At 43.5% G+C, this 72089-nt stretch overlaps 1 protein-coding gene across 1 annotated transcript; it reads left to right on the top strand.

Annotated features, from left to right (window-relative positions):
• Positions 1-20124: 20124 nt before the first annotated feature.
• Positions 20125-57550, top strand: LOC126278682 (uncharacterized). The gene is made up of 4 exons (XM_049978939.1): positions 20125-20192; positions 35397-35502; positions 49241-49339; positions 57016-57550. Exons 1-4 carry the CDS (start codon positions 20181-20183, stop codon positions 57048-57050), a joined length of 252 nt encoding a protein of 83 aa, XP_049834896.1. The 5' UTR covers positions 20125-20180; the 3' UTR covers positions 57051-57550.
• The last annotated feature ends 14539 nt before the right edge of the window (positions 57551-72089 follow it).

The raw sequence follows: 72089 nt of genomic DNA, 5'->3' as shown, positions 1-72089 counted from the left end.
GTTTTCTTGCACCCCTAAACTCACGCCACCCTAACATTAAATTCACCATGGAACTGGAGAAAGAAGAACTACCCCCTTTCCTAGATGTAGTAGTTAGGAGGAAGGGAGACGGTATTTTCAGTCGCGGTGTGTACCACAAACACACTCATACCAACTTGTACCTGCAGGCCAGCAGTTGCCACAGCCCGGCACAGAAAAACGGTGTACTTAGAACACTGGTACACCGGGCACGAACTGTGTGAGATCCGGATAATTTGGCGACGGAGATGGAACATCTACAATCCCTATTCTACAAAAATTGGTACTCTTCTCGAGATCTCCAAAGGGCAAGGCGATGCGCCCTGTTTCCCCACGAAACGTCCCTGAACAGATACAAGAAGAAACGCAAAAAGTTGCACATTCGCCATAAGTTGGGCCGATATCTGCCAAAATCAGCAGAATTCTTCCCAAACATAACACTAAAACCGTGTTCCATCCACCCAACAAGATCAACGCTCTGCTCGGGAGTATGAAGGATGACCTGCGTCTACCGAAGCCGGGCGTTTACCACGTACCGTGTGAATGTGGTATGGAATACAACGGTCAGACGATCAGGACCGTTGAAATCAGGTGAAAAAAGTACCAAACGCACACAAGACTGAGACAGGCAACCAATTTAGCGATTGCCAAAGATTGTTTAGAACTCAAACATTCTATGAAGTATAATAATGCCAAGATTTTAACACAAACATCGAGATATTGGGACAGCCTCATCAAAGAATCTGTTGAGATTAAGGTTGCGGAGAATCTCAGTAACCGGGACACCGGTTTCCAGCTGAGCTCGGCCTGGAACCCAACACTCCATCTTCTGAAGACACAACGTAGACAACATCCAGACCCCAAGGGACACCAGTATAAGGATGGAATTAGAGATGAGAGCCCAGAACATGTAACTAAGGACCTACATGAAATGGCACCTCAGACAACAGAAAAAGTATCTGAGAACGCTCTTCTGAGTCTCGAGCGACGATCTGAACCCAATCGGCCTGAAAATGACTATGCAGCTGCTCTTGAGGGGTAAGAACGTCGGACGGAAAGCCTAAACAGACACAGCACGGTAACAGAACGACCTAATTCACAGAAGGACTCAAACGACGACAATCGGAGGATAAAACGTCTAGCACAGCTTGGACGCCAATCAGAAGATAGCTATACTGACAAAGTACGCCCACAGCGTTCGGAACAGCCGCGGCTAGAAGAAAATGCTACACCCGCTGCTATTGGTCGGTGCAAACCATGGACAGAGCGCGGAACGCCGTGAGGACGGCAGAGGGAACGCCTAACGCTACGTAGGCATAAATACCGGACTCGTTCCACACTGGAATCTGTATCAGACAGCACCCGAAGAAGGCTGCGAGTCACGCAGTTGAAATATCGTGCAGGAAAGACGCGAATAACTGGCAGAAACACGATTAATCAACATGACACACAATAACTTTCCTACAAAAAGGTCCCATTCATTTCATCTATAGGACTACTAGTCTGCGACTAGTGACCGAGAGGATACGAAAATTTCGAACGTGGTTTTTGAAGGCGTACGAAGTTTGCATAGAACTCTTTTAAATTTAACTTCATTTATTATTAACATTGATGGAGTAATTTCATATACTGTCTCGTTCTACAACCAAGGACATCGATTCCTCAATTTGGTCCTACGGAACTAGACGTCTAAATACATAAAAAAAATAAAAATGGGTCTCATGATAGTTTTGTGAACAATTTCCTTTGCAGAGTGATTTTTTTTTTGTAGTATACTACCAACGGCCGGTCGGAGTGGCCGAGCGGTTCTAGGCGCTACGGTCTGGAACCGCGCGACCGCTACGACCGCAGGTTCGAATCCTGCCTCGGGCATGGATGTTTGTGATGTCCTTAGGTTAGTTAGGTTTGGGTAGTTCTAAGTTCTAGGGGACTGATGACCTTAGTAGTTAAGTCCCATAGTGCTCAGAGCCATTTGAACCATTTATACTACCAACGACTTGATGTTCGCCACCTGCTTTACCTTCGACCGAGCCTACGTGATCATTAAATTTCCTGTTCCTACAAATAGTTATACCCACGTCTTTGTATGAGTTCACTGATTCCATCCTGTGACTCACTGAGTTTGTAGTCATAGGATACTATGAACATTAAACAGTGTTGCCAATCTTCGCACCGCTTTGATTTCTTAACGCGGTTGCACAGTCTCCTAAAAGTCTGAGAACCCTATTAATATTGGCAACCAAGTCACCAATATACTACAAGTCTGAGGATCATATTAATATTTGCAACCAGGTCACCAATATACTACATGAGTAGCAAGGTTCCAACCACACTTCTCTGGATCAAGGCTGTAGTAACTTCTTCATCCGTCGATGACTCTCCATTCAAAGTAACAAACTGCCTCCTCCCTCCCAAGAGATCTCTCCACATACCGTACTCTCTGTATTTCCTATTAGCACTTGAGATGTAGGCTGAGTGCCGGGCTTTCTCGGATGATGCGTGCAGGAAACACTTCGCTATTTGCACGCCGTTACATAAGTGAGCACACGGACATCGCGAAACCTTGCCTGTCGGCTCTGTGGAGGCGTCCGTGTGTTTGGCTGAGTCACGGCGGAGGATACCGGGGGGATGACTCGCAGCCCCCCTGCTTTATCTTTCTCCACATCCCAAGAACGGCCGAAGTGCTCGAAGCGGTGGGTCACTTCTCGCACGAAATAGAACGAGGTCTCTGTCGACGCTGGCCTCGGCATTTGCGTAGATCAGCTCCGAATGAAAGGACAGATAGCAGAGGGATTTATTAGACTGCTTTTGGTGAAGGAAGCCAACACCTAAACACTTCTAAAGAGCGGGCCGCCACAACAATGCACTGAAAACTCATTTCCTGCTTCCGGTGTGCGGTTTCTTACGGTAGCCGATGAAAGGCGGTTTTCAGTCGCTTAACCCGGCTGGGACAAAACCTATTTATGAGTGCAGTACTGAATAAACAGTGTTAACATACAAGGTAACTGGTATGTGTATTGTGTGTTGAAATGTCAGACTTCAAAAGCGCTATTATAGCAGCGTAACCATTTGTTAAGGTGAAAAAAGTAGAAATGTGTGTGTGAGGGATTTACCAGCACTCTATGGCATACACAGATACTAGTGCCTGTAGTCGTGGAACGGTGCAGCATTATTTCTCTGAGTAGCTGAAGGCTATCATAAGATCCTCTTACAACGTTTCACCGAACAGGTACAATTACTGTTGCGCTCAGAGTCTGTAGACCACATATTTTATCTGATTTGTGAGACGTGATATCGAAGTAAACTAAATGTGAACTGACAGCGATCTGTTCAGTATTGGAGAACGAATTTTTGTCACTTAGTAACTCTTCAACTCAACGAGAATAAATAATTTTCTTTATATGAATTTCTCTTGTGTGCACTACTTGTCGAGTGGCTGTCCGTGAAATAACGGAAAAAGTGAACAAATACACTAAAAGTAAAATTACAGAAACAAGGAGGAAAATCAGACGAAAGAGAAAGAAATAACATTCTATCTTTCTGTATTCGCCTTCGACATGTGGAGGATTTACTTTCGATATCCCTCACTGTATGCTGATACGAATATTCCGAGATTTCCAGGAAGCAAGCGCCGAATAGAAAACCATTGTTGAAAACCTCGGGGTGCCTAAGCCACAATTACTAGAGTGTCGTCTAACCGACATTGCTAGTTCTAGCTTTGACGCAGGATCAGGAAAATTAGAGAAGTCGAAATAAACAATAATTAGACAAAAATATTTGCACCTGACGAGACGCACTTTTACACAGTGCACAAGTGTTCGGCTTGCATCCATATTTAATTTCTTTGTTCGAATTCTAAATTACGTTAGGAGAATGCGAGTATGAAGCCATGACAGCTTGTAATCTCAAGGAGTTACGCAAGTGGGCTAACACTCCATCGACATGAAACAGAATTCTAATCCTCCTTCTTACAATTTTTTTTTGTTATTGGCCACCAGGATGTTGGAGACATACTGTTTCTTTGAAGAATGCGTCTGGGGGAAGCCCATTTGAATTATGTGACAGGGTGTCTTGACTGAGATTCTACTTTCTCCTAAATCATTCCCTTAGAATGAAAGAATTGTTTAAAAAAAGTCTTTCTCACAGATTTCTCCACCATCTAACGGCATTTCATCAATGATTCCGCTGTTGGCGTTAACCACTATCAACGACAGATGAAAACAAAAACTAAGCACATAGTGAATGGTATGCATTATTTTAGGAACGTTTATCTAAAAAGACAAAAAGCACTCCAAACTTTCACTTTTCCATTGACGTATTTGTAAGTAGCGCTGATAAGTAATTGAAATAAGGATGACATATGAAAATAGTTTACTCTTTGTAAAATCAGATATAGTTTTAGTAATATTCAGAAATGTTTTCTTCAAGGAATTCGAAAAATGATATTTCTTTCTTTTTTCAATCCCACTAGTGAAAATCAAATTCTTAGCACCAAGCTGCTTCTTTTTTAGAGAGCTAATCATTCTTTGGTTCATAAAGTTCTAAGGCAGATGTGTTTGCAGAACTAATCACAGGAAAATATTCCGACCGTTTTTCAAGACAAAAATTCTGCTCGTTTCCACGTCCGAGCAAAACAGCCGTGGCAGCTTTAGTGGGTACCTTTATTTTAAATGATAATATTGGATTTTTGAGCAATAACAATAACGATTAAAAATTCAGGCTACAACTTTTTGCTATAACTCTTTTCTCAAACTGTCGTAGACACTGTTTCTTTGCAATGTACGGGATGTGAGGATCTGATCTACGTTGATATTGAAAAGAAATGATAAAATTTAAGTTCTTATTTCCAGGTGACAATAGTACGCAAAGCTATTCTTATGCCGTGGGTGGCTGAAACAGTATCCACCCCCTTCTCTCTTTGTAGCCATACGCCTAGCTGCCTACGTCCGAAATAAGTATGCTTCCATTCAGTGAGAGCCGTCCTTTATTTTACGGAGCATCCAGAAATTGCAGGCATGAAAATTACTATATTTCACAAGTAATACATTCCGTTATTAATTCTGATTTCACGATTTCCGTACATTCTCACCCATGATACAGAGATATTTGTTGTACTTTTTTAACTGATCCTCAGAAGGAAATTTTGAAGGGTAGGTGGAGGAAGGTTAGTATTTAAGTTCCCGTGATTAAAGCTGAAGCACGAGACTGGAGTCAAAAGGAGGAGGAAACCCAGTTCGGTGGAGTACAAAAACAGTTCCTTTAATGGCATACGCAAAGAAACGAATAAATGAATAAATGTAAATGTCACGCTAACCTCGACAGATGGATTTTTTGAATATTATTTTTAGGGTATATTGCGATATTAAAAATGATACGTAGGTCATGCTGAACATTATTGGAATGTTAATTACGCACCAAAGGAAACAACAGTAGTTTGAAATGTGTTGGATGTTATTGTAACGGAGTTTCGAAGGGCAGTAACTGCGTAAGAAGCAAGTACAAGGACACTGAGACAGGAGGTGGACCGTGAAATAAAGCTGTGAACCAAGTCGTGAAGGTCTGCATAACTGCTATATTTTCGCACCAAGTACCTCACAAGGCTAAGTCCTACGTTCACAGTCCTTGTAATCTGACCGCTGAAGACGCGGAAGCGATGCAACGTCCGTCATTAGTGAGGGAAGCGTGGAGAAGCCGTCGTCATTCCACGCAAACTACTGTTAGGAGACGAGGCCGGACAGTTGTTAATGCTGGCGACGATTCCACTGTGTCGAACTTGCGGACAGTACATTGAAAGGCTTGAAAAGACAAGAGTATCTGTAAGCTTCGCATCTGCCAGATGGAAGTTGTCATAGCCGCATGAGATCTCGATTTTGTTCTACGTATTTACGACAGTAAAGACGCCCGATGTTAGAAGAATGCGACTGTCAACGGCTGGAGAGTTGTTAAGTGAGCTGTGACCTTGCTCGGCATGAATGGAAAATGATAGAAAAAGTGTATCTAAAGCGTGCTTCAACATTGCAGGATCTCAGATTTGCCACTACCAAAATTCGGCATTCTCTTATAAAGTTATTTGGTACAACCCACGGACCACCACTATCTCTATACTTAGTTTGCAGCAGAGACTCCATTGCGTACTATTCTAAACTAACACAACAGAGAGAATGTGTGTGACAGAGAATGTATCTTCCAGGTTTTCTCAAAATGAATATTTTACTCTTCGACGATGTTTATACTGCAGTGAAATTCCCTGAGTCCAGAAAGTAGGGGGCAAATTCAGGCAGATCGAAAATTTTAGCTAGGCAGGGAGGCGTGGCTCAATTTATAAGCAATTGTCTTTGAAGTATGTGGATATTCAGGCTTGAGTCAGTAAATTTCTAAGAATACTAGGTTGTTGGGAAAACAAACGATACAGAATGAAGGCAGCAATTAATTGACCTTGCCGTGCGTTTGGGTTGCTGTTTCAGGTGCGATCCGAAGTTTAAAGTAACGTTTTCCTGACGGCACTGTGACAGCCTCTCTATAAATGGCAAATAAGTCATGGGAACCCCATAGCTTCTAGCACGCGGGAGACACGAGATCTTCAACACTTTAAATTACGAAGTATAGGTTTTGTCTATTTATTGTTGTTTTATTTAACTTTCAACTCTTGTTCACAAGAGTCTCTAACTTCTATCTTCCTTTCAGTTAGCACACGGGAAACTAAAATAGTGCCAGATATGAGCTGTTTCATGCTTAGAACTACGAAGAAAACCATCTAAATACAACCTATTCTTCCTAGTACTTTTCTCCAACATGCTCAATTAGCCCAACTGCGCCCCTCACAGTTTACAGCAGCCTTGTTGTTTCCCCAACGTCATGCTAGAAGCAAGTGTTTCCTGCATGCTGATAGTTCTTAGGATTTTTGGGTGTGGTACAGTAGTCAGTGTGTTCACAAAAGTGTTGGAAACTTACGGTATCAACCCATTTACAACCCATAGATATCTTACGTCATTTAATAACTTTTACAACAACATAAGAATACCAGCGATGCTGCAATTAAATGAACGATGAACACCTCGAGCAACGATAGACTCGGGGTACGTATGTAGTTTATATTTTTAACGAAAGAAATAATACTAAATAATAGGAAAATAATAATAAAATACAATGATTTAATGGAAAATATCTGTTTATCCAGCAAACGGCAAATACTACATCAAACGCCGCAACCTAGATTTAAATAGTGATCGTATTTCAAGAAAAAATCCCAAAGGTGCATCGTAACGTAAACTGTGGAAGCTGCTTAGCTCACATTATTTATGACTTGATGAAGTGTGACATAATCATCTCAAGTGGGCAGCGATCATATGTTTAAGGTTTCTGAAACTGATAGCAATTTGTTTTCTTTATTTAATGACCAGTTTCGATCTATGAGTTCATCATTATCAGATGCATCTGACTTCCTAAATTAGCAAACAAAACAAAGAAACTGTAGCCAAGATAGGCGCTGTCAAAAGAAATAAAAACATGATAGAACTGTGATAAAAAATAATTAGCCTATAGTGTTATGTCACCTGCAGTATAATGTGCTTGTAGCTGCAATACAAGCAAATGAAGAGGCTTGACCGCTAGATGTCGTTTCCCGCAGCTAGTTTACAGTTGCATGTTGCAAAACCATGATAGGGGTATTAGAATTCTGCGTAAGTGAACTTAACTTAAGTTCATAGCGCAATAAAAATGTAGCAGAACAATAAAATGAGGTTCGTGGTAAAATATTAGTTATGATACAACGAGGCCGGGTGTCATAAGGGTATTTACGACGTATATAATGTATTAAGAAGTTTGTTGGAGGCTGCGTAAGTCCTGTCTGTTTGAGACCTTCACAATCCCTAGTGACACACACTTCGATTAATCCTTATTCTCAACAGTCGATGGACGTGCCAGTGTCTGTCTTCCATCTCTTGCTCCTACCTTCCAGTACACAGACAACATATCATACACAGTGCTCAAAACTCAAGTTATAACACTAGACATAAAACAGGTTCTCCATAAAAAAAGGAAAAGAGCTCCCGGTTACGACTGTATTACCGACACACATCTGAAAGAATTCCCCATCTCCTTTCTAGAATTTCCAGCCACTCTTTACTATGTAATGACTCAAGTGTCTATCCTGAACTGTATGAAAGCTATCAATTTTTGTTTTTCGTCAACCCCAACAAACCTTCGAGTGTCAACTCCTCCTACCGCCCCATTAGCATCACCTCAGTGTTTATCGCGTTCGTCGAGTCCATTTCCTTCCAATGCATTCATAATCATCTAAACCAACACCCACTCTTTACTGTCAACCCATATGTCTACTTACTCAAATTTTTCTTCCAGTGACCAACTCCTAAAACTTACCCGTTTCCTATCCCAACAAACTGACAACCGCAAATCCGCCATTTTTGTATTCCTCGCTTTCGAAAAAGCGTATGACCGTGCGGCATTTGGGATTCCACTTCAAACTTCAGATCCACGTACATCTAGTTAATTATGTTCGCCATGTCGCATCCTTTCTATCCAAAAGCCCTTCCCGCGTCACCAGCAACAACATCAATTACAGAATGTTTCACCTCACAGCAGGTGTATACCAAGGATATAACCCCTTTCCATTCTTGTATGTATTATGCACAGCAGATGCGCCTAAGATACTTCCCCATGACACCGCCTGGCTAGTCCTCTACCAAACTTTCAAGAAATCCCAAGATCGGTACAGATCTACTTCAATCATGTGGCCTAGTGCAAACAGCGGCTCGCCAAAATAAAAATTCTTTCAGAAACCCAGGTAATAACAATACAAACCGTCTACATCTTCCGCCCCCTCAACTTTTACTGTCGTATCCAGTGAATTAGCGAACTACAATGTCTCGCACTATCGCTTGATCGCCTACTGACATTGAAACCCCACTTACCAACCATTCAATAGAAAGCACACAGTAGATTGCAGCTATTAAAGTACTAGCCAGCCGGAAATGGGGAGCGTACGCTTCTACAATGCTCCACAGCTCTAAATCCCTAATCCAGTCTATCCTCCGCTATGCAAATGTAGCTCCTCCAAACTTCTATCACGCCCTGCAAATCATAGAACGCCACGCACTCCACCTGTTCTTTTGCATCCGCTTATCCTCGCCTCCACTACTCAATCAGCTTATAAAATTGCCCACCCTTGTCTTTCATACTGAACACGTCTGAAGATCCTACATTATTCGCAAACTTTACACTAACTATCCTATTGTTTCCATCCTACTCTCTGTTCATGGTACTTTGCGGAACCTGTAAAAGCACTGTCTCCCATGCTATACCCAATGCTACACCTACACCCTCTCCACGTACTCTCCCTACGAAACATAGTCACTTCTAATTACCAGACCTTCCAGATCTATCAGACCCCGCCTCTCCTCGTATCCTCACAACTTACCTCCACCCAAATTTCTATGGCTTGGGTCGGGACCCCACCTTCGTCATCCCAAATTCCTCAAGCAAAACTCCGTCACATAAAGACATGCTACGCACTCCCAAAACACTTACAAATGTTATAATACCCTTAGATCTGGCAGTCAACAAAAACTCATCGCTTAGTTATTTTTCTGTGTAAATATTATAAGCAATGCAAAAATCAGGCTTTTATCTTTTAACCATCGAAAGTCGTCATCTGTGTTTTATTTTTGAAAATAAATTCAATTCCTAATCACTTCAAAAAGTGCCAATATTCTAAACAACTAAAATCGTTTGAAGAGTGGCGAATTGTAACTGCTGACCGCCCATCGTCCGTCCATGTAGACTGAGGGAGATCAAATAAAGAACAATAAACAAGAAAGAAAACAGCATACAGATCTACGAAAGAATCAATAGACAAAGCCAATAAGGTGTGAAAAGCCTGGCACCGCTGCTATCAGAAAACGGTGCAAGCTTCAATGACTGTCGAGGATGTAGGTGACATGCGGCTCGGGACAGAAATTAAAATAAGGTACAATATGCGACGATTACAGAAGCCTGTCATACAATGAAAAATAGGCATTCGGTGAGAATTCGTCTTGTTCATTCAGAATTTTATTGGAATGGTGTTCTTGTATCCATAGATATCTATTTCTTCTAAAAGGTTTGATGAACGGCCTTTCGGCGAAGTACATAGCCCACAACTTGCAAGTTGCTCTCCTCTACATCGACACTACCTGCCTTTTTCGTCATTCGTTCTTCACCGGCCCTATGCACTAACAGAAGTGTGCTTCTTGTACTCTCTATCGTTTTGGAGTGATGACGATTACGCCTGGTTAATGTGATGTTTGAAGTTTTCCCTGTGCAGTGAGGATTCCATTGCGATTCATGACTGTAACTGGATGATATAAACTACCTGCCACGATATTTCGGTTGACAACTCACCAGAAGATCGCTGGTTGGTTGTCAGCCAAAATTAGGTGGCAAGAAGTCGATATATCCTGAATGCAGTCCCGAATCCTCAGTTGTTTCAATTTCTTTGGTAACTTGATGCACGCGCAATGTGCATACTCATGTCTGTCGGCCTCACGTTCTGCTCTTGGCCTCCTGCTGACGGCCAAGACGCCTACCAAGGCCTGTGCAGGTGTGTTATTACCTACATATACACACTATTAAGCCAATCATGTTGTCACACAGGCAAGATAGAAGCAAACGGAACGACAGCTGCATAAGCTTTGGAATACGTTGGTTACATGTTATGTGATTAGAACTGATACCTGGTTTCGGCATTGCACCCACCATCAGATAGAAAAATTATAGCAGCGGCATGTAGGTGCGCAATCAGTACTTTGCAGCCATCAACAGATTGGAAGATTATAGCAAGGGTACGTTGGTGCATAGGCAGTACTGACTACGCGCGTAAATGTCACTGATATAATTTTTCGATCTGATGATGGTTGCAAAGCCGAAACCGGTTATTAATTTAAAAAAAGTTGCGTGTGACTTTTGTAACTTAGTCCTATACAACTCCTCCACAAGTCCAAATATTCTCATTTTGCGATCTGCTTATGCAATTGTCGAAAGAGCTGGTGTGTTTTGATACGACGTAGTTTTACTGTTTAATGGAGCGTGTAGTGTAAGTATGGAGACAGGAAGAGTGGTGATAAGTTGAAACATTTATCTTGTCCTCGGTGTATGCTCGAATAGCGCTCTGGTACCACAACGTCCGTGGAAAACAGGGAACCAGATTTCATTCTTGTGGCAGCACACAAAAACTTCATTGTTTCACTGGAACTGAAAATCTGAGGAGACTCCACACTGTCTATCAAAATCTTTAATAGTCCAAACACATGGTAAGAATTATCAGTGCTTGAACGAAATCTATATGTTATGGTTCTTAAAGAGGATGCCGTAGAGAGAGAAACTTTTCTACAGAATTGCCCATTCTACTTCCGTTCAGCAAGTTCACAACTAGAATTTCAGTATCAGAACTTCTACCACAAGGAGTCCACTACGGATAGCAAAGACACTGAGAAAACTTTCGTTTTGCTAAGATATGGAACCGGTTGCATTATTGTTATTAGTCTTCGTCGACGAATACTGGATAAAAACTCTCGGCTGCTCCACGAAAAGTGTTGCCAAACCGGCAGTGCTCGATGCCTTACAGAGTAGTAGTCAAATCAAAGATTAAACATCACTGCGTTATAATCGTTACGATAAATTAAAGCTATATTCCAGATCATGTCTCGAAGCCACACACCGACATAGGGCTGACAGTGCTCTTGCAATCGCAACACACCTCACCAAGCGACTCAATTCGACAAGGTCTAGTCTCCAGTTCTTCCAAGTAACTGTACTTCAAGTAAGATAACAATAATTATCCACTAGGTGGGTTGTACTACGGATGGAAAGTTCTTCCCTTCTCTGTCAAGAAATCCATCTCATCGACGATGTTGCTTTCGGAAAACCTAAAGGTGGATCATGTACGTCGAGGTAATACAAAATTTTCTTCAAACTAGATGTCTAATAAAAAAAAAATGGGGGAGCGCAAGATCAAACTCTCACATGTAATCATTAATCCGATACTTGAGCAGGTAGGCTACCGTTCAACACCCAACAGTGCACATAAAAGACTGAAATTTCCTCATATCGGCATTGTCATTGAATAAACTCCTTCAGGTGAACCTGCGTTTGCTGGCATAGAATAGTCTGTTTTATTTCTTTATGTCGCGTCTAGTTTCAGACTAGTCGTCCATACCTAACGACTTATTGTACAACATAAAAGTATCTATAGTCCAGTCGTGCCTTATGTAATCCACATACACATTGCGGTGACAAAGGTCATCTAGTAACGTGTCGGACCTCTTTTGCCTGGCTTAGTGCAGCAGCTGATGTAGCATATACTCAACAGGACTTTGGGAGTCTCCTGCAGAAACACTGAGCCATCATGCCTTTATAGCTGTCCTGAACTGAGAAAATGTTGTAGGTGCAGGATCCCAATGTTGTTGGGAACATGAAGTCCACGAATGGCTGCAGATGGTCTCCAAGTAGCCGAAAATAACAATTTCCACTCAGTGTTCGGTTCGGCTGGACCAGAGGACCCAGTCAATTCCATGTAAACAAGGCCCTCACTATTATGGAGCCACTGCCAGCTTGCTTTGTTGACATTAGAGTCTACGGCTTCGTAGAGTCTGGCTGGCTCTGAGCACTATGGGACTTAGGTCATCAGTCCCCTAGAACTTAGAACTACTTAAACATGACTAACCTAAGGACATCACTCACATCCATGCCCGAGGCAGGATTCGAACCTGCGACCGTAGCGGTCGCGTGGTTCCGGACTGCAGTGCCTAGAACCGCACGGCCACCGCGGCCGGCTCGTAGAGTCTGCTAAGCACAGGAACCCTACCATCAGCTCTTACCAACTGAAAGCGGTACTCATCTGACCAGGCCACGGTTTTCCAGTCATCTACTGTCAAATCGATATGGTCACGAGCCCAGGAGAGGTGCTGCAGTCTCATTTGTCGTTTGTTGCCATAGCACATTAACGCCAGATTTCGCCGCACTATCATAACGGAAACGATCGTTGTTCATCCTACATTGATTTCTTCGGTTGTTTCGCACAGTGTTCCTAGTATATTAGCACTGACAACTCTGTGCATACGCGGCTCCCCTCGATCGTTAAGTGAAGGCTATCGACCACTGTCTGTCCGTGGTGAGAGTTATACCTGAATTTTGGTATTGTCGACACACTCTTGACACGGTGCTTCTCGAAATATTGGATTCTCTAGCGATTTTCGAAATGGAATGTCCCATGCATCTTGCTCCAAGTGCCATTCCTGTCGTGCGGCCGCAGTCACACCAGAAACCTTTTCACGTGGATCACACGAGTACATACGACAGCTCCGCCAATGCACTGACCTTTCATACATTGTGCACGTAATACTACCGACATCTGTACATGTGCTTATCTGTATCATTATCACTGTGTATCAAGCAGATGAGAAGAAGTAGGCGAATGGTACAGTACAGTATGCTGAAGATGACTGTTTAAATAGGAGAGCAGAACTGGAAGTTTTGAAAGGACTACCCGGAGTGCCGTGCGGAATGGCCGCGCGGTTTGAGGCGCCATGTCACGGAGTGCGCGGCCCCTCCCCTCGGGGATGGGTGCGTGTGTTGCTCTTAGCTGAAGTAGTAAGTCTAAGGACCGATGACCTAAGCAGTTTGGTTCCTTAGGAATTCACACAAATTTGAACATTTGACTCCCCGGTGTGGACTCTTGAGTTCTCTTGGTCTTTGTGTCGAATTTAGGTTAAATTTTAATTTAAGTTAGTGGTGCTGTAATTTTTGTTTCAAGTTGGTTTACAGTAGCTATTGATAGAGATACTCATTCACGTTTTTTCCAAGGTTAGAGAGATTTAGTGAAAGAGATATAAGACTATTAGTACCATGAAAGTATCCTCTTTTAGCAGTCATGCAGACTGTTGACGAAGTTCTGAGCAAATGGAATAGTTTCTCAGATACGTGAACGTCTCGAAGACTTCTTACGTAATACAAAGCAGTACGTTCTCCTGGATAACGAGGGCTTATCAGAGACAAGGTTACCGTTGAATGCCCCAGGGACGCCCCGGTTCGATTCCCGGCGCGGTCAGGGATTTTCTCTGCCTCGTGGTGACTGGGTGTTGTGTGATGTTCTTAGGTTAGTTAGGTTTAAGTAGTTCTAAGTTCTAGGGTACTGATGACCATAGATGATAAGTCTCTTAGTGCTCAGAACCATTTGAACCATTTTTTGCCCCAGGGAATTGTGAGAGGACCGCTGTTGTTCTCTGTATACATAAGTGATCTGGCGGACAGAGTGAGCAGTAATTTAAACGCTGTTTGCTGATGACGCTGTGGTGTAACGGGTAATGTCGTTGAGTTACTGTAGGAGGATACAGAATGACTTAGACAGAATTTTTATTTGGCGCTATGAATGGCAGTTTGATCGAAATGTAGAAAAATGTAAGTTAATGTAAGTGACTAGGAACGAAAAAACTGTAATGCTCATATACAGTATTAATGATGTACAGTTATGTCAATTATATACCTAGTTGTGAAGCTGTGAGGCGATATGTAATGGAACGAGCACATACGATCGGTAGTTGGGAAGGTGAATGGTCGACTTCGGTTATTGAGAGAATTCTAGGTACGGTAGCGCATCTATAACGGACACCTCTTATTGAATACAAGTGCAAGCCAGTCTTGAGTACTCAAGAGTGACTGGGATCCCAAACAGGTCGGAGTAAGGGAAGACATCAATGCAGTTCGGAGGCATGCTGTTAGGTTTGTTACCGGAAGGTTCAATAAACACGCGAGTATTGCGGAAATGTTCTGTGACGTCTAACGGGAATCTCCGGAGGGAAGAAGACGTTCTTTTCTCCACACTGTTGAGAAAGTTTGCGGAACTAGTATTTTCAGTTGACGGCATAAGTATTCTGTTGGTAAGGACGTACATTTCGCGTAAGGTCCGCGAAGACAAGGTGAAAGACATTAATGTTGGTACGGGAGGCATATACACAGTCGTTTTTCCCTCTCCATTTATGAGTGGAACAGAAAACGGAATGACTAGTATTGGTACAAAATATTCTCCACCATGAACCACAAGGTGGCTAGTCAATTATGGATTTACATGTAGATCTACCGAGGGAGGTGACACTGTCGTTAGCCACTCGATTCATATTCTGTGGTACGGTATCGAGATTTAGGTTTCCCTGTATCGAGTAGCATTTACGTCGAGACGGTTCCTTAGAAATGACCACTGCTGATTTTCTTTGCAACTCTGTGTCTCTAATGACATCGCCGGCGACGGGACGATAAGCCATGATTTTCATTCATTTTTACAAGGATCTGTGAATTGAATAAAGACACTTGTCAACTTGGAATGCATATATGTGAGCTAAGTTACTGAAACACATAAACCTTATTGTTTCATAAGTATTGAGATAAAAGGAGGAACATTAATGGCTTCTTCCCAGCCACTTAAGATTTAAAAAGGAGTGTGAACCTGGAGCTTAGGAAGATAGGTGTGTTAGTTCACGTATGAGCATGTAAATGTAGTTACGTTGGCTGTGGAGAGATGGTGAACCCTAAGCGAAGCGATCGTAAGTGGAAGTACGAAGTAAATTTCATCAGTGTCGTTATGACATGATTCGTGGAACAAACTTGTTTATAAACAGTTTTGACGTTGCTGAGCAACAGTCGTGCCATAATTTTTAAATGGACACACCGCGATGTGACTGTATCGTTGTTTATTTAATTATGACCTAGGTTTCGGCCTTTTATGTCATCTTAAAGTGAAAATAACCCAAACTCAATCACTTGAAAATAGCATAAAAGGCGGAATCCTAGGTCGTAATTAAATAAACAATAATACAGTCAAATGGCGGTGTGCTCATAACAAAAGATGTTGTTTGTAGATGAACGGCGATGTGCAGTTTGTGTAGTAAGATGTGTGAGACAGCAGCGCCATTTAGGTACGTATGAGCGAAAGAGCGCAATTAACTAAGAAAAATGAGCAGTTGCAGCCGTGCAACGGAAGCTAAAGTACCGCAGTGAAACATGTAACAGGCGCTTGCTACTCTCAGCACAATGATTCATCAAGCAAGGGCATCTTAGTCAACAAAATAAGCTGAAAGGAGGTTATGAGTGGCAAGCGCTTAGCAAATGTAAAGGCAAAGTCCAGTGCCGGTACAGTGAAGTATGTGATACTTACGCACTTGTAAAACACAGTGGTCATTAAGTGTGCAAGGCCGTCTTAGTCACACTACGTGGAACAAGCTGTTTCCACAGAGCGATGCGGACGATTGATATTAAATACACATCGTAGCAGGCCTGAAAAGAAGGTGAGATGAGGACCACACCGCCAACCGTTACAGTATGCAAACACTATAAAACCACACCATTGTCTCGAAATGGATTAATCTGTAAAGTCATCTGTACGAAACAAATTAAAAAAGTAATGACATTACAGACACCAGCAGGTGAAAAGTGAAATTCAGCCTCGAAAGAAGACGTGGCATGGTGTAAACAATTGTAAACCCAGGATGCAGCCAGAGTCTCACGAGAACAGGTGTAAACTGTCCGCACATACATTTGTATTAGTGGCTTTGCGCAATGCACATACTCGTATTTATTCGATTCAGTAAATTAATCACGTTTGCAAGAATGTTTCTTCGAAAGAGAGCCAAAAATTCCTGGACAAGAATGTTACCAAGGTTAAAAACTAATGGTTGAAGTACCAAGATGAAATGAAAAGGGACCAAATTCGAAAAACCTTGGAGACCCACACACGCACACACACACACAGTGCCTAACGAAGCGCTAACGACCGAAGAAGATGGCTGTTGATCATCAGCTGTTAGAGTCATCAAAAGGAATGCAGTTTGCAGACTACGACAGCTTGCCGAACGACAGCTATTTCACTCTCCTTATTTTATTAAAATTCATTCCGAACATCGCATACACTGCATAGTCATGGACTTGTTGGACACTTGAAAAGTGTACAATTGCCGAAGTTGTGTCAAAGTGCTGAATTTTTAGCCCCAAATTTGGTATTACTCACTTCTTTGTTCTGAAACAGCAGTTTTGCAGCTACACTGTAGTGTTTTTATTTCATTTATTTGTTTGTCTAGGCCAGCCGCTGTGGCCGAGCGGTTCTAGGCGATTCAGTAGGGAACCGCGCTGCTGCGACGGTCGCCGGTTCGAATCCTGCCTCGGGCATAGATGTGTGTGATGCCCATGGGTTAGTTAGGTTTAAGTAGTTCTACGTTCTAGGGGACTGATGACCTCAGCAATTAAGTTCCACAGTGCTCAGAGAAATTTGAACCATTTAAACCATTTGTATTTCAAACTTGGTGACTAGTTTCGGAGTCGCAGGTATACTTTCAAGAATTCATTTTTGTATTGGTTGAACCATCAAGCTGGAACCTGACATCGTCACTTGGCACGCTGAACAACGAACCTGTTTTATAGCTTGGGTGTTAAGAGGATTGAGCACCTGGGAATGGGAACACGATTCCGAAACTACCACCAAGCGAGGTGGCACACTGGACTCGCATTCGGGAGGACGACGGTTCTATCCCGTGTCCGGCCATCCTGATTTAGGTTTCCCGTAATTTCCCTAAATCTCTCCAGGCAAATGCCGCGATGGTTCCTTCGTAAGAGCACAGCCGACTTCCTTTCCTAATCCGATGAGACCGATGACCTCGCTGTCTGGTCTCCTCCCCCGGAGCAACCCAACCCTAAACTCCCAGAGAAGCATGAAATACACTGCCTGAAAAAAAAAGTGAAGCACCGAAAAGAGGACGAGGAAATGGAATGAAAGTAACACGTACTGGATGGTGCTACCACCGTGATTACAAAATCGAATCAAATTTACAAAGAACTTGGTAGTATGAACCCATTTATCAGTATGAGGTTGCACTCACATCTGGCCTGCATGGGGAGGGTCTCATAAAGCCACTGCATCCTCTGCTTGGGCAAACTGGCCCACAGCTGTTGTAACTCGTCCTTGATAACCTGGACACTGGCACTGAGACGGAGTTGAAGTCCACGTTGGTTCCGCACGTCTTCCATTAGGTACAGATATGAGGTTGGTGCTGGCCACTGGAGTACTTCGACATAACGTAGACAGTTCAGAGAGACACGTTCCATGTGTGGATGAGACCTGTCCTGTTGAAAAATGGCATCACTATACTGTCACATGTGAGATAACATGAAGAGGCAAGATGTCTTTGACATACTATCGTGCAGTCGGAGTTTCTTCAGCCACCACCAGCCGTGGTCTGAAATTGTACACGACGACTACCCACGCCGTTAGGCCTGGAGTAACATCGCTGTACCTCTGCAAAACGTTGGAAGACAGAGGTTTCTCTTGAAGTCGCCGCCATATTCGGCGTCACTGGTGATCCGGGATAGTGCAGAACCGCGATTCTTTGCTGAACACATTACAATCTCATCGTTCAGCAGTCCATGCTTTCCAGTCGCAGCACGACTCAAAATGCACCTGTTCGTCTTCTAGAGTTAGCGGCAGCCTGCGCTTGGGACGGTAATCCCCATTTCCTAGTCCCGCTGCTGCTAGTCTCAGACCAGTGGTGCAGTACGACACATGATGTCGCAGGAAGTTCATTTACTGCTGCTCGGACGGCAGTTGGGTTGTGTTGTTTGGTGGAAGAGAACAAACAGGGAGGTCGTCGGCCTCATCGGATTAGGGAAGGACGGGGAAGGAAGTCGGCCCTGCCCTTTCAAAGGAACCATCCCGGCATTTGCCTGGATCGATTTAGGGAAATCACGGAAAACCTAAATCAGGGATTGAACCGTCGTCCTCCCGAATGCGAGTGCACTGTGCTAACCATTCCGCTACCTCACTCGGTCTCGGACGGTAGTGTGGATGTGAAAAGCTTACGATATCCTTGGCGCACAACACTGCGATACTCCCTTGCAGTGGTCAGATTTGGTCGGCCGGAACTTTGACGATGAATTTGCCTGCCCTCACATTCTCTTGCTGGCCCACTATGACAACCTAGTACCCCAAAATTCTGGGTATTGTATGATTCGACCAGTCAGCCAAATGGAGACTAACAATGAGGACCCTTTCAAAAATCTATCATCTGCCGATAATGCTGTCTCAACGATTATGTGACGTCTGCCTGCCTTTTGACAGTGATCAGTCAACATCTGACACAGTTCGTTTCCCTTATATACACTACCAGGCCTGGTAACGACACTAAACACTAATGTACTCTTGTGAGCGTTCTACCTGTTACAGATAACTGCAACTCTGTTTAGAGAGAGTTTGCCAGCAGCAGACCTAGAAATAAAATTCTCCTTCCAGCATGGTGGAAAAATATTATTACTCACTGAAAAAAGGTTGTTTTCATGTGTAGCTTTTTTTTATAGTTGATGATCTAATTTCGCTCCTTCGAGCGTTATTGAGGTATCAGCTGGTAATGACAGTCACAAAAGATATGGGCAGCTTTGAGTAAAACAAAAGAATTTCTCAGTTGTAGTTGTTCCCCGAAAATTCGAGATCTACTCCCTTTCGTTATAACCAAGAAAAGGTAAATATATGTATTGCCGACGGTGTGTGAAGTACGAAGCGAATAGCAAATATCAAGTGAAGCGTAGCCTAGAGAGTAGATATCACTTACGAGAATCGTGAACGAATCTCCCCTCGACACCGACTTCAGATGCAGGCAGTTTGTACCACAATGCCGTTGGACTAGAGATATCCTTTTACCTAGACGGAGGTGGCAAAAGCAGCCATTTTTGTCTTAAATGGAACAGATCCATCTCGTCGTGTGTCCCTTACAGGAGTAGCGGCTACCGTTGCACCTTCTGCAGGAGGCAACGGCAGCCTTGTACTAAACGATACGCGAATTCCGCCCGGGGCGAACTGACGAGGACAGTGTCTACGGAACAGATACGTCGGAAAATCAACCTGTCACAGGTAATTGCCAAAAAAATGGCGGTTCGTCCTAGACACTGTTTCCTGCCGCCTGTCGGTGTCCCCTGAGGACGGCGCCCGGCGTCTGTCGCGGGCAAGGACGCTCCCTCCCCCCTCTCCCGCTACTTGCTACACGGCGACCACTAGCGGCTATAAAGGAAGGCCGGCGGCCGTTCGCCAGCACATTCTCAGTCCTGCCCGTTGCAGCTGATCCGACGCAGTCCTCAACATGTTCAAGCTGGTGAGTCTCCTCTCATTCTCAGTTATTTGTTTAATCGTTCAGTTCAGAGGTTCGCGACATAAACAAAGCACTGAAGCACTGCAAACACCTGCGACCGAACTTCGCTAGACAGCATCAATCATACATCTTGCTCCTCCGACAGGCTCAAGGTTAACCGCAGCACCCTCGACGACCGCAGGTCATATATTTTGACTTTCAGCCATCATCCTTGCAACATTACAAATATTTGTGGTAATTTAAAAATTTTAACAACAGCTATGGGACAGTAGATTTTGATTAACAAGTGCCTTCTGATTCACAAGCTAGTAGATTCCCTCTTCGTTTTATTTGTTTATTTATTGATATCTTAAAACGCAATTAATGAATCCTGCAGTCTCCATAAACGTTATCATTTTTCTTTTTTCTTTTGTCTACTTGTTGGCTACATTATGCCATTTCGAAAAATATTTTTTGTGCTCTGGTTGTTAAGTGTCCAGTGAATAAGTGATGAATAGTCCCATTATACTTGAGACTAAAATACGCTGTCGACTTTTCTGTGAATGAAAAATATTTTTAGAAAACAAATTTTCAATATTTCATTATGCCAAACCGAAGAAAACCAGTGTAGTCTTATTATGATAACCAGAGCAGAATAATTGTTTACTACTTTTGGAGGCCGATGATGGTGGTGTTTGAGGGAGGTGGGGGGAAAGGATTCAAGAATTTAACAAATAATATAAGTCGTCATAATGGTAACTGATTCGAATTTTGATGTCGTGAGCACTTTCTCATTATACCTCTGCTTTTCCATGTCTTCTTACATCTCCCTATCATCAAAAACAGTTTAAATCAACAGGAAATTTTAACTGCTGCGTTAAATCAGTTTCACGGTGCAATAATCTGTAATGTATTTTGTAATTTCAAGAAAATTTTCACACTACCATACGAGAATGATGGAGCAGATTCTTTATGTTTTAGTGAACAGACCATTTCATTATACGTACTTCGAATACATTTTCTGATGTGACTAGTACTCACTAAGTTCCCTTTTTTTCATTTAGTAATGTTTCCTTTACCTTAGTTCTCAAACTAACTGAAGACTACACTGAAAAATAAGATTATCCCATGTTTAGTGAGTCGAACTAGGTTTCGTGAGCGATCGACGAAACTCCTGTAGCACAACACGTTACAAACATGAGACTTCAGTAAGAAGACAGCAGAAAACGTTGTGTTTGCAAGAAACCTGCTTAGAAAGTATAGTTGGTGCTGAATGACACTCGCGTATTTGCGTAAAGGCAGGGTCTGCCTCAGCTTGAGCGCGTTGTCTTTCAGGCGTCCTACATGTTACCGCGAAGTTCACTATGTGCATATAGTGGTTGTATTGACATTGGGTCAGAAAGGGAAACGTATTTCAAATAAATCAAGCTGTTTAACATTAATGAAACGTGGCTAAGTTTGTTGGCGTTATGTTGTGGTAGTTAGTGTCGTAGAAAGAAAAGTGTTTTTGTACGAGAAGTAGATGATTTCCCCATGCTGATTCGTCAGGTATTGTATAGTCTCGAATCTGGTTCAGAAAGATTTTTACGTTAAACTGGTCAAAGGTATTATCGAAGTGAGGGAACAGACCTCGTAGGATTTCTCACACTAATGGCACAAACACTGAATCATTCGTATAACACCACACCAACATGGGGTAAACTACAGTGAGCGTTAATGTCATGACACGAATATATTTTCGGCTCATTATGGAATTTTTAGTTCTGTGCTTGCTTTGCTTGCACAGCCTTCTGGTGCTACGCAGGAAATTCGCCGACACACTCTTTACCGTTTCTTAACTCACTATGAGCCGACTCGTTGATTTCCTTTAGCGAAGACAAAAAATGGTTCAAATGGCTCTCAGGACTAGGGGATTAAACATCTGAGGTCATCAGTCCTCCAGAACTTAGAACTACTTAAACCTAACTAACCTAAGGACATCACACGCATCCATGCCCAAGGCAGGATTCGAACCTGCGACCGTAGCGGTCTCGCGGTTCCAGACTGAAGCGCCTAGAACCGCTCGGCCACATCGCGAAGACATTCTGTGCTTCTAACTATCGACGATAGAGCTTACCCTGGGTTATATTTTCCTGAAATATGTCTGTTCTGTTGTAACGAGCCCATACGGATGAAATCTGAGCACAGTATAAGATTTCATAGTGGAGAAAAGTGTAAACTTGTTTAAAATAAAAATCGGTGTGACTACAAAGTTTCGCATTATTATTTCATTCAGTGGAAACACTACTTCTTTTATTTGCAATGACAGCAAATAGGGCATCAATAGGGCCGTCGATCTGACTGGTGGACCAACATAAACAGTGTCGGCTGTTCTCATGTCTCGGGAAACAGTGGGAAAGTTTAGCTCTGTGAGTGCAAGAAAGACGTATAGAAATGTGTTCATAAGTAATGAACCAGGAACGGTACGTGGGTAGAAAAGGTGAAATAAGTGAGGAAGATGTAACGTCGATTTTCTTATTAATCACCGATTCCACAGTTTGTTCAATATGAGCCCCAGGGACGCAGTGCCAGATTTGCATTTGGTGGCCAAAATTGGTACCTTTTTTCAGAGTAAATCGTTTCCGCGTTAACGTATTAGCGTATCTACCTAGTTTCCAACCGTACTTTAATTACAGGGGACAGTGGACCCCCGAGATCACCATGATTCGACCGTCTACAATGATGTCAAGCGTTACCGCATGAGTACGCTTTGAAGACAGGTGACGCCTTTTTATATCTGTCCCTTTTGCAAAGACAGACCACAATTAACGTGTACATTCAACGAGAAATAAACGGAACCAAAGACAAATTTATAAGGGGAGTTAGAAGGCAAGGAATAAATTCTTCCTATTTCTGACGGAGATGGCAAGAACTTGGAAAAGACATGGGACGGAATGGATAGTATCTCGAAAAGATACTGTGTTTTTTCAAAGTAAAAGATGGGTCATGGACTGCAGTTAAGGCAGTCGAATAGGATGGTTCAAATGGCTCTAAGCACTATGGGACATAACATCTGTGGTCATCAGTCCCCTAGAGTTATAACTACTTAACCCTAACTAACGTAAGGACAGCACAGACATCCACGCCCGAAGCAGGATTCGAAATTGCAGCAGCGCGGCACCGGACTGAAGCGCCTTGAACCGCTCAGCGACAGCGGCCGGCGTCGAATAGGAAATGAGATACTAGAAGTAGTATATCAGTTTTGCTAGTTGGGCTGCAAAATAGCTGACGATGGCCGACGTAGAGAGAAGGAAAAATGTTGCCTGGCAGTGGCAAGCGTGAAAAGTAGAAATTTGCTAACATCTAAAAACGTATAAATTCAAATTTTAGGGAGTATTTTTCTGAGGAAGTTGGTATGGAATGTAGCCTAGATCGGATATAAAAAAAAACCAGATTGGGAAAAAGAAGTATACAACAGGTGGTGGTAAGTTCCTATGGAACCAAACTGCTGAGGTCATCGGCCAGTAGGCTTACGCACTACTTAAGCTAACTTGAACCAACTTACGCTATGGACAACACACCCACCCATGCCGGAGGGAGGACTCGAACCTCCGACGGGAGCAGCCGCGTGAACCTCGGCAAGGGGCCTGAGACCGCGTGGCTACCCCACGCTGTGGTGTGTGATACAACTTCACCGAAAGAACGAATCATTTGATAGAACACATCCTGAGGCATAAGGCAGCAACAAACAGATGTAGGCTGCAGTAGAGAATGTTCAAATGTGTGTGAAGTCTTATGGGACTTAACTGCTAAGGTCATCAGTCCCTAAGCTTACACACAACTTAATCTAAATTATCCTAAGGACAAACACACACACCCAAGCCCGAGGGAGGACTCGATCCTCCGCCGGGACCAGTCGCACAGTCCATGACTGCAGCGCCTTAGACCGCTGCAGTAGAGATGAAGTGGCATTTAAACGACTGATTAGCGTGGAGAGATGCGTGAAACCAGTATTCGGACTGAAGACCACGCAGAAATGCCCCATTGGCGCGTAGTTTTTACCTAGACTAAATCTTTACATTTAATCTCTCAGCGGTGCAGATTTTTCGCTGGGAAAGCCGTACCTCTTGTGATGATTTGAGACTGGCAGGAGAGTGGAAGATGAAGAGAAGGGCAAATAATGGGATGAATAAAGAGTGCAGGGAAGGAACTAACAGATTTACAGAGAACTCAGATGAAGGTCTGTGGTAATCGACAGACGGATTTATCCTAGGACACAAATGTTCTTTACGACGCTGAACGCATTTGTGACGTCGGGACCCGTAGCTGCAAGGCCGTAAGTGTGAACAATCAGTCGCTTGCTGTCGCCCAGACGGGCGTGGGAAAGTGCACGTGCTGTGAGTGGGGAGACCGCCGATTCTGGCGGCGATACGGGAGGGCAAGGTCGCTCGCTGGCTAGCAGCAGTAGCAGCAGCAGCTGCCGGCGTGTCCTTCACACCGCCGCGACCGCCTTAGACCGCGTGCGGAACGCCACGTGCCGAGCTAGCACTTCCTGGGGGTCAGGGCGTCAACCCGCGGCTGGTCCAGAAATTCCGTCGGCTGTTTTTTTAAAGTTCAGGTTTCCACAAAAATAAACAAGAAATGAACATCAAATCTATCAATAATAAGCCGGCTGGTGTGGCCGAGCGGTTCTAGGCGCTTCAATCTGGAACCGCGTGACCGCTACTGTCGCAGGTTCGAATCCTGCCTCGTGCATGGATGTGTGTGATGTCCTTAGGTTAGTTAGGTTTTAGTAGTTCTATGTTCTACGCGACTGATGACCTCAGATGTTAAGTCCCATAGTGTTCAGAGCCATTTGAACCATTTTTGAAGGGATTCCGCTGCACTTCTGCAGAGTAGTCGATATAACCTTGGCAACATATAGGCCTTCCATACGGTTCCGAATTCTCCCCGTGCGATTTTCATATTTTTAGAGCCCTGAAGAAATACATTCATGACCGTCGATTTGCTTCGGATAAAGAAGTGCACACCTGCGTACGAATGTCCCGAACACAACTGCAAACATTTTTCCATGAGAGCATTGACAGTCTTGTCTCAGATTAGGATAAATTTATTGACACTTATTGCGATACTTTTGAAATAATAAACAGTGTACTTACTTATTTTCTATCTGCGTCGTTTTCATTTGACTGCCCTTTATAATTAGTATATGCACGGAAAAATCTTCACCCCGTATCAAATTACTGGCAGTTTTTTAGGGACTACTATGCAACAAGTATTTGTTGATTCACTGAATTTGTGTTATTTGGTAACAGTGCTTAATTTCTAAAATCACCTGTTCAACCATACAAACCCTTCCTACCACGACTCCTACATCCCAAGACCAGACATAAAAATCACAAGTTTCGATTTTTGAAAACTTGTGATTACAAACAGCAATTTAAGTTTTAAAAAGATGATTCCTTATAATCGAAACAATAAAACTGCAAGATTTAGTATAAACAACAGGTGCTACCATTTGATCCGTGGCAATGTCACTCTCCTCCCTATTTCTAGTCGACACACATCGGCAACAGTCGGTAGCCTTCGTAACTATGACGTCATGTTTTCAATTGCTGCATGTTGCAATGTTCAAATATTAGCATTGTAGCTGCTCGGTGCAGCGGAGGTTTTGGGTGTACACTTGCATTCCTAGGTTAAAATGGTTCAAATGGCTCTGAGCATTATGGGACTTAACATTAGAGGTAATCAGTCAACTAGGACTTAGAACCACTTGAACCTAACTAACCTAAGGACATCACACACATCCATGCCCGAGGCAGGATTCGAACCTGCGACTGTAGCGGTCACACGGTTCCAGAGTGAAGCGCCTAGAACCGCTCCTGCAACTGAATTTTTTGTCAGAATCTGTTTTGAACAAAAGGGAGGCGAGAATCAGTGGTACAGACAGACCTTTAACGCAGGCTCAGTGTAGTTAAGGGATTTATGTGTTATTGTCGAGAAAAGTAGCTTTCTTTTTCGATAGTATTTTAATTATTTGTTGATGCATTACATGTGGAAAAAGATCATTTATTTGCAACACGAACGTCATGTTCTTCATACGTTTTTCGTCGCTGTATATGAATACGACCTGTTCATTTCTTTTGCACAACAGGGTCTAGAACTAGAGTACTTCGGTCCCCGTGTACGTAGGTACTCGTATACGCACGATTGATCTTCTGCTCCGTGGTTACCGCGGAGATCAGTGGGTGGCCCCAGGGCACGGTGCTTCGTAAGCCAACGACGCCGGTGGGGGGCGGCCTAAACACACGCGCACACACGCACGCACGCACTCGGCCGCAAGCCCCGGAACAGAGGCGCGTGCTGCGGGCGGACACGCTGCCACAGCATCCCATCGATTAGGGCTTAATTAATCGCCGGTTAACATTTAAACGGTAATGGCGCGGCGCCTCCGGGCCGTCTCACGGGCCGCTGCCATTAAGAGGCTAACGAGGAATTAATTCCGCCGCGCCGGCAGACAAGGCCCGCGGCCGGCGTGTAGCCTCCTAAGCCCCCAATCGGTTGCGCTGCGACCGCGGGGATTCGAACCGGGGACGGCGACAGCGAGGGCCGTCGCTCTCGGCGCCGGGAGGGCCGGCTTGTTCTGCGGAAGCCCGACCCGACCGAGACCGCCGCACGTGGCAGAGGGGACTCCGGCCAGCGCTTCCAGCGGCTCCAGGGCCAAGGTCGCGCTGCCTCCTGCATTCCGCACGCGCCCGGAACATCAGTTTGTGCAGTAAAAACGCCAAGAGGAACGCGTCGTAATTTCACGTTTCAGATGAGACCAAGATTCCTTAACTACAGGGATTCTCTCCCTCGTAACGTCGAGAGACAAACATATATTTTATATCTACATGTACATCTACATCCATACTCCGCAAGCTACCTAACCGTGTGTGGCGGAGGGTACCTTGAGCACCCCTATCGGTTCTCTCTTCTATTCCAGTCTCGTATTGTTCGTGGAAAGAAGGATTGTCGGTATGCTTCTGTGTGGGCTCTAATCTCTCTGATTTTATACTTATGGTCTCTTCGCGAGATATACGTAAGAGGGAGCAATATACTGCTTGAGTCTTCGGTGAAGGTATGTTCTTGAAACTTTAACAAAAGCCCGTACCGAGCTACTGAGCGTCTCTCCTGCAGAGTCTTCCACTGGAGTTTATCTATCATCTCCGTTACGCTTTCGCGATTACTAAATGATCCTGTTACGAAGCGCGCTGCTCTCCGTCGGATCTTCTCTATCTCTTCTATCAACCCTATCTGGTACGGATCCCACACTGCTGAACAGTATTCAAGCAGTGCGCGAACAAGCCTACTTCCTTTGTTTTCGGATTGCATTTCCTTAGGTTTCTTCCAATGAATCTCAGTCTGGCATCTGCTTTACCGACGATCAACTTTATATGATCATTCCATTTTAAATCACTCCTAATGCCTACTCCCAGATAATTTATGGAATTAACTGCTTCCAGTTGCTTACCTGCTATTTTGTAGCTCAATGATAAGGTATCTATCTTTCTATGTATTCGCAGCACATTACGCTTGTCTACATTGAGATTCAATTGCCATTCCCTGCAACACGCGTCAATTCGCTGCAGATCCTCCTGCATTTCAGTACGATTTTCTAATGTTACTCTCGATATACCACAGCATCATCCGCAAAAAGCCTCAGTGAACTTCCGATGTCGTCCACAACGTCATTTATGTATATTGTGACTAGCAACGGTCCTACGACACTCCCCTGCGGCACACGTGAAATCACTCTTACTTCGGAAGACTTCTCTGCATTGAGAATGACATGCTGCGTTCTGTTATTTAGGAACTCTTCAATCCAATCACACAATTGGTCTGATAGTCCACATGCTCTTACGTTTTTCATTAAACGACTGAGGGGAACTGTATCGAACGCCTTGGGGAAGCCAAGAAACACGGCATCTACCTCTGAACCCGTGTCTATGGCCCTCTGAGTCTCGTGTACGAATAGCACGAGCTGGGTTTCACACGACCTTCTGTTTCGAAATCCATGCTGAATCCTACAGAGTAGATTTCTAGTCTCCAGAAAAGTCATTATACTCGAACATAATACGTGTTCCAAAATTCTACAACTGATCGACGTTAGAGATATAGGTCTATAGTTCTGCACATCTGTTCGACGTCCCTTATTGACAACGGGGATGACCTATGCCCTTTTTTCCAATCCTTTGGAACGCTACGCTCTTCTAGAGACCTACGGTACACCGCTGCAAGAAGGGGGGCAAGTTCCTTCGCGTACTCTGTTTAAAATCGAACTGGTATCCTATTAGGTCCTGCGGCCTTTCCTCTTTTGAGCGATTTTAATTGTTTCTCTATACCTCTGTCGTCTACTTCAATATCTACCATTTTGTCATCTGTGCGACAATGTAGAGAAGGAACTACAGTGCAGTCTTCCTTTGTGAAACAGCTTTGGAAAAAGACATTTAGTAATTCGGCCTTTAGTCTGTCATCCTCTGTTTCAGTACCATTTTGGTCACAGAGCGTCTAAAAAGTATTCGTCTGCAGTTCACAGAGCGACACGAGTGGTAGGAATGTTCTCCTCACTGACATAAGACACACATCCGAATGAGTTAACGCCAGAGTAAAATTCCGAGTTGTTAAGTGCTCGTGTCTTGGAGCTAAATGCCGAAATAAAATAGTAAGAAATGTGCCTTACTGCTCTCCAGTTTCGTTGTGATGGAGAAATACTGTCCATTGGTACATTTTCTGCGTAGAAAAGCCGTCGCTGATTCTATAGCTCTTTGCCATCAACTTCTTGGATAAACGCTTCTCTGGTAAGACACACGTAGCACTTGGGATTAAGATCCAGATGTCAGTAACATATTAGAGAAGATAAATTTCTTTGCCAAGATTGCTAATAACAACCTTTATTCTCGATAACCAATTTCGGTAATGAATGTTACCATCTTCAGATGTTGTTGGATGGATTACTACGTATTTCATAAAATACCAGTTTAAGTATGGTTCAGATTGTTAAAATGGCTCTGAGCACTATGAGACTTAACTTCTGAGGTCATCAGTCCCCGAGAGCTTTGAACTACTTAAACCTAACTAACCTAAGGACATTACACACACCCATGCCCGAGGTAGGATTCGAACCTATCACCGTAGTGGTCGCAAGGTTCTAGACTGTAGCGCCTAGAACCGCTTGACGACCCCAGACGGCAGTAAAAGTATAATATTGTTTTGTCATGTGATGACATGGTTGGAGACCGTGGCTGTTATTTGAAGACAAATGTTGATGGTGTTGGGACAGCAACCAGCCACAAATTTACTTTCAGTTCCTTTATTCAAATTGTACCGTTACCGGTTTCTAATCGTTATGATTCATCTTCAGACGGTTTACATGCTTTCCCTACACCATGTGGTGCGTTTTTTTACAGATTAATTGTCCTAAACTATAAAAAATACATAATTATAAGCACGCCACACAGATGGTTGCATTACAGATTTTTCGTTGGATATGACTTACGTGAAATGTCGATTTGGAGTGTTTGTTTTCATAACAGTCGTCCAACAGATGTGAATGCATGTCCCAACACCATCAACTTTGCCAGTAAAAGTGATCTTTCTCATGAACTGATGGGTATATAACAGACTAGAAGACCGTTGCTTTTTTTTTTAGAAATATACAATAGCCGTCACTTGAGGTCTGAAGATGGTAACATTGATTACCGAAACCGGTTATCGGGAAAAAAAGTTATTATTAGCGATCTTGACAAAGAAATTTATCTTCTCTACTGCATTATCACAGACCGCCTTTGTGGCTTAAAATCAACAAACTGAAAGATGTTAATAACTTTCACCGCTTTGACTGAATGACTAAAAGACAGGAAGTGGTGTTGACAACGTCTACGTTGCTGTAGCAAAATACCAGGACAGAGAGTGGATACGAAATCATAGACAAACTATTTGACATACCTTCCTCATACTCAGCTGGCTGATTATTGAGGACACAGGTAGCTTGCGGGATGACAGGAAGATTTTTGTGAATTATTTGACTGACATAATCTGAAGAAGCAATCTGGAAGCAAGGAAACATCTCCGCGCGCGAAATCGTCAACATTTAGTATGTGTCCTTTATTGAAGCTAAGTAATTCAGTACTTCTATTGCCATTGCTAACAGGTGTCTTAAACGTTCGTGTAAACGGAGAAAATAATCATAGCCCCTGTAAGACTAACATCTTGCCTTGAAATGAAATATGAATGATTAAACGAACTACAGTTTCCTTAGCTGGTTGGGTGTCGCCCACATTAGTTATCAGAATTGCCTAACTTCCTGCTGGGTACTTAAACCTCTGAGTCCCAAAAACATGAAAAATGCATATAATTTACAACTTTTTCACACACTTAACCTTTATTATCATCATAATCAACGAATACAACAAGAAATTGTCAAAAAGTAAACAGCCGAGTATTTTGTGGAGGAGGTTTCAATTTGGAACTCCTTCGACGTACTTCCCATTATTTCCTGTGCAAACAAGCTCAAAAACACTTACACTGCAGACTCACAACTTATATCAACATTTGCTCGGACCACTTCAGAGAAGTCGGGCATAGTTGGTAATTCGTACGATGTAAACCATCTTATTTGTGAGTTTATCATTATACGCTTTATCTTCCCTGTCGTTGTCAAGATCGTCATGAACTGCATTTTCAATGAGTAGTTCATGACCTGGCAAAAGAATGGAATTTCCCGGTGTACTCGCTTGATGGAGAACATTCAAAGACGCATTCTCATCGTCAACTTTGCTTCAGATGTCACTGAATCCAAATCACACGGGATTTCTTCCTCTAAAAAACGGACATTTAGATCGTGACTGACGTCTCGAAACTTTCATAATGCCATAATGCCTAAAAAAAATTACAGTCCTAAATAACAAACGAAAAACGGGCCTAAAATTTAATAAATTTCCATGCAGTTACAAAATTAATAATAAAAGTAAAAAGGAGCCCATTGCTTTTCTCTGGGAACCATTCACAAAAGCCGTAATACAAACTGAAGTTCATGTTGGAACAACTTTAGATAAACGTACTTTCACAGTCAATGATATCCTCAATACGATCACTATAGAAAGCCCACACTTAAAATATGTAACAAATAATAGCAGACACAAATCTCGTAGAACCACGTAGTAAACACTTGTCCCCGGTTGTTGCATTGAACACTTAAGCATCTCCTGCGTTGCACACAACATGCGTAGAAGTACCTCAGTGTACAACTGTCTTGCAAGAGCACCAAGTGGTTGGGGCAAAAACTACAGGAGCTCAAAGGGATGAGAGGTGATATTATCTTCCACTGACTGTCGCACACCATTTTTGGTCATGAATGCTCATGAACTGTAAATGCGTTATGTGTCAGAGAAATTTGATAGCCTCATGTCAGGCCGGAAGCTGTGGCCGGGCGGTTCTATGCGCTTCAGTCTGGAACCACGCTGCTGCTACGTTCGGAGGTGGATGTGTGTGATGTTCTTAGGTTAGTTAGGTTTAAGAAGTTCTAAGTCTAGGGGACTGATGACCTCAGATGTTAAGTCTTATAGTGCTTAGAATCATATTTACCATTTTGAACCTTATGTCACTTCTTTTATGGTTCATATGGTTCAAATGGCTCCGAGCACTATGGGACTTAACTGCTGAGGTCATCAGTCCCCTAGAACTTAGAAATACTTAAACCTAACTAAGCTACATCTACATCTACATTTATACTCCGCAAGCCACCCAACCGCGTGTGGCGGAGGGCACTTTACGTGCCACTGTCATTACCTCCATTTCCTGTTCCAGACGCGGGAAGAACGACTGCCGGAAAGCCTCCGTGCGCGGTCGATTCTCTCTAATTTTACATTCGTGATCTCCTCGGGAGGAATAAGTAGGGGGTAGCAATATATTCGATACCTCATCCAGAAACGCACCCTCTCGAAACCTGGACAGCAAGCTACACCGCGATGCAGAGCGCCTCTCTTGCAGAGTCTGCCACTTGAGTTTGCTAAATATCTCCGTAACGCTGTCACACTTACCAAATAACCCTGTGATGAAACGCGCCACGCACACATCCATGCCCGAGGTAGGACTCGAACCTGCGAGGGTAGCGGTCGCGCGGTTCCAGACTGAAACTGAAATGGCCATTAAACAGTATCGGTAGTGATAATAAAGAACATACAGACAGTTGCGTGTCAAGCCTTACGTACTGTTGTATTTAGACAAAGAGAGGAAGAAAGTCAACCCCAGTGCTCTGAAGCGAGTATTCTTGCCGTTGAGTGGAGTGATTCAAGAGTCGGTGTGGTGTACTGGCGTGAATGTGAGTGCTCGGGTGATACGAAATTCGTTCCTCCAGAATACGAGTGTGAGCCCCTGACCACCGAGTTACCTCCCTCGGTGTGGGTAAATGACTCCCCTCGTCATAAAGCAACAATTAAAAGCGAAACGTGCAGCAGCGTTTTACTGCAGTCTATTCCGGTTAGCGAACGACCTCTCAGCGGGAATACGAACAATGCGCTGCGATTCGAATGCTAAGGAACGCGTCCAAGGCTGCCGCTGCCCGCTTTTAATGCCCAGCTGCCAGCCGCCGCTGTCCTCTCGGCTTTGGCGAGCGCGACACGGATTTCCCGGCTGCTCTGTTGTCTCTGCCTATTCCGGAACTGCTCTGAAGGTGAACCGGGGGCTCTCTCTGCCCGCTCAGATCCGCAAACCAATGACCACCAGACACACGACCCGCCGCGCTTTGCTTAATAGCGCACTGCTCCTGTTTTGAATAAGACCATTATACATGTTCCTAGCAGGCGTTCAGAGTCGTGAAATGTCTGTTCCAATATCAGTTAGCTACAAGCGTGACGTTTAGTACACACGGCAGTGCAGTTAAAGCGTGCAGACATTTTCTAACAAGGGGTTCTGCCAAGATGCACGAACACTTTGCTTGCTCATTTTGTTGATACTTATCTTTGCCCTTTTAATTCTCGTTTTTTTTCAGGAACTTTCTAGGATTTAGGTTTCTCAGTGTAAATGCTGCAATGGCTGAGTGTTTAGTTAATACTTACAACGTTCTTCAGTTTCTCGCTGTCTTTCTCAGACTCTTGTACTAGAGAAAAGCGATGTGTAAGACGCCAAAATCGCAAGAATTAGTTCATGGAAATAATGCTCAGGAGATTAAAATTCCGTACCGTTTACCGGAACAGGTCCGAACGGATAGCACTAACTGGCTTGTTGTTTTGGTAATAAGCACTTACAATAAAAAAACCAGGCAAGTACTGGTAAGACCCGCGCTGTGAGGGTTCTGTACAAACTTAATTATGTATATAGCGAGTTCATTTACAAGCTTTGATGAATGAATTTGAGGGTATCAGAATATATGGCACTAATGGCCGTATCTTTTTAGGGCATTGACTTAGAATCTTGAATTATTTACACTGTCAAGGGACTGTAGGTCTCAGTATGTGACATAAATTTCAACTTGATATCTCTAAGCGTTTTTGAGAAAAAGGGGTCTTAACAGACATCAAACAGACGGACTACAAAGTGATCGTACAAGGGTTCCGGTTTCATCGACTGAGGACTTCTTAATCGCTTTGACTTATTGACAAATATATTATGCCATCTAGTTTATTTTAGTTTCAAGTACAGTCACGTAACAGCTGTGTGCAAATACTTCTCCCATCAGAATATCTAAGCAATGACTCAAAGTACGCTCTGTCGGTTGTGTTTTCAGCTGCGTTGGTTCATTGCAATTTTTTTTGTGTTGCCTGATAAAGAATGGTGGACGTACGGTCATTCTGGTACACTACGTTTAAGAACAAATTCAGGACGTAATGGGTAAAACAGGTTTAACAATAGTAGTAGAGACGAAGGTGAGAACGTATCATTCTCTCAGTCATGTTAACAACTGAGTCGTCGAAATGCGATTACAATATTTCTTTAATCCACAAAGGTTTCAAAAACAATTGATGATGTTAATTCTTTCCTTACTTACGTACACCGAGTTGCGAGTTGTTACAGGAAAACGGTGGAGACTTAGGCAACAAACTATATAAATGATGGCAACGTGAGACAGATTTGTTAGGCGGTTGGTTGACCAAACAGCAAAGTCATCGGTCCCATTGGATTATGGAAGGACGGGGAAGGAAGTCGGCCGTGCCCTTTAGAAGGAACCATCCCGGCATTTGCCTGAAGGAATTTAGGGAAATCACGGAAAACCTAAATCTGGATGGCCGGACACGGATTTGAAACTTCGTCCTCTCGAATGCGAGTCCAATGTGCTAACCACTGCGCCACCACACGTGAGACAGATACACAGCTCTTATTTAACAGAATGTTTGAAATTCATATCTTTTCCACATTTTAGTGAATCTCTATTTTTCTATTACGGTACAAATTTATCGATCGTACTTTTAAAATGTTCAAATGTGTGTGAAATCTTATGGGACTTAACTGCCAAGGTCATCAGTCCCTAAGCTTACACACTACTTAACCTAAATTATCCTAAGGACAAACATACACATCCATGCCCGAGGGAGGATTCGAACCTCCGCCGTGACCAGCCGCACAGTCCATGACTGCAGCGCCTAAGACCGCTCAGCTAAGCTCGGGCGGCGATAGTACTTGAAATAAAACCTACGAGTGTGAAGAAAGCATTGTAAAATGTGTATTTATGAATGGACGCTACCGAAGCGCTGTAAGACATTAATTATAAATAGTCAGTATACTGGCTACTAGAAAATTATTTTTTCTTTGAAATGCATGTCCCCCTCTTGCGGTCGCAGTCGCAGATATTTCGTTTCCAAATTGCCTTTTTTTCCCAAAGGATTAGTCATTTCGTTCATTAACAGAATTCTTAAATTACCTGAATCTGGAGCATCGTATCTAACAAAATGTGATAGGTACGAATTGACAATGCTCACACCTGTGGAGGATGGAAGAAGTAGCGATGTCTTTTCCATTAATGACAGAAAAAATATCTGTGCTGTGAGAGGAAGGTCTATAACTGATTAAATGACTGTCTTTGGTGCAAAATTAGCCTAACTAAAAGAAGCTGTATACGTGCATCGACAGTGGGAGACGGATTGTTTGTCCTCGTTGTATGTGGCAGCCTTCTTTGGCCCTAGCGTTGGAGGAATGAGCGGCGTTTTTTGTGTAATGTGTATGCAGTGTGTGAGACGGCTGTGGTGACGGGTCGCCTCTGTTTGCTGTGTGCAGGTTGCCGTGCTGCTCCTCGTGCTGGTGGCGCTGGTGTCGGCGCAGCAAGGTGCGTACGACCAATTCTTCAACCTGAACACGGCGCGCGACCCTCGTACCAACACCGGTGAGTGCGAACCCGCGGCGGCGGCAGTGCTGCACGGTTGGCCTTCCTCAGCGGCTGTGGTGGCACCCCTGGCATGCTGCACGTTTCACCTTTTCCCTCGCACCAGTGACCCTCGTGCACTCTACACTGTCACTGCAACGGGTGCACGTCCCAGACGCGAGTGCTAACAGCACTTACGACATTCCTGCCACATTCACACCCGACACCACTTCCGGAAGCCAAAAATCAAAATTAGCGAACGGTTATCCATTATCGCGATTACATGATAAGGCCTGAGTCGATTTTTCTACACAGGTCCAACATTTTTCTCCCGATCGTCAGTTGTTTTATATGAATCAGTTCTGGGATTCTCATCTAGTTGACTAATCACAAGGGCTGTTTTTCTTCCGTTCGCTGTATCTTTCTTAGTATAATATTTCTTCCAATAAAATGAATACCCTTAGCTGCATGCAGGCGTTGATATAAGTCAACGGGGACGGTTGAAAATGTGTGCCCCAACTGGAACTCGATCTCGGGATCTCCTGCTTACATGGCAGACGCTCTGTCCATCTGAGCCGCCTAGGATGCACAGGTTAGTGCGACTGCAGGGACTTAACTCTGGCACGCCTCCCGTGAGATCCACGTTCGCAACCTATTGTCCCTCACTATATTCATAGTGTCCCTGCCCATCAAACTCATTACTCGCTGCTTCACTGCCGATTCCCGTAAGAGTTCGGGCACTGTTTGCGCATCCGCACAGAAGAAGATAGTCAAATGGCCGGTGATATATATATATGGTATCTGTTCTTTCGTACATGTCTTCATGTGTTGTGGTCTTCAGTCCTGAGACTGGTTTGATGCTGCTCTCCATGCTACTGTATCCTGTGCAAGCTTCTTTATCTCCCAGTACCTACTGCAGCCTCCATCCTTCTGAATCTGCTTAATGTATTCATCTCTTGCTCTCCTTCTACGATTTTTACCCTCCACGCTGCCCTCCAATACTAAATTGGTGATCCCTTGACGCCTCAGAACATGTCCAACCAACCGATCCCTTCTTCTACTCAAACTTCTCTTCTCCCCAATCCTATTCAATACTTTCTCATTAGTTATGTGATCTACCCACCTAATCTTCAGCATTCTTCTATGGCACCACATTTCGAAAGCTTCTATTCTCTTCTTGTCCAAACTATTTATCGTCCACGTTTCACTTCCATACATGGCTACACTTCATACAAATACTTTCAGAAACGACGTCCTGACATGTCTTCATATATATATAATGTTTCTTCGCTGTACAAAATGTCACTCAGTACACAATAGTCGATCTTTCCAAAAACTGGACGTATCATGATAACCAATGAACATTTCAACAATGGGGGGGAGCGTTCCCATGGGAAAGGTATCGATTATAGAAGAGAAAATCCGATATCTGGAACCGCATTTGCAAATTGTTTTTGGGAGGTCCGTGTAAACATGATAACTGAGAAACACATATTGTCTCTTACACGAATTTATTGCCTACAACTGGAATCCTTGGCGAACACAATAACTGTGTCCTAGATAAAAGGCTGAGCCAGACTTTGATAGAATCCGCTTGGTAGAATGTGCTTCTTCTCAAATTTCCCCCAGTTGTGGACTGATATCCAGTTTTTCTACCACCTATGCTACTAGAAAAAGCAGGTTGAGATTCATTTAAATTATTCCGAAGTGAAACTCACAAACGAAGAAGTTCGTTTACGAAACACTGATCCTAACTATTCTTTGATATTGCATCATGGGACAGTTTGTTTCGTCAGCAAATTTGCGAAGTAAAAGCTGGAGTGTCTCTACACTCAACTCAATCAACTAAAAAATTTATCACTAAGGTGGTCATTCTTTAGATTCCGTTTGGGGTTACATTACGCTCTCCCGTAGAATCAGTGCGTAATAACCTATTGCAGTAAGTTATTTCGCAATTCGAGCACATATAGACGCGCCCCTGCAGTCACGTGCGCCTGTCCATCTTCAGGAATCAAACAGGACGTTTAGATATTTGTGAATTACCTACTCTCCACCTTGCGTTCCGAGGTGATTTGCAGAACACAAATGTATTTATGTACCTACACGGGAAACAGATTATTTGTTGCCAGACGGCAGGAAGTGGAGGACACGAATGGATTGGCTCAGATGCTACTACACATGTAGTAAGATATTGCAATGCATATGTCGTTCAGAATTACATACATGATTGACGACGTATGGAATCTGCGTCTGGCTCTGAGTCGCGCGCCGCTAGCCTATTGATAGGCGACCGCTCGCTGTAAGCGGGCAATCCGGGTTCGACTCCCGGTCGGGCACAGATTTTCAATGTCGTCATTCCGTTTTACAGCCGATGATTCTCCATATTCGCGAGTACGTTTCAAGCATAATTGCGATAGGTGCTCGTGTAGTTAAGATATGGGAAACAAGGCTTGCAGTATCACGAAGTAAATTCTGTACAAGTATTTCCACTCAGTGGTGTTTCACAATACGTCTTCACACAATAAATAACATTCAGTACTTGCATGGTATTAAGTCTTAATCTTACTAATTACTCGATGCTGCACTCTTAAATAATTTACATACGTTTATGGGGCACAACTACGCACTGCACAGCACAGTTATTAATACGTTGATGGGAAATGGACTTGGTGTCAGTCACTGGTCAGTTGAACCGATCTAATAAATCGTAAGAGGAAGCTCGCAAAAATACGTAACGGAGTAGAAGACTCTTGGTCCCCGAATATAGAGGCAGTAGAGAGGCAAATTTTTCTTTAGTGCTCTACAAGTCAGTATGTTTTCTGTAAAATATGGTGGTGAAAGAAACTTCCGCGGAGGATTTGGGTAGCATCAGGCGCTACAACAGCTGATGTCACTGTACGCCAATGTCTGAATTCTTTTTCATCCGGGTTGCTAGATGAAGTGGGTGACCTCCTTGGCTTTCGCCATTTCACAGCCTTCACTCAACTTTTGTGGAAGTAAGTATGAGCTTACGGAATGGTGTAAATTCGGTATGTTTACCATAAAAATATGCAGTATATGTGCAAGCAGAGAAGGTGGCCTCGTTTTACGTTTGCGAGAGGTTATTCAAACGTTACGCAAAAGCCATTCGAGTACTGCAAGCTAACACTGCACTTAGGGTTGGCAAGCGTCTTCCGTGACGTAACAGGCGAGAGCTACGGGGAATGCTTGAGGCCGTTGGCCAGTTGGTGCTTCTGCCAGCGAAAGCGAGTCCGACCATCGTGTGGGCGCGGCCTGCGATTCTCCTCAGTGGAAAACCTGCAACTGGAACTGCGAAGTACCGAACACTTGGAAGCAATGCCAGGAAGTTGCTGCATCACTAACACGTCTCTCAAATATCTAAACGCGCTAAGAATGAGATTCAAGCAACTGCGTCATGATAAGAAGAGGCGAAAGACATACAGTTTCAATTAAATACGATCTGATGTGTGTCATAATTTCTAAAGTCTGGGATGCACAGGTATGCTGCTGCTTGATGATGCAAATGACTCGTCAAGTAGGAGAGCATGAAACCGAGTGTCAGTGGATACATAGAGAGTCAAGTATTTCCTCAACGCGCAATGGAATTTGTAGAATAGGTAAATGATCCTTCCACTGGTGTTTGCACACGAAATGATTGAAAATCGGCTTTGCAAAACGAGGCAGTGTTCACATCGTAAGAGAGGTTTTGTACTGTGTTATTCTTAATGATATAAATCCACAAATATTTTTGTGATATTTTCCCTTTTTTACTGATTCAGTGCTAGGGGTGGGAAGACAGGGGAAAGGGGAATGAGTTTCTGATTAGTAGCCCATTACTAGCTAATTGTCTACTTTGACCGGCTCTATCCGTAGGGGAAACACAAATAAATTAATGATAGATGGTCGCCAGATTGTTAATTGACGATTCCTCTTCGAAATAGTATACACAGAAATTTTGTGGGTCAGAGGGCACCGGTTCGATCTTGAGCAGCATTGTTGCGACTGGGGATCGATTCCCATCGCAGCAAAGATGGGTGGGGATAGCAACAAAGTTTATTATTTGGTATGGTCGTGCAAAGAAAATTTTGGACTTAGGAAGCCTGGTAAAAACTGCAATTATTCTTGATGAATTTCAGTCCACAATCTACAGCAAATATGTGCAGAATTCCCTTTAGCCTGAGAAAAATCAGATAAGCATGTGCTTCAGGGTTTTGCTACGCACTGTGCAGCGCAGAAAGTGACCCAAAGGCTTGTGAAATCCAGCCTCAGAAGCAGATTACCGTATTTTTCGATGACAGTAGTACGATATGTTCGCTCTCTAACACTGAAGATTTACTCTTATTTGCTTACGAAAGCCGTTGGCGTTTCTTGAACGTTAGACTTCAGAGAATAATTTGCATCTGAACTCACGTTTCCATTATAGTTGGTGTTGTACACTCGCACTCTCCACTCAGGAACGACAGAAAATATTTTCTCCGTTCAGTTTCCTCGTAAGATCAATTTCTGCATGACACTTGTCTACATCCCTGAGTGTCAGTGTTATTTTCGAATTAGTCTTGTGGCTCTTCTAGTCAAAGTAACACTTACACGCAGCGTCTATAAATATTTGTCGAATATTTTCCAGTCTCTGTCCTCCTGCCCCTCTGCAGCTCCGTGTAGTACGTTCTATAATCGTGTCCGTATTGTTAGTGCTTTCCACATATTCCTTTCCTCACCGATTCTGCAAGGAACCTTCGCATTTCTTGTGAGTTCGCCATTTTTACTACATCCTTATACAACATCACATTTCAAAAGCTTCGATATTCGCAATGTCAGTGATTCACTCTTATACAATTATTTGCTCCAAGCTTATATTTTCAGAAATTTAGTCCTGAGATTAAGGACTACATTATATGTTAGTAGATTTGTTTTACCGTGGAACGCCCTCATAGCGTCTACTAGCCTGCTTCTTATATCCTCATTTTCGTCCACAAATTTTGATGTTAAGTTCATCGTCAATCCCTTTTCTGCTACTCCTCGTTACTTTCGTCTTTCTTTCGTCTACTGTCAATCAGTATTGTGTGTCCAGTACGCAAATCAACAGATCCTTCAACTCTTTCTGTCACTGAGGATAGCAGTGTCATCATTGAATGTTATGACTGACGTCTTTTCAAAAATGTTCAAATGGGTGTGAAATCTTATGGGAATTAACTGCTAAGGTCATCAGTTCCTGAGCTTACACATTACTTAACCTAAATTATCCTAAGGATAAACACACACACCCCTGCCCGAGGGAGGGGTCGAACCTCCGCCGGGACCAGCCGCACAGTTCATGACGGCAACGCCCCAGACCTCTCGGCTAATCCCGCGCGGCGACGTCATTTCATCTTGAATTTGAGATCCACTCCTGGACTTTTATTTCCGATATTGCTTCTTCCATGTACAGGTTGCAGAGCAGGAGACAAAACTGCATTTCCATCTTACAACATTTTCAATTTGAGCAATCTTTACTTGGTCTTCCATTCTTATTCTTTCCTCTCGGCTCATGTACACATTATATATATTATATGTGACTCATAGTCCCCTACACATTTCGGCTGTTTTTCTCAAAATTTCGAACATCTTGCAGCACTCAACCTTGTAGAATGATTTTTCTAGGCCGAAAAATCGTAACAAAGTGTCTTGGTTTTTCTTGAGTATTGCCTCTGTTGTCATTCCAGAATGAGATTTTCACTCTGCAGAGGATTGGCGCTGATATGAAACTTCCTGGCAGATTAAAATTGTGTACCGGACCGAGACTCGAACTCGGGACCTTTGCATTTCGCGGGCAAGTGCTCTACCAAATGAGCTACCAAAGCACGACGTCTCGACCTGACCTCACAGCTTTACTTCTGCCAGTACCTCGTCTCCTACCTTCCAAACTTTACAGAAGCTCTCTGCGAACCTTACAGAACTAGCACTCATGAAAGAAAGGATATTGCGGAGACATGGCTTAGCCACAGCCTGGGGGATGTTTCCAGAATGAGATTTTCACTCTGCAGCGTAGTGTGCGCTGATATGAAACTTCCTGGCAGATTAAAACTGTTTGCCGGACCGAGACTTGAATTCGAGAGCACTTGCCCGTGAAAGGCAAAGGTCCCGAGTTCGAGTCTCGGTCTGGCACACAGTTTTAATCTGCCAGGAAGTTTCATATTGAGCATTGTTTCGGTTTATTTGCAGTTGAAATATGGTAAAAATTGAAAATAAGAAACAAAAGTTTTGATGCAGGTAGTCGATCCTACGAGCCTCGGATTACGCGCTGCGCCAACTGCTGCCTGGAAGCTACGCTAACATAAATGGTTCATACCTCGCTCCCACTTCTGTCACATTCATCACTGACCAACCCAACATACACTCCTGAAAATTGAAATAAGAACACCGTGAATGCATTGTCCCAGGAAGGGGAAACTTTATTGACACATTCCTGGGGTCAGATACATCACATGATCACACTGACAGAACCACAGGCACATAGACACAGGCAACAGAGCATGCACTAGTCCAGTGTATATCCACCTTTCGCAGCAATGCAGGCTGCTGTTCTTCCATGGAGACGATTGTAGAGATGCTGGATGTAGTCCTGTGGAACGGCTTGCCATGCCATTTCCACCTGGCGCCTCAGTTGGACCAGCGTTCGTGCTGGACGTGCAGACCGCGTGAGACGACGCTTCATCCAGTCCCAAACATGCTCAATGGGGGACAGATCCGGAGATCTTGCTGGCCAGGGTAGTTGACTTACACCTTCTAGAGCACGTTGGGTGGCACGGGATACATGCGGACGTGCATTGTCCTGTTGGAACAGCAAGTTCCCTTGTCGGTCTAGGAATGGTAGAACGATGGGTTCGATGACGGTTTGGATGTACATGCACTATTCAGTGTCCCCTCGACGATCACCAGAGGTGTACGGCCAGTGTAGGAGATCGCTCCCCACACCATGATGCCGGGTGTTGGCCCTGTATGCCTCGGTCGTATGCAGTCCTGATTGTGGCGCTCCCCTGCACGGCGCCAAACACGCATACGACCATCATTGGCACCAAAACAGAAGCGACTCTCATCGCTGAAGAGGACACGTCTCCATTCGTCCCTCCATTCACGCCTGTCGCGACACCACTGGAGGCGGGCTGTACGATGTTGGGGCGTGAGCGGAAGACGGCCTAACGGTGTGCGGGACCGTAGCCCAGCTTCATGGAGACGGTTGCGAATGGTCCTCGCCGATACCCCAGGAGCAACAGTGTCCCTAATTTGCTGGGAAGTGGCGGTGCGTTCCCCTACGGCACTGCGTAGGATCCTACGGTCTTGGCGTGCATCCGTGCGTCGCTGCGGTCCGGTCCCAGGTCGACGGGCACGTGCACCTTCCGCCGACCACTGGCGACAACATCGATGTACTGTGGAGACCTCACGCTCCACGTGTTGAGCAATTCGGCGGTACGTCCACCCGGCCTCCCGCATGCCCACTATACGCCCTCGCTCAAAGTCCGTCAACTGCACATACGGTTCACGTCCACGCTGTCGCGGCATGCTACCAGTGTTAAAGACTGCGATGGAGCTCCGTATGCCACGGCAAACTGGCTGACACTGATGGCGGCGGTGCACAAATGCTGCGCAGCTAGCGCCATTCGACGGCCAACACCGCGGTTCCTGGTGTGTCCGGTGTGCCGTGCGTGTGATCATTGCTTGTACAGCCCTCTCGCAGTGTCCGGAGCAAGTATGGTGGGTCTGACACACCGGTGTCAACGTGTTCTTTTTTCCATTTCCAGGAGTGCATATAATAAATATGGATGAAGTCGGTGATGCCGAGTAGGCGCGGTCCCCTTGTGAGCCAGATTCGGCCACTTCCTGCAACGTCAGCAGACAGCGTCGGCTTGGCACTCGAGCAGCTGCGGCATCCTTGACGTAACAGCGGCCGCCAGGAACCGGACTCGGTCCGCAAGCCGGCCTCTGCGACTGCGCGGCCCTGAAAGCGCCGGTAAGGATCAGATTCCTGCGCGCCGGGGCAGGTGAATGTCGGCCGGCGCCGCTGCCCGCCCTCAAGGGCGCCGCGCCGGGCCCTGCGGCCACGCCCACCGACGGCCACATCCCCTGCGATGCTGCTCGACTCGACCCATCCAAAACCACATAACGCCGCCTACCGTGTACACAGGCCAATCTGCAGCACATCTGTGCATGCGCAAGTGGAATGATCATATAAAATTAATTGTTGCTAAGGCGGGTGCCAGGTTGAGATTCATTGGGAGAGTCCTTAGGAAATGTAGTCCATCAACAAAGGAGGTGGCTTACAAAACACTCGTTCGACCTATACTTGAGTATTGCTCATCAGTGTGAGATCCGTACCGGGTCGGGTTGACGGAGGAGATACAGAGGATCCAAAGAAGAGCGGCGCGTTTTGTCACAGGGTTATTTGGTAAGCGTGATAGCGTTACGGAGATGTTTAGCAAACTCAAGTGGCAGACTCTGCAAGAGAGACGCTGTGCAGGGTGCATTTCTGGATGAGGTATCGAATGTATTGCTTATCCCTACTTGTGTCTCCCGAGATGATAACGGGCACAAAATTAGACAGATTCGAGCGCGCACGGAGGCTTTTCGGCAGTCTTTCCCCCGTGAACCATACGCGACTGAAACAGGAAATGAAGGTAATGACAGTGTCACGTAAAGTATCCTCCACCTCACACCGTTAAGTGGCTTGCGGAGTATAAATGTAGATGCAGATGTTATAAGGCTGCGGGTGTTTGTTAACGGTTCACACGCCAGATTCTGCCTCATGGACTATTCCCTTGTCCATTTGTTCGTTTTATGAGTAAGGTATAATTTTCAACAGAAACTTGGCAGAAATCCGTTTCTGTACATCCTGGAATTCGTCTAAATAACGTTCTGCGAATGCACACATTTATCCTTCATCATGCGCATCAGTTGTGCGAGTGGATTAGTGATTTGAAAGGTGACAGTTCGTGGCAACTGACGGGAAGACGTCGAATGAAACAAGTGATATATGGCGTCCCATAGGCCCTCTGCTGCTCAACATCTATACAGGGTGTTAGCAAATTCACTATACAAACTTCTAGGAGTTGTAGAGGGGAATGAGTACATAATATTCTGAATAGGAAGCCATGCTCGGAAACGTGCCGTTTCCGTTCTACGACGGTTTCACTTCACATGTTTAACTCATCCACTACCGCTTCAAGAACTGAATAAGGCTTAACGCAGTACAATTACTAGGTAGCAGGTGGAAAGGAAACATAACGATACATTTGTCACTTAAGCACATTTGTTCGTGTTAACACTTAAACATTACGTGTTTACATTATTCCAAAACAAAAAAGAACCCAGAGCAGTACTGATGCATTACAACAGCCGCTCGATGTGCCGAACACCACCATTGCTACATATAGTGTACCTATGTATGTTTTTCTGGCACAAACTCTCCATCCAAATGGTGTCTCTTCAGTTTCTAGTGCAGCTGCCAGAATTCTTGCCAGCAGATCTTCCTCTATCTCTACAAGAGCAGACATTAAGCGACATTAAGTAACCGTCTGATGTAGTACACGTGATCCTGTCTACACTATTGCATCCCAGGAGAAGTAACTTCTGTCTTTCCCCTCAGCAGACGTGGGCGCATTACACATCTGAACTGAAAATGTCGTAGAACGAGAACGGCACGTTTCCGGACATGGATTTGTATTCAAAATATTATGTACTCATTCTTCTCTACAAGTGCTAGTAGTTTGTTGCGGGAATATCCGAACACCCTGATTTAGTAGACAATCGGAGCAGCGCTCTTGCTTTTTTTCACAGATGACCCTCTCATATACCGTCTAGTAAAGTCATCAGAAGATCAAAATTAATTGCAAAACGATTTAGACGAGATGTCTGTATAGAGGGAAAACTGTCAGTTGGCTCTAAATAATGAGTATTAAAAGAAATCTGCTAAATCAAGCTTATAAGCTAAATCACACGGCTGTGAATTCAACTAAATACATAGAGGTAACAATTACGCATGGTTAAATTGGAATGATCACATAGGTAATGTTGCGGGGAAGGCTACGCAAAAACTGCGTTGTATTGCCAGAACAGTTAAAAGAAGCAAAAGATCTATTAAAGAGAATGCCTACAGTACACTTGTGCTTCCTCTGCTGGAATAGTGCTGCGCGCTATGGCATTCTTATCAGGCAGGATTAACGAAAGGCATTTGTAAAGTTCAAAAAAGGTTAGCTTGTTTAGTACTGTTGTGAAATAGGGGAGAAAATATCACGGATATGATACACAAATTAGGATGATAATCATTAAAATTTAGGCGTTTTTCATTGCAGTTCAATGAACCCTCTGCCCGACACATAAGCGTGAATTGCAGCGTAGTCAAATAGATGAGGATGCGGAATCTAAACCCTTTCTCCATTGTAGAGCAACAGACCTAGTGGTCCGCTTATGAATATATTAAACATTTACAGTCAAACCTTTAAAAGAGGACGCTGGTCGCTTTGGAGCGGCGATGGCATCGTATAATTGCCACCTGGCAGCATGAGGTCCTCCGCCGCTGACGCCAGCCATGCCAGTGATGTGGTGCCTACGTACCAGTCGCTTGTACGAGTCAGTACAGTGAGATAAATCGACACGAAGACATAACAGAATGACAGAAAGGGCGTATGACCACACTGTGAATGAAGTTGCCCAAATTGTTGACATGTCAATGTCTTTATGAAGAATAGTGTACCAGCTCTGTACCACGCACTTGGACCAGTGGTCGTAAAAGGATCCTAATCAACAGGGACCGCAGACGAATGTCATGCCTTGTCAGCAATGGTCGCTCGTAAACGCAGTAGAAATTGCTGCTACCAGTGAATGCAGGTCTATCTCAACCAGTTTCTGACCGAGTTTATGTAGGGGATTGCTTGAAGTGGACATTTGGAGGCATATATGTCGCATAACGCTATTTATCACAGAGGCACATGATGCGGCCCGCCTTCAGCCAACCAGACAACACAGAAATGGGACAGCACATAATTGTAGTCGTGTAGTGTAGGCGCACGAGTCGCGATTTTGCTTCTCTTTTTTTTTCTCTCAAATGATGCTTGGTGCCCACTATTCGCACGGGTCAAGGAGGTGTTTAAACAGGAGCTTCTGGACAGTGCAGTCCATGCCAGAAATGTTTCTGTGGTGACTTGGTGATGTTTTTCATACCACTAACTTAGCCTATTTACTCAGATTACTACCAACATGAAGCAAGATATTTCAACACTGTCGGTGACCAACTGTTGGCTTATATTCTACATTTCCATTATGAGTTTGCTGACGACACTCCTGTCTCCCAGTCTGACAAATGCCCTATTTACAGTAAGTTCTTGATGCGACGGACACTTTGACACCCTATCGTATCTCAACTGACCAGCTAAATCGCCCGATTTTAATCCCATTGAAAATGTCTGGACTGTTTCGAGCAAGTGTTGAAACGAAGGAATCAACACAATCAATTCGGTAACTCTGCAGGATTTAATTATCAATGAGTGGCTTCACATAGAAGCTGCAGATTCTTTTCCTCTGCGAATTGAAACCATTATCATGCCTTGAGGCGGTGTTACATGGTGTTAGCTTGATGTCTGTTGGAGTAACTTTTCTTTCATTACACTAATCTCTCATAAAAAGACCTGAAAATAATAGGCATACTTATACCTAGTCAACCTGGGAAGATATTCCTTGGCAGAGCTCACAAGCAATATAGCTAGTCTTTGGTTGCCAGATGAACTATTCGCTCCAGCATCTGCAAGTGACTCCTTACATAACGAGGAAAAGAAACGGAAGAAACAAGTTTTCACGGTCATCCTTGGTACTACCAGCAATCTTCCTGATGCAGTTGCCGCAACAATTTCTCCCGTTATCCTTGCCAAGAACTGGTTCTTCATCTCTAATAAAGCCGCCAACGATGGTTAAGAGCTGACCTTATATTTATTTACCACGACGAAGTTTTCTCGAACCAGAATTTGCTTTTCTGAATGGTATGCATGAGATAAATTTAGCTATTTGTTTTGAGATTAGGTTTCTTTCCACACATAAAACGATATTCAGCGTCACTGCATTTACATCTAAAAATGCAGTTCGAAACGTAAAACTCGATGTAATCCACTCGAACGTGATAGCATGAACAGACAAAGGATTAGATGGCAGAACACAAGGTTGTTTGATGCAGAACAAGAGGCAATGGTCTCGCATAGTGGGCGATTAAGAACGAAGTAATATTTACTTTTATTGCTCAGAATCAATGTTTTACGACCTATATGACGACCATTAAATCATTCCGGTTTCGTAGTTATTTCACCGAATCATACTGTCATTGAAACAAAAGAAAACAACTTTGATTTTATCCATAACATAAACGAAAACAATATTGTATCATGATACGATAGAAATTTGTGAAAGTCGTAGCTGAACCTTATCTATTTCATACATAGTACGGCCAAGGCGAAATATATTTTATCTTAGCAAACTAGTCCTATCTTGCTGCCGTATATAACGAAAGGGCCTGGCATCAGGGCAGTGCGTAGCGGTGTTTATACTGCAATAGCCGATCCCGGCCATCCTACCTTTCAGATTGAGCACATTTCTCACATATTTTTGAGAAAAATTTCATCAATAAGCGTTAAGTCGTTGTATGTGTATAATTTTTCCTTTCGAACGCCGCTGGAAAGTATACCGTTCCAATTTACGTACTTCAGTATTTCGATTGACATAAGAGTGAAGAGGATGAAACAGGCAACAAAATTAGGTGCTCCCTCTCCTCCTATGATTCATTGAGAACCTCGTTTGAATATATTTAACTATTCAGCTAAGGAAACGATATTATTCCTCACGTGACTCACTCTGCATAAAGCACAGAAGCAACGACTCTGTTACATTGTTGAGAAAGAATGCAATGGTAATGCTTCTGCTCTAGCATGCGACTTCAACTTGAATGACATCAATTCTGATCCTCTGAGTGACGCACAGTAGACAGATGCTATGAAACAGGCTGATCTGAATGTTACATAACGGTATCCCATGAGGTTTTCTTGTACAAGAAGCGCTATTGTCTACTCAAATAAACACGAGGGCTATGCAAGGGCTGTAGGAGGGATATTGGTTTTTCAAGGTCCTATCTGTTGCAAAATTAAAACAACAGTGAAAAATCCAATGAAGCTTTGAGTAGATGAATCGTACAGTGCCTTTAGTATGCCCATCGATGGCGTCACGTCGAACGTTTAATTTCTGAGCGCACAGTGGGCACGTAAAAGTCTCCTGCCAAGTGTGAAGTGCGAGCTCCATTCGATGTTTTCATTCTAAAGGGTTCCGCCTGATTTCATGCAACCCGCATAACGTAACTGTCACGCATGACTGAAAAGTCCTTTGTTACAATACTCGGTGGCACAAAGCAGCTGCAACGAAGACGCTCTTGCAGCTTTTTCGCTGGGAAGAAAGCCATACCATCCAGACTTGGCTCTCTCTGATTTTCATCTCTATGCTCACATGAACAGCTAGCTATGGGGACAGCATTTTTGCGCAGACAACGAGCTACAGACCAACTGGAAGGCATAGCTAAATGTTGCAAATAAACATCTTTGATTTTAACTGTAGTTTTTATTTCGCGACAGAACGGACCTTAAAAAAAATAGCATTCGTAATAAAAAATAAAATGTACCTGAGTAATACTGGCAGGTCGCCGGTCGCCCGCAGTCTTCAGTGTGAATGGTTTGTTTACTGACGTGCCTCTGTTTTGCAGGACCCATCCAGTTCCCGCCAGCGCCTCCCAGCCTGGACAGCAGCGGGGTCGTCGTGGGTGCCTCGGGGTACGGCTTTGTACCACCCGGCACGCAAAACCGTAAGTTGTCAAAGTCCTCATGTTTTTCAGCGATAAAACCTGTTCCCACGTTTACATCGTCTCTGGACAGTAAATCTGTTACCTAAAGCGTGTCTCCTCGATCGTCGTTTCAGCAGCCACTATTCTGACCAGATTCCACCAACTGTCATGCCTCCGCCAATTCAGTGCATCATTTAATTTCCTACAACCGCATAATATGTTGTATACGCTACCAGAAGAGTTTCTCATTTTTACTGAACTACTTATTTTTGTGATTTCTCTGAGAGATAATTTCGCAAAACTGATGCCTTGTGAAGATTTATGTGGTATCTGTCCACTTAACTCGAAAGGATGTGCCTTTAATGGCCCAGTTTTTGTCCCTGCGTTTTCTGCTTCTATTAGGAGGGATTCATTGAACTTGGTCAACAGTATTGTATCAACTACCCTTGCATAAAACGCGGCAGCACTTTGACTATAATTATTAACTATTCATTTTTCTCACATAAGACACTACTTTGGTGTCGTTGCAACTATTTTCACAGTTTTCCATCCTCTCCTACCTAACGTTCATTCCTTCATCTTAAGGTACTTACTATATCTACGTTGTCTATAATCTGTTATACACGGTGACTCAGCTTCATATGGATTTTATGCAACCCGCGACACCTTAAAATACCAAGTACACGATTTTTACATTCTCTCGCTTGCTACAGGCAAACTGTTAGTCCTACAGAAAAAATCAACATCATAGTTTTCTAGAAAATTTAACGTAGTTAAAGTTTGCACTTGGATACGTTTTCACTAGAGGCCGTATTTTTCGAATTAATCATGAAAAACATACAAAATTAACCTTCAGACACGTTTATCTTGAACAACTCGAAAACCGTGGCCTCCAGCAGAAACGTATACCAGTAAAAAAGTTAACTACATTAAATTTCCTACAAAAACGTCCTGATCATTTTTTTCTGTGGTGAGCGAGAGAATTTGAAAATCTTGCATGTTGCGTTTGAGCGTGTTGCAAATTGCGCAACCCATAGGTAGGAGCAATGTACGTTCTAATGTTCGCTTGTCCCTGGAATTTTCTCTTCTATTATGCCTTCTAGTGTCAGGTTCACAAATATTTTACACTGTAGCTCATGTAAGAATAGCCTGCCTCTACTCCTGGTAACTGTAGTTCGGTGCTCCCTTTTACAGTGTCCCATAGAGGCGCAGTGGCGACGTGTTTGCCTACCATTAATTCACAACCTAGGATTACAATGACTAATCGTAGCATCCTTATTAGCTTGTATGTCTACCTCACGCACGTAATACGTACTGCCTGTGACTGGCGAGATGGCAAAATGATCTATCTTTACGGACGAGCAGAGTACAAACCAATGTATGGCTGTTTGGAAGACGACGCGTCGAATCTCCACCCGGACATCCGGGTTAAGATTTTCCTTGATTTCCCTTAATCGCTCCAGACAAATGCCGAATAGTTTCTTTTAAATGGCCAAACCTTCACAAATACGAGCATGTGCTCCGTCTCTAACGATCTCGTTGTCGATGGGGCGTTAAACCTTACATTTTCTTCCTTACACAGACTTCTTTCCTCACCTACTCTTTCTAATCTTTCCTCACTTTCTTGAGCTGTTTCCAGTACCCTCTCTGTTGTGCACATTTCATTCACACATAGTGGTGTTTTGCATAACTACAATTTCATGGTATTCCTCCTCAGGTCATAGTCAGATTCTATTCTAGCAGAGATCATTCGTTTAAATACTTATTATTCTTTCCCTTTTGCTGCAGTTTCCTCATTTATTCGGAGTAGCGGTGTTCTTATCTGCCGATAGAAGGGTTCAAAATGCTAAATCGTGACACGATTCAGAAAACACGCTTAACTCTAGATCGTCTCAGTCGCGGGTTAGAGTAGTCGTAGGTCAGTGAAACGTTAGGTCGTGTTACTTTCAATAGAACCGCGCCTAGTAGTGCTACGTAATCTTGTATACAGCTTCCCGTCGCTTTGCCAGTTTCACTTTTTAAAATGCGCTAGTTCATATACGGCATCAAACTTTCTATTCGTTGAAACTTTTTACCAACGTCAATCATTTTTATTATGAATTTCAAAGTAGATGTTGCGACTGGTTTTCTTAAATATAAGGTGTATTGTTGCCTAGTGGTAAATATTGTTATAAATGAAAATTAAAATAAATGAAACTACTGGTTTGAAATTGGTTCATGTCGATGATATTTATTCGAATTGTAATCTGCAGCGTGAACAAAATTTTTTGATGCTGTCACATTTCATTATTTGGCTGTAATTATTAGAAAAAGATCTACTCGTCCCACACAGTCAGCGGATTCAGGCTCTATGCCCATTATTAGTGATCCTACAATTGAAAAAAGTGCGAGATTGAGACCGAAATCGACTGAATGTGTGAGTGCTGTAAAGATTTAACAGTGGACCCTTGCGAAACTTTCTCACTTTTATACTATTCAGTAACGACAATTATTGGAATGAGTATAGTCGTTGGGATAAGGGTAGTTTGGGAACGAAGATAAAATGTCTTTGAAAATGAGTCGAATGACTTGAAATAATAATCATGATTTTATGCTACATTCTTGCATATACATTTCCTTGCACATAATGTTGGACAAAACTTTTTACACAACCTTACAATACATCGGCGTGAACGATATTTGACGTAAGAACGTAGTTTTCGTTGTTCGTTTTCCTTAAGGGGCACAGATATGTTAGTTGATTTAGTTACCGTTGAAAAAGCTCCATACAACTGTTCGTGAGTGAAGACGGCCTTTGGTAAATAGAATCCTGACCTTTGAAGCGTTTGTCCCTGCGAATTGCTTATTGTGACCGCAAATGCAATTTTCGTAAGCAACAGTCTTCCTGTGAATTGAAGATGCATGCTTGGATCAGGTGGTGTTAAGTTTATCCGCGGTCTTACAACAGTTTTCCCTTTCGCACTTTTATAGTTGTAAACAATGACGACATTTGGATCAGCTGTAGTCCTTGGGATATGAGAAGCTGGCGACAATACGAAAACGTGTGTGATTTCGGAAAGTATATTCGTTTAGAAAAGTCAACTTGTACGACGGGTAGAGATAATGGATAAAGGCTACCGCAGTCGTCACGGTTATTATGACAACGCAGTACAGAAATTATCCATTTAATAAATACCTTAAAACAAATAAAACGTTATTGTGCGCAGCCAAATATAAATAGACACACATCTGTCAGCAATGGATGTGTTCTATTTGATGTATTTGACATTTCTGTGGCTAGCTGATACAGTTTTGGTTTTTATTTTAGCCTCTTAGTGTTGCCTGTGAGGGTCTTTTCTATGAGTTCACCTCCCTGTTTTGAATGGACAGATGGCAATGTGTCACACGTAGGGGCTTTGTAATTCACGTATCAGGTTATCTGAAGATGGCAACATAATATTGCTGAAACTAGTTAATCAGTATATGTATCAACTGCGATCTGGGCAATAAAATCTCTGTTTTGGAAGATTTTCTACATTTTTGATAGAGTATTTGTCATAAGATAATATGGAAAGGGTCTTTTGTTCGTAATTAGTAAGTTAGCTTCGTAAGATATAGGTTTGAGGTTAGGCATCCATGATGTCCGTGATAGTTATAAACGCCGTATCTTAAAATTTTGCACAAACAGTAAGTTTTGGCACAAAATCGGTGAGCAAAGTCACAAGCCGGTTCCATGTACTATTAGTATGTTTTGAGGAAAATGGATGTTGATTTGAGAAATAATAGCTATGATATAATAGTTACAGCGAATTAAAAGTAATATGATGTCAGTTATGGGTCACGTTCGCTTTAGAGGGGATTTTAGACGGTCAGAATACACGGACTCAAACGCGACAGCTTGTGCTCGCTGCGTTAATGAATCACCGCTTACTTAACAAGTGTGCGGCTAAGCTGCCAGATAAGCACGTTATTGAGGTCTCCCAGTCTGGAACCACACGAGAGCGTGCTCGGCCGCAGCGTAACGTAATTACCGGAACTCACAACAAAACCCGCTGCCGACCTGACGGACGTGGGTAACTTTATCTGATACAGCTTGTGATTTGGGATCGAGTAATTTCATAGCGGCCCGCGGGCAAGTTGTGAGAGGTGCGTGCGGCGCGACGGTCAGTGGGGGACCGGCCACAATATAAATGGAAATGTGGCCCGCGACGCATCGATGACTGCCAATTAGCGCCACGGCACAGTGGCGCAGAGCCTCGCCTGCTCCCAGCCGCTCACCTGTGCGCACTATCGCTGCTCGCTTTTGGCGAATTACTAAAGTTAGATTGAATGCCGACCAAGTATCGCGCCCAGCCCACGAGCGGGTGTGTGTGTCTCATTCTGTCGCGAAAGTGATCGCGCCTTGAGTACGCATGACGTCAGCGTAAAGGACACCTGCTTCGCTTCTCCGTATATTCGTGTCTCCTTCTTATAATCCTCCATTTTCCAGTTCTATTCTTACATGACCTTGTTTTTTATAACTACTCTTCTCAACCTCTGCCGGCCGCGGTGGTCTCTCGGTTCTAGGCGCGCAGTCCGGAACCGTGCGACTGCTACGGTCGCAGGTTCGAATCCTGCCTCGGGCATGGATGTGTGTGATGTCCTTAGGTTAGTTAGGTTTAAGTAGTTCTAAGTTCTAGGGGACTGATGACCACAGCAGTTGAGTCCCATAGTGCTCAGAGCCATTTTCTCAACCTCTGTCTCTCGTCCTAGTTACCCTTTGAGTTGATGATTTCTTTATGACTAAAGATTTCTACGTGGTATTTCGTCCCACCATACCTGTTCAGTTTTCTGTCTAGATCACTTCATGTTTGTAGTATTTGTTAAATTACCTGCTCTGATGTTCAAACCATTTGAGCCTCTCTTCAAAATGACTTTTTACGCAGTGTTTTTTCATGACGGGAAACTTGCAGTCAGTTATACGAAATCACGCCGCATAAATACTGTTGTTACGTGAGAGTACAGCCTTACAGAACATTAGTCATTTCTCCTTCATTGGGCATTTTCTATTCGAAAGAAACAATTTCATTGATAACTAGGCAAAGAAATTAAGTACTTGTTTGAGACAGATATTTCACCAGTTCGACAACGGTATTGTTTCGTAGCAGCACAGATAAAATTTTACCATGTTCTTCGCCTTGCCAATACCAATTTTTTGCAGAAATTTCACAATCAAACGATAAGAAGTGCTGTACTTATGTGCTCATATTTTCTGGATCACTCAGATCTCATTAAAAACTTAGTATCGTACGATTAAACATGGGCAGCTCGGGATTAGCCGAGCGGTCTAGGGCGCTGTAGTCATGGACTGGGCGGCTGGTCCCGGCGGGGATTCGAGTCCTCCCTCGGGCGTGTGTGTGTTTGTCCTTAGGATAATTTAGGTTAAGTAGTCTGTAAGCTTAGGGACTGATGCCCTTAGCAGTTAGGTCCCATAAGAGTTCACACACGTTTGAAGATTTGAACATTAAACAAGGGCCATCAATATTTCACTAGATTACGTTGCCAAGATGAATCGTACATCAAAAACTGCCCAATTTACATTAACATGTTAACATACTGTATGCACCACACCCAAATGTAGGTATAATATATTTTTTTAATCATCCGAGATGCTAAAGCAACTATTTGATTGAACAATGTGCTTTTCTTAACGGAATATCTTGGCTCATAAGCGAAGAGTACGGTTGTGCAGCATAGATGGAAGTGCTAGGTATCAGAGAAACTACAAAATTCGTCAACGGTTGCGTTAAGCAAATCCTAAAGCGTCAGGGAGACATCACAAGTGTTCCAGAGTCGTACTCTATACGAAAGGCTTTAGGCATCACTGAGACATTCACTCTCAAAACTCAGAGAGCATACATTTGCAAGACGCGCCAAGTAACATACTACTTCCTTCTACATATCTGTAGAAGACGATGGCTGCAGAAAGAGAGAAATTTAAAATCTTACGGAGACTTTTCGAAGGCCGTTCTTCCCATTCACCATTCGTGACTGGGACAGGAAAAAGATAATGGTGCACGAAGTGCTAATTCGATGCTACAATATGGAGCGGATGATTTCAGTAAATGTTTAGACACGACTACCCTCCAGTGGTGAACACTGCCACTAGGACAAGGTACTTATTACGAATCACGATTTGAAGAGCTGCTCTATCCACCAAAATGTGTAATATTCCTGCACAAACGTCTTTTGAAACTCCAGAGGTACTTACGAATAGCCCTTTGTTTTGACTGTAATTATTTTTGTTGTCTCTGAAGTTAGAACAATCAACGCTAATAATGCTATGCAGAGAAAAAAAAGGTATAAAATAACTGTTCTGTACCATTACTTGCTGCCAAGACTCCTCAAACTCCTCTCTGGCTGGACATGGGGGTTGCACCCCTCTACCATCCTCCACACCTACAGATCCTTAATCCATCACATCCTCTGTTATGGCAGTCCCGCCTGGATATCTGCCCCCTCCCCCCTCCCCAAATTCTATAAGTCCCTCCAGATCCCTGTGCGTCCTGTACTCTGCCTAGCCTTCTGTATACGCCTCCCGCCCCCCCCCCCCCCACGCAGATCCTCTATGACCTCATTCCTTTCCCCCACCTGCTCCTGTCCTCGAACATATTTGCATACTCTACACCTCCCGCTGCCTTGATCCCCCTCACCCCCTGGTTGCTCCTCTCCTCTCCCATGCCCACCCCCTGCCATGTCTTCACTGTTGCGTCCCCCCTACCCTCCATCTCTACACTCTTCATCTCCTTTCCCAAGGTGGCTTCCATTAACTCCCTCTCCCAGATGATGCCCTCTCTCCCTCCATTTATCCCTCCATCAACTCTGATCCTCACTCCCCCTCCTTTCCTCTGTCCTTTTCTTGGGCTCCCTCTCCCCCCTTCTATCCTCTTTTCGCCACCTACCCTCTCTCTGCCCCCCTTCTCACCCCCAAGCCCTTTTGCATTTCCCTCCTCTGCCTTTTCCCATTCCCTCTCGTGTCTGCCCTGCGTCCCCCCCTTATGAGTCCTCTCCCTCATTTGGTTCCCCCCCTTTCGTTTTTCCTCTCCTCCCTCATTGTTTTTCCCCCTCATCTGTTCAGCCCCCCCCCCCCCTTCTTCCATCTGCCCTTGGCTAGGGTGAGTCATCTTTGTGCCGACATTTTCGTGCAGTGTTTACAGTGAGTGTTCAGTGTTGTGTGTCTTTTCGGAAGTGTTGCGAACGGACATCATACTGTCGCTGGGTGCGATTTTTATATCTCTTGCAAACAGGAACCAAACTGTCGCATATTTTTTAACTGTCTGTCTACTATGTTACTTGTCTAATTCCTGTGTATTTTATTAGCATTGCGAACCCTTTGCTTTATGTTTTAACTTTCCACAATTTTCCACCGTTTTACAATTTAAGTCACAGTTTTATAGCCTGCGTTTATTGTTTCTTCTCTTCTTCTTACGTTTTAAAAACTCTGTAGGCTGCAGAGCAGCGTACTAAGCTGCTGCCACCCCCGCCCCCTTGGGGGGGGGGGGGGGGGAATCGAAATTCAATAAAGGAAAAAAAAATTTTAAAAATGCTCAGGAGTTAACAGATTGTATCAAGTTTGAATGACCGCTACTTTGCTAGCTGTACGTTTGTGTTACACAGTTTTGTGAAGTCGTGTTACGCACGTGATGAATTATCTGTAGACTGCTTTCCCGGTGTTTCAGGTCGCCCTCTGTCTGTCGGCCGCCACTTTTTCTGATCCCTCCACCACCGCCTCGCACGGTCACGAGCAGTAATGCGACGTGACGCTAGCGAGCCACAGCCATCCAGCACTACACCAGCTCCCAGCACCTCACCCCACCCGCCATCACACTTCCGCCGCAGAGCGGAATCTGCCAACAACTCAGCTGTACTTCACACACCTGGCCGCACCCAGCGGCACATCGACTGTCGCGTGGCAGAGAGCAGCAGCAGGCGAGCGAGCAACGCGCTCCCACCTGTCTGTCTCTCGCGCCTCGACTCCGTCCTCTTCTGCACCGTCGAATCACTACACGAGCAGGCGGGCGTCTGACCACGCTGCCGATCTGGTGACGCAGCCGGCTCTGACGTAGATGCCATCGTCACTAACTGCTGTTACCAACGACATCCATGTATTTATTGTCACTATTGTCATTTCATTGTAACTGTTAATGCGTGTGATTCTCTGTGATTGCTGGTTTTATCATGTTGATAATAAATGCAGTTGCGGAGCTATTAAAACACTTTGTACTTATTTCCATACCTTTCCACTAAATATACTCACTATTTATTTAAGTATTTGTTGTGTGTGTGTGTGTGTGTGTGTGTGTGTGTGTGTGTGACAGACAGAGAGAGAGAGAGAATATGCCAGCAGAGCAACACCAGTATCACATTCTTTTCGTGAACGAGACCAATGGAGAGACTCCGGAATAATAAGACTGTGGAAAGTTTCTATATTTGACAATCTGACTTACAAGGAGAAGCTCCCTTGGGTGAGATTGGTTTCTCGAAACCATCTATACGGTATTGTAGGGAAGGGCTCCAGGTATCACACCCTGCAGTAGTTCACTTCTCGTTTGCTAGTAATCGAAAAGAAAACTTTGTAATGTCCGTTGATACGCAAGAGCTTTAAAAATAGTGCCGATAGGCAGACCAGCGGCGTAGTGTAATAGGTAAGGTGAATGTCCCACAAGCAGAAGGATCTTTTCGATACGAATCTCCTCATGTGTTTTGAAATTTATTTCAGTAATCTTCATCCAATTCCTTTTGATTGCTATTTTTATTCAGTTCACAGGGTCAAATATAACTTTTTTAATTTCTAATCCTTCGTCACGTCATTTTAAATTATAATTTTACTTTGTGATTTGTGTTTCTTTTTATCATTCTTTTCGTTGTTTTTCCATTTAGAACGTATATACAAATGAATTTAATTATTTTTATTTATCTGCCATAGTATTTGAACGTTTGAAAATGTCAATCTGTTGGTTAAAGAAAGACAATCTATTTATCTTGACTATGCGGTGGTGTCGAAAAAAATGAGATGTACATTTTTTTTGGATAGTGATCACAAACATTTAAAACACAAATTTTTGATGCGCTATGGACGAAATTGCACAGATGAAGATTTAAATGAAAGAAGGTACTGTATGTAAAAAGAAATCCAAGCAAACTGGGGAAAATAAATTACAAGTGCAATAACATGAACAAAAAGATGATAAAATGAAAGAAATTAAATTGAAAAAATACACAATAATAATTATAATTACACGAACAAAATTCCAAATGAAAGAAGTATCAAAGGAAGAAAACATGACAGCAAATAAAACAGTTAATACGCTACTTAAAGTGATGTAAATAAGTAATAGAAATAAAAAGTTACACTTAAAGCAATTAACTGAATAAAAATGACAATCAAAATAATTTCGCTAATGATTAAAAATAAAAAATTTCTAAGTACGTGAGGCGATTCAAACCCACGACCTTCTGCCTGCAAGGAATGAACCTTAATCATTCTGCTACACCGCCACTCTGCTTGCTACAACTATTTACAAAGCTCGAGTGAATTACGCAAAACTACAAAGTTTTTCGTTCCGTCGGTTACTCAAAAGGGAGGCACGGCCAGGGTGAATGGTTGCAGGGTGGGTTACTTAGGATCCTGACCTACACAACTGTACAGGTGGTTTCAAAAAGTCAATCCCACCCCCGGGGACCTCTCCTTTGTCTGTTACAGCATATAAATAGAGAATTTCATAATGGGTATTAATATTCGTGTCCGTTTTTATTGCAATCAAATAACAATAAAATTTACGACAGTAAAACACAACAACAAACAACTCACATGGTACGGACATACTAAAAGGAAAGTTGACAGTTGATGGTTAAATAGATGGCATCACATTTACAATTATTCTGCGCAAACCAGTTATGTTGGCCGCTGATGTGTCGTGTATATAGGTGGTATTAACCCATTGAGCATCAACTAAGGCCTGAAGATGGTTCATGGAACCGCCGACACTGATAGCCACGCAATAAATGACATCAAAAGGACGGCTGTAGGTGTTTCATTTTTTTACATTACGAAAAGAATATCAGCAGAAGGATTAGCACGATGGATCGTCGAATGAGAACCTCCAGGAAGGAAGAAAGGAGGGAGACCACCGCCACATGGATACAAGCCGCCTTGCGTGTGGGCCTGAGGGAACCAATAGCGAGTCCGTGCGTTGAGAAAGTCAGGGCAGATAAACGTCCTGCCAACATCAACAAAACCAAACGAGGATAATGGAATTTAGTCGAATTAAGTCGGGTGATGCTGAGGGAATTAGATTATGAAATGAGACACTTAAAGTAGTAAAGGAGTTTTGCTATTTGGGGAGCAAAGAGAGGACATAAAATGTAGAGAGGATATAAAATGTAGACTGGCAATAGCAAGAAAAGTGTTTCTGAAGAAGAGAAATTTGTTAACATAGAGTACAGATTTAAGTGTCAGCAAGTCCTTTCTGAAAGTATTTGTATGGAGTGTAGCCATGGATAGAAGTGAAAAATGAGCGATACACAGTTTAGACAAGAAGAGAATAGACACTTTTGAAATGTGGTGCTACAGAAAAATGCTGAAGATTAGATGGGTAAGTCACATAACTGATGAAGAGATACTGAATAGAATTGGCGAGAAGAGGAGTCAGTGGCACAACGTGACTAGAAGAAGCGATCGGTTGGTAGGCAATGTTCTGAGGCATCAAGGGATCACCGATTTAGTACTGGGGGAAGCGAGGGGGGGGAGGGGGGGTTAAAAACCGAGGGAGACTAAGAGATGAATGCAGTAGGCAGATTCATGCGGTTGTAAATTGCAGTAGTTACTTGGAAATGGAAGAGGTTCGCAAAGGTAGAGTAGCGTGGAGAGCTGCATAAAACCAGTCTTTGCACTGGAGACCACAGCAACTGCAACACCAACACAGGTGACGTGAGTGTGGAGTTGTGATGACAGCTCCGTCCAGCAACCTACCAAAGCCTCAGCCGAGTGTGAACTGTACCAAAGATTATATACCGTCTGTTAGGTAAGTGGTCATAACGTGCTGGCTGATCGGTGCATATCGCATATCTAAGATTACAGAAACTCAATTTAGGGCAGTGTTATCACAATAGGCCTAAAGAGTAGTTACCGTCAACAAGAAGTAGTACCAGAGGACATAATTACAGTGTCCATTTTGTACCAGACAACCCAACCTGATTCTTTTCATCAGAGTGTAAGCGCATTGTGGAGCAACTGCTAGAGCTGCAAGTCTGTGAATGAGCAATGCTCATGTGACACGATGTGTATGGTACCCTTAACCAAAAACCTATGTAATTGCGATCAATGGGCTAAAGTGAAGTATTGGAATTGCTCAGCAGCTCATGCTTGATTGCTAGATTGGTGCTCAGTAATATCTAACATGGTTTGTTGAAACCTATGCTGTCTTTCTTCCGTGGAAAACCATTAAATCCTTACAAAATACGTGCAATTTGCCTGTTGTAATATAGTGCTGTGAGTATAAATCTTTGCTATGAAAGTGTTAGAATTTCTAAACTTAAATGAGGTAAAGCCTAGCACCAAATAAGAGTCTCCTGGCCTTGCAGGTAGTCTGGAAGGCACTACTGAGCATGAATGAACTTTTATAATATGTAACGGTTCTCTGCCGTCGTTATCTTGCGGAAGCCATAAGAATCTACAAATTTCGTATTTTTGGAAGGAGTTTAGCACAATAGAAATGACAATGGATGAATGCACTATTGGTCCGCTGCCAATTACAGGAACAGCAGGAACAGAAGTTTAAAAAAAGTGCTGACAACAGTAAACAAATTGTCTTTTGGGGATCCACAAGCTGTGTATCTCAGAGACTATAGTTTTAATGGAACATTTGTTAATGATTAGAAATGTTAAAGAAGCAACCCACTATCGTCCAGAAATTAAAAAATTGGAGACTGCAATGGGCTGGGCATGTGGCTAGAATGCAAACCAACAGAATTCCTAAGAAAGCATTTGACGGCATTCTCCATGCAACAAGACCTCTGGGCCGACCTAGCACACAGTGGAGAGGTGACAGAGGACGTCGCAGCATGAGGAATCCCTGCAGGTTGGAGAAAGAATTCGAGCGTTAGAACAAGATGGAAACAGACGGTTGTATTGTTTGTTCATAGTAAAGACGTAATTGTTCTGTTCCCTATCGCAGTGGTCTATGGGCCCTGTGAACGCTGAAAAGAAGAAGAATACGAGTAAAGCCAGCAACATAGAGAAATATCATAAAGTCGACTAACATGTGTAGTGTAGGTACTCTCCTTTAGTATAGATTTACTGCATCCTATATATGCACTGTTGTACAGGATAATCATACTATTTCGTTCCATTTTTCTGTGTATGAACAGGTGCTATATAGAAATTCATTAGTATTAATAACCTATAATGAGGGATATTGCACATTAGGTATCTTGAAGAAAGAGTAAACACGACATGGATCGAAACGAGAACATCCCTGACTGCATGCAGTACGTTACCGCAATGCCATCACCAGAGCAATTTTTCCTCATTTAATCACGATAATATGCACAGATGTATCTCAGAAAGCATGGCTGCTTGACTACTGCGTTAGGGGTAAGATTAATTTATTTTCTCAGGTCCTGGCACTACTATCTGCTGTTGACCATCAAAATGGTGACTCTACCAAGAGGCATCATTTGACCACAGAAGCTCTCTCCAGCATGACGACGATGAACTGAGATGAGGCTCGATCGATGGGGTGGTGGTGACATCGATCAAGCAGTGGAAGTTTAGCATAGCGCTTATGAACTTTGTGATGTATGGAAGAGACTTTGTTTGTTTATAATAAAGATGTAATTGTTCTATTCCCTATCCCAGTGGTGGAGGTAACAGCACAAATGGGTTGGTCACTGGACGCATGAAATCTCTTTAAACATGGAAGCAGGGGATGTTACTGTAATTTGTTTACGCAACTTCACAGCATAATCAGCGATGTCTTGTCTGACCTGCTGAGTGTTTTTTTTAAGATAGATATACGCTCCTGGAAATGGAAAAAAGAACACATTGACACCGGTGTGTCAGACCCACCATACTTCCTCCGGACACTGCGAGAAGACTGTACAAGCAATGATCACACGCACGGCACAGCGGACACACCAGGAACCACGGTGTTGGCCGTCGAATGGCGCTAGCTGCGCAGCATTTGTGCACCGCCGCCGTCAGTGTCAGCCAGTTTGCCGTGGCGTACGGAGCTCCATCGCAGTCTTTAACACTGGTAGCATGCCGCGACAGCGTGGACGTGAACCGTATGTGCAGTTGATGGACTTTGAGCGAGGGCGTATAGTGGGCATGCGGGAGGCAGGGTGGACGTACCGCCGAATTGCTCAACACGTGGGGCGTGAGGTCTCCACAGTACATCGATGTTGTCGCCAGTGGTCGGCGGAAGGTGCACGTGCGCGTCGACCTGGGACTGGACAGCATGCGACGCACGGATGCACGCCAAGACCGTAAGATCCTACGCAGAGCCGTAGGGGACCGCACCGCCACTTCCCATCAAATTAGGGACACTGTTGCTCCTGGGGTATCGGCGAGGACCATTCGCAACCGTCTCCATGAAGCTGGGCTACGGTCCCGCACACCGTTAGGCCGTCTTCCGCTCACGCCCCAACATCGTGCAGCCCGCCACCAGTGGTGTCGCGACAGGCGTGAATGGAGGGACGAATGGAGACGTGTCGTCTTCAGCAATGAGTGTCGCTTCTGTCTTGGTGCCAATAATGGTCTTATGCATGTTTGGCGCCGTGCAGGTGAGCGCCACAATCAGGACTGCATACGACCGAGGCACACAGGGCCAACACCCGGCATCATGGTGTGGGGAGCGATCTCCTGCACTGGCCGTACACCTCTGGTGATCGTCGAGGGGACACTGAATAGTGCACGGTACATCCAAACCGTCATCGAACCCATCGTTCTACCATTCCTAGACCGGCAAGGGAACTTGCTGTTCCAACAGGACAATGCACGTCCGCATGTATCCCGTGCCACCCAACGTGCTCTAGAAGGTGTAAGTCAACTACCCTGGCCAGCAAGATCTCCGGATCTGTCCCCCATTGAGCATGTTTGGGACTGGATGAAGCGTCGTCTCACGCGGTCTGCACGTCCAGCACGAACGCTGGTCCAACTGAGGCGCCAGGTGGAAATGGCATGGCAAGCCGTTCCACAGGACTACATCCAGCATCTGTACGATCGTCTCCATGGGAGAATAGCAGCCTGCATTGCTGCGAAAGGTGGATATACACTGTACTAGTGCCGACATTGTGCATGCTTTGTTGCCCGTGTCTATGTGCCTGTGGTTCTGTCAGTGTGATCATGTCATGTATCTGACCCCAGGAATGTGTCAATAAAGTTTCCCCTTCCTGGGACAATGAATTCACGGTGTTCTTATTTCAATTTCCAGGAGTGTATATCTGTAATAAAGTTCATATATATGAAAAATGCAGGGTATATATATACCTTGCATTTCTCAATTCCTGGCGCTTTTACAAGTCTACTGTAATGTCATATTGTCAGACTCATATCTCAGTCTGCCTGGTGGTGATATCATAGTGTGTTGGGCGTTTTTGAGTTATATATTACAGCGGTGAAGATAAGGTAACATAAATATAGCGGCAACTATGTTTTGATTGTGGGTGATAAGTTATGGTGGGTGGGTTATAAATTACAGCAGTTGAAGATAACTGTGTAACCTTGCAGGCTGCTCCTCTAAGCCTCAGCCAATGAAGTAATCTTCCCATTTAATTTCCCTGAAATTTATACCTCAGCCAATTGTCCGTGAAAAGAGGTGGAAGGGAAAGGATGTATGGCACAATACAGGTAGCACAATACCCTTCAGGCAATAGGATAATGCCCACCTATTATTTTTGAATTTCCCATCATTTACACCTCACCCAATTGGTCTAATACATGTAGTGTAGGTCATCTATTCTTCTTGCTCCGACAGTGACTTACGTTTTGCGCCACTACTCATGCCATCATTCCCCACAGTTCAACACGTTATGTTAATACGAGGATTCTGTATCAAAATTAAGTCACTGTTTATACAGGAAAATCAGAAAATCCGTTATTATTCTCAAGTAAAACGTTCTCATAGAGAATCTTCAGACTGAAAGATACAGAATCTTAGAATCGATGTGTTCAGTCAACTACACGATCGCTTATTACAGAAAATAGCGTAGCATTTTCTTTCTTTCAGCTTTCTGTAGTGGGTTAAAGCAGACGGCGAGCAAGATTACAGACATGTGGCAAACCGACCTCTAATCTCCCACAGTGCTGTTAGGATGTTTCAGATGCTGTTGTGTACGAGTATATGCAGCCAGAATCGTTATCCAGTGTGCGCTTTGCTTAAACAACAGTAAAGCAATGCCTTTGCGAGGTATGGGTATTTTTTGTGCGTCTTTAATAGCCTTAATCGACCGAACTGTTGGTTAATGAAATTGTTTTCCGTTGCGCTTAAACATTTGAATCTTAGACAGAGGCAATATTCAGTCTTAGTCCGATGTAACATGACATATTAGATTTGTCTGAATATTCGAGGTCAGTAGGATGCAGTTTTGTAACAACTACGAAAACAAAAGGGATCAGTATCAATTGACGATGTGTTCATTAGAGTCGTAACTACCTGAAGCGGTTACTAAAAATCCATCACACAAATGTCGAGATGTTCTAAAGTTATTTGGACAAGCACATGAAAGTCAGAATATTGATAATCGCTTACCCCAAACTGAATAGCGAAATTTCAGACGCTAAAAAAAAGTTGGGACGATGAACAAGCAATTATTAGTGTAAATTAGTTTTGGCAAATACAGCTATTTTCAAATACTCAGAAAAAGTCTGTTTATTTTGTTTCACTCTCGAGTTTGTACAACATCCCAGTTCATTACACTCATGACAACTTCAGACTAAAAGGAACATAAATGAAAAGTAGGATACTAAATTATTTTATGTTCATTTCTACTAAATGCGTTAAGAAATAGCTTAAAAGGATACTTGTGTAGCACGTAAAAATCTATATTGTAACGATCGCATGTGGAACACACAGTAATGAGTGATAGGCTGGAACTACAGACATTCGAGACAGGAGCAATAATATGTTACAAAGAGCTTACTGAATTAGATAGTACGTGGATTGCCGATAATGTAAAGCTATCACTGCTCATTGCGTTAGGAGGAATACATACGCGAAAATTCTCACACATGGATACCATTTCGGAACGTTTAGGGAAATAGGAAGATCATCATTTTAGTGTTCTAAAGCAGTATATTGCAGAATATGCGGCTTCATTATTTACCTGCAGTTATCTGACTCCACTTCGTCAGAGAAATTTGGCTGCAGCTGAAGTACCTACAAAGACCTGATAGCGGTAACTTTTAATACAGTGGCTGCACCATCCCACCACGAGTGACCATTAATATCTGACTGTGCAAAATGTCCTATCGTACATCAAGGAATGAAGAGATGTGAACAAAGCTACCTGTACCAAAAATCACAATACATTTTAAGGTACTTAACTTGAAATGGGAATTCGGTACAACTCTAACAACATTAGTTTTTGAGCACATTTCTTTCGGAGTACATCGTAGATTTCTTTTTTTTTTTTTTTTTTTTTTTTTGCTGTATCCGGTAACCTTCCAAAACAGAAATTTCTTGCGGTTGTGACTGTTCACGTTTATTTTATGTAACAACATTGTTCAGTAAAAATATACCATTTGGAAGCATTTTGCTTGCTATGGACCAGTGAGGTCAGCTTGTGTCACTGGTGACAGCTGGTGTACAAAACAGAAGCTCAGCTAATACCTATTAACCCTAATATTCTAGGTTGTCAAGCAGCGTAATATGTGTCATTAAATTTCTTCTTCACAGTAAACGATTGGACGCACGCACCAAGATATTCAGGATCTTCCGGCGTTCTCGGTTAATGGACACTGCGTTAAACATAGATTGTGATGAGTTAATTCGCAGACGAGCGGGACGCGACCCGACAGTGACTACGACCACGAAAGTGGGCAAACTGTGAAATGTTTGTGTTTTTTTTTAACTAAAGATTACCTGCATGTTTTAAAGCCCAAAAGATAAACAGAGAAGGCCTTATTTTAATAGTGGTACAAGTCAATTACCTCCACTTTTCTGGCTATAATGTTTCTGAATTTAATGACCCAAACAAACATAAAGAAAGGTTCATCTCAGCAAGAAGCCATATGCCTGAATATTTCTCGTATCTCAACTTCAGATTTTTCAGCGCTCAGTTAACTTTAGGACCCAGCATCTCAATATGAACGAAAATGGAATTGTATCACTATTGAAATAAGGCCTTCATATACACTCCTGGAAATGGAAAAAAGAACACATTGACACCGGTGTGTCGGACCCACCATACTTGCTCCGGACACTGCGAGAGGACTGTACAAGCAATGATCACACGCACGGCACAGCGGACACACCAGCAACCGCGGTGTTGGCCGTCGAATGGCGCTAGCTGCGCAGCATTTGTGCACCGCCGCCGTCAGTGTCAGCCAGTTTGCCGTGGCATACGGAGCTCCATCGCAGTCTTTAACACTGGTAGCATGCCGCGACAGCGTGGACGTGAACCGTATGTGCAGCTGACGGACTTTGAGCGAGGGCGTATAGTGGGCATGCGGGAGGACGGGTGGACGTACCGCCGAATTGCTCAACACGTGGGGCGTGAGGTCTCCACAGTACATCGATGTTGTCACCAGTGGTCGGCGGAAGGTGCACGTGCCCGTCGACCTGGGACCGGACCGCAGCGACGCACGGATGCACGCCAAGACCGTAGGATCCTACGCAGTGCCGTAGGGGACCGCACCGCCACTTCCCAGCAAATTAGGGACACTGTTGCTCCTGGGGTATCGGCGAGGACCATTCGCAACCGTCTCCATGAAGCTGGGCTACGGTCCCGCACACCGTTAGGCCGTCTTCCGCTCACGCCCCAACATCGTGCAGCCCGCCTCCAGTGGTGTCGCGACAGGCGTGAATGGAGGGACGAATGGAGACGTGTCGTCTTCAGCGATGAGAGTCGCTTCTGCCTTGGTGCCAATGATGGTCGTATGCGTGTTTGGTGCCGTGCAGGTGAGCGCCACAATCAGGACTGCATACGACCGAGGCACACAGAGCCAACACCCGGCATCATGGTGTGGGGAGCGATCTCCTACACTGGCCGTACACCTCTGGTGATCGTCGAGGGGACACTGAATAGTGCACGGTACATCCAAACCGTCATCGAACCCATCGTTCTACCATTCCTAGACCGGCAAGGGAACTTGCTGTTCCAACAGGTCAATGCACGTCCCATGTATCCCGTGCCACCCAACGTGCTCTAGAAGGTGTAAGTCAACTACCCTGGCCAGCAAGATCTCCGGATCTGTCCCCCATTGAGCATGTTTGGGACTGGATGAAGCGTCGTCTCACGCGGTCTGCACGTCCTGCACGAACGCTGGTCCAACTGAGGCGCCAGGTGGAAATGGCATGGCAAGCCGTTCCACAGCACTACATCCAGCATCTCTACGATCATCTCCATGGGAGAATAGCAGCCTGCATTGCTGCGAAAGGTGGATATACACTGTACTAATGCCGACATTGTGCATGCTCTGTTGCCTGTGTCTATGTGCCTGTGGTTCTGTCAGTGTGATCATGTGATGTATCTGACCCCAGGAATGTGTCAATAAAGTTTCCCCTTCCTGGGACAATGAATTCACGGTGTTCTTATTTCAATTTCCAGGAGTGTAATTCGTCTCGATATTCGATATCATCGTACAGTAAATCGTTGGCAATAACGTACAACTGTCGCTTAAACATCTTTGTGTAGCTTAACTATCGGGAATGAACTACAACGGAATTTTAACTAGTACACTAGCTTTGAAGAGATTTAGTATAATTTGTTAGAACCAAGTTCTCGTAATGAAACGTTTTCTGTTTAGGTGTGCGCTTTTGTCAGTGCAGTATTTCGCTATTTACTTTCCCAACTTCTTCCAGTGCTTACGGGCATCATCGTCCAATTTATTTTTATTACACGGAAAATGAAAGCATCGTGTTGCGAGGATTGTTTCCTCACGACTGTCAAATGTTATCATGGTTGGTTGATCGCTGGTGAGCGTTTTATATTTGTCCTGTGGTCGGGCTGAAATAATTTCACCCCTAGCGAGACTTTACTAAGTGACAAGTTCAATACCACTGCAAGGACGATACAACTAACTGGACGGGAATGGAACATCATTTACTATATCAATTTTACTTGCATTTGTTTCCTGATCCATGAAAATCGACAGGCGTAGTTATTGAAATTTTAGAGCATCTCCTAATATCTATTGTGATTCCAGGGAGAGACACGGCGATCCTTTTGGAACCTTATCCGGAAGATCCCCCCCTCCCCCGTCCCCTACCCCCCTCCACCTTCACTCGGATATTCAGATCAAAATCTTCCGTGAGTTCTTCATTTACTCCAGGCAAACATCCAGATCGTTCCTTTGAAACTGATGCGACTGGCTTCCTTTCCTAGCCTTGACAACCACAACTTGAGCTCTGGCTCTAGTGAACTCACTGTCGACAGGAGGTTAAAGTCTATTCTTCTTTTTCTTCTTTCGGTAATGCTGTACGGGTGTGTGAATTACTTTGTAACATGCCGTTTACTTCACGCTGACCCATATAATTCGGACAAGTCACTGGATTCCTCCATTCACAGCCACATTCAGAAATACAAATATATTATTAATATGTTGCCCGTTTGGCGCTATTGCTCCCATATATCACGCAAAAATTTACCGAAATTAATTTTTCAGAAATTCAGTGAGTTTGGACTGAGTAGTTGTGAATTGTTTGTGCTCCTGTACAATAGTGTCAAATAATTAACAATATCGTTTATTTATTTAAACTAGCAAGATTAGGGCATTCAAACCTCACTTACACCCAAATAGGAGTTTTACATATTGTACAATACATTCAGTATAAGACACATGTTAAAAGTTATTTCTGACCCTTTGAGTACCAAAAATATGAAATCAAATATAATCTTAAAATTTTTAATAAAAGCAACCTTTATTGTCATAGTAAGAACGGAATAGAGAAAAAATTCTCAAAAAGTGAACCCTCAGTTGTCCTAAGGAATATAATTGTTTAAATGTTTCACAGAATGAACCTTTATTACCATACGAAACAATGAACACATGAAAAAATTGGAAAAAAGTAAACAGTTGATTGATTACAGCAAGTGGTTTCACTTTTGAATCAATAGGACATACAGTTTTCAACTACCCATCATTTCAAGTCACGTGTGTGAAAGCAAATACGCATGTTTGATAGACAAAACACTACATCCAGAATCGTTCATAAACTCATAATTCATGAAACAAGCTATATTCATAAAACCGATCTAAAATTTTATAAATTTTGTACCAAAACTACACAATGCCCAATGGGGTTTCATTTCGAAACCACTTTTAAAATCAGTAGTACAGACTCAAATTTACGCTACAATAGCTTTATATATGTTTACGTACACTGTCAATGATCTTCTCAATATGACCAATATATTAAAAAAAAACGCATGTCCGAGTCTCCTACAATCACGTAGCCCACTCTCTGCTCCGACTGTTGCCTTGAATTCTGTAAATGACTGCTACAATGCACTACATTCGTAGAAGTGCCTCAGCGTACCTCTCTGTCTTACAACAGCATCTATGGTTTCATTCTAGAGGCACTGGTACCTGAAAATAATGATAAAATGGCGGTTTCAGTCAGAAACCACTGCTCCTCAAAGGGCTAAAATACGGAATTACAAAACTTTAAGCAATTACTACAGTATGAAAAGAGAAAAACAAACAGTTTATGAGTACAACAATAAATTTGCAGGTAATTAGATTTAAACAAGGAGGGCAGGCAGCAATGATCACGAGGGAACGTGTGGAAGAGAGGAAGAGCTTGGTGATGAAACATTATTAATGAAGACCGGGGAAACAAATCGGACGTGACTGATGCAGAAACGAAGAGAATGGAAGAACAGGGGAGCGTACGCTTTACTCTTTCATGCACGGAAAAATTTACATCAGTTTTTTGGGAACCGTTATGAGAGGGACAAAGACTCGTTTCAGTTTCTTAAAAGGTGCAGGGTAGTAAGTTCCAGAGAGAGGCCGAAGCAGCAGAGCAGGAGTTTGCGAAAGTTTTTGTTTTATGGAAGAGCAGAGCTAGGGTACTACGCAAGTAAGACATTGTGTTTCGATTATGCTGATATGACAGGTACTTAATCTCCGAAGCAAGGTACTGCGGTGCATGTGGTAGTCACGTAACTTCCTCCGCAAGCAACATAACAGGGCCTTTGAAGCGGTGACGTGGTCAAACAGACGGATGTTGCTTATGTAACGCACACATGCATACTTGATTAGTTCTAGCGGTCTTGTGTCTTCGCTGCTCTGCCGTCTTGGAGTACATCGCAAAAGTGGATTTTGGGTAAAACGAGTGATTGCACAAGTTCTCTTTTCACATACTGCAGAAATAAGTTCCGAAACATTCTGAGAGTACTGATTTATTCCCCCATGCGGCGACCCGTGTTTTCTGCCCAGATGAGATTATCATCCAGTGTTACGCCCATGTTCTCCATTGTTCTCCGATATGTTATTAGCAAACAGAATAGGAAACAGTTATTCTCGTGGTTCCGAACTTATTAATTTCTGAGGTGAAATTAAAATTACTTAGTACTTTTTCGCATTGTGTTTAACTCACAGTTTTGTGTTAATCTTTACAATGAAGAGAGATCTGGATCATCGCAATATTGTAAAGCTGAAGATCGTCAGCAAGGTAAAAGAACCGACGATACATCATTGATTTAAAAAAAAAAAAAACATCGAGAACATTCTCCCACTGAAAAGGGTGTGTGTGTGTGTCTATTTCTGGCCATAGAAGTCCTGTTGACTAGGGTCGTCATGTGAAAGGTATGGCCTGTGTCCTGATATTCTGTTATTAATAATAAATTCATTTGAATACGGGTATTATGCAAAGAGACTTATTTCACTGTAAATCCAGATAAGTGCATATGTCTCCAGTGACGTCACGTTGGCTACATAGCATGCTTATATCACTGGTTGGTTGATTGATTTTTTCTTAAAGAAATTTCCGCCATTTGACTCTTTATTTTTCATTTATTTATTTTACGCAGTCATGATTTCGGCTCTGTAGCCTTCCTTAAGTGCAATATGTCTGACCTATCTGTGGCATGTCACCGTCGAAAATACATAAGACCAGAAATACATATTTTCGGCGATGATATGCCACAGAGAGGTCAGACATATTTTAACATTTCAACGTGCACTTGAGAATGGTTACAGAGCTGAAATCATGACTGTGTACAATAAATGAACAATTAACAGTAAAATGGTGGAAATTTCTTTCAAAAAACTGTATATGACTGTGGTCCCTCAAGAAGAAAAGTTCATTGACTGATCATTTAACGCAACGACCGTGACTCAACACAAAAGATAACTTACTATTTAGCACAAGGGATAACGCAAAACTAAGAAAGCATCCCAGGCAACACAACGGAAATTGTACTGAGCTAGCCGAGCGGAGTGGCAGAGCGGTTCTAGGCGCTACAGTCTGAAAACCGCGCGACCGCTAAGGTCGCAGGTTCGAATCCTGCCTCGGGCATGGGTGTGTGTGATGTCCTTAGGTTAGTTAGGTTTAAGTAGTTCTAAGTTCTAGGGGACTGATGACTT

The sequence above is a fragment of the Schistocerca gregaria genome, chromosome 1, assembly GCF_023897955.1.
Source record: "Schistocerca gregaria isolate iqSchGreg1 chromosome 1, iqSchGreg1.2, whole genome shotgun sequence".
NCBI lineage: Eukaryota > Metazoa > Arthropoda > Insecta > Orthoptera > Acrididae > Schistocerca > Schistocerca gregaria.
This window is presented reverse-complemented; position numbering and strand designations above follow the sequence as displayed.

What these genes read in the sequence shown, in the direction of transcription:
- LOC126278682 (XM_049978939.1), top strand. An exon ending in CGACCCTCGTACCAACACCG is followed by an intron (nt 35,503 to 49,240) that starts GTGAGTGCGAAC and finishes TCTGTTTTGCAG; the next exon opens with GACCCATCCAGTTCCCGCCA. An exon ending in ACCACCCGGCACGCAAAACC is followed by an intron (nt 49,340 to 57,015) that starts GTAAGTTGTCAA and finishes CCGGTGTTTCAG; the next exon opens with GTCGCCCTCTGTCTGTCGGC.